The sequence below is a fragment of the Zea mays genome, chromosome 5 (genome assembly GCF_902167145.1).
Source record: "Zea mays cultivar B73 chromosome 5, Zm-B73-REFERENCE-NAM-5.0, whole genome shotgun sequence".
Taxonomy (NCBI): Eukaryota; Viridiplantae; Streptophyta; class Magnoliopsida; order Poales; family Poaceae; genus Zea; species Zea mays.
Window position 1 is genome coordinate 170,303,798 of NC_050100.1, and position 72,089 is coordinate 170,375,886.

Consider the following 72,089-nt stretch of genomic DNA (forward strand, 5'->3'; position numbering starts at 1 on the left):
TGGCCACTCTTGCCTCTCTATTTCAAGTTGCAACAAATATGATATGAGCAAGGAAATTCTCCATCATATGTATTTATCCTAAAAAGACAAAGAAAAGGAGCAAAAGGTCAAGCAAAAAAAAAGGCAATGATAGTAAGCGCAAACTAGAACGTCGATTCACTACAACTGCAGAACAGGGGACTCGGTGATTATCTTTCACCCCAAATGAGGATAAACTCTAGAATAATTTGGAAGGGTGATGCATCTATCATCTGAAGGGTGGACATAAAACAAAGGATTGTCTCTATATTAAGGGATTTGTAGAGACTCTTTTCAAGCTACCAGAGCCCAAGTCCTAGAAGCCTAAGATAAGCAAGAGAGATGACTCGGATAAAGATGATATAGCCAAGTTTCTAGAATCGACTCAGGATATCATGCATATCTTTGGAGGACCTAACTCTCAAGAGTCCAAGAGGAAGCAGAAGTTTGAGGCAAGAGAAGCATACACTGTTGAGCTAGATACTATTGAGTTTCTGTGATGGTCAGAAGTGCCCATTACCTTCGACAAATACGGTCACTTGGACCATGTACCATGCCTAGGACATTATCCACTTATCCTAAATCCTATAGTGGGCGTTGAGAGACTACATCGAGTTCTCATTGATGTCAACAGTAGTGTGAACATAATTTTGCCAAGACTTTCAAGAAAACGAGGCTCTTTGAGAAATCGCTAAAGTCGAGTCTAGCTCCATTCTATGGGATCAATCAGGTAAAATCAATAATTCCTCTAGCATAGAACACATTGCTTGTTACCTTTGGAACTGAAGAGAACTTTTGAACTGAATACCTACATTTTGAGGTGGCAGATATTGATACAGGTCATCACACTATTATTAGAAGGCATGGACTCACCAAGTTCATGGTGATACCTCAATATACTTATCTGTTACTCAAGTTGTCGGGTTCTAATGGAGTTGTCACCATTGAAGGCAACTTGAAGTAGTCCTATGTTTGTGACAAATAGGGTTGTCGCATCGCTAAGTCCTAGGTTATGCAATCATAACAAGATAGCCTAAAAGAAACTCTTAAGCAAATCCAACCAGAAGAGGGAAGAGTTATGGATCTCGAGCCCCCATAGAAGAAAGCCCCACCAGTAACTCTATTGGTCGAATCCAAGCTCACCAAGCAAGTCCAATTGGACCAAAATAACTTGGCAAAGGTCACTTACATCAGGGCAAATTTGGACTCCAAATAGGAACTCACGCTCACTAATTTCCTCTAGGAGAATCGAGATATCTTTGCATGGAAAGTGTCTGATGTGCCAGGTGTCCCAAGAGAATTGGTTGAGAAAAAAATTAACCGCGATAAAAATGGTAATTTCCACTAACTCTAGCTTGATAATAGCTAGTGTAAATTTTTTACATTGGTAGTTATCTTAAGGCTATTGTCAATATGAATCGACTTACATTGGTAATATGCTTACACAAACCGTGAATGCAAGTGGTTTTACAAAATTTGCAAAGCTGACTAAATATAGAAAGAAAAAATAACCTAGAAGAAACATGCCAACCAAACACATGGTTGTAGGATTGAGGTGTTGAATTAGAGGGATGGATGGTCCTTTCTCATTTTAATTATGTCTGCTAGCCAATATAAATGTAGAATTAAACTAATTTGTTATGATCGGCATCACGACAACCATAGCCCTAAGAAAATTAGTTAGTTTGTTTAGATGGATAAGTATCAGTTAGTTTGTTTAGATTGATAAGCATTAGTTAGTTTGTTTAGATGGATAAGCATTAGTTTGGAACTCCTGGATAGATTTGGTTACTTTGTCAGGGGCTACTATCACAGCCTATATATTGTACCCCTTAAGTTAAGGAAGAAATCAAGCAGTCAATTATCTTGCCCGTGCTTCCCCCAACCCATCTACTATTCACGCGCGCACTGTTCATCTGGTGTTACTATTCATCACGGGTACTGTTCATCTGTTGTTACTGTTCATCTGGTGATACCAATGGCCCGACATCGCCCAAGCGCCGGTGTCCTAGTCCTAGACCGCAAATCTACCACTCATTATACCTTTGTAACCCTAATCCTAACAATCTGGTATCGGAAGACCTCACCGATCCTAAGATGCCAGGCGACCCCCTATCCTTTTGTTCCCCCGATGATGGGCCCCATCACGACGACCTCCAGGGCAGCAGCCGCCACTAACACGTCGCCCACTATGCCCATGTTGTAGGACTCCTTCATGGCGTTCCAGCATCAGGTGTAGGACTCCCAGACATTGATCATCAACCACCTGACGGCGTTGATTGCCCAGTTGGGGGCGATCGAGATCCAGCTCGCATCGGCCTCGACTGTGATCGATCCATCATCGTCGTCCCATGTCTTCCTCTCTGCTGCACAAGATTACCTCTACGGCCTTCCTAGCAATGGAGGCATCCCCACCGCCCCGCTGTGGTGCCCTCCTTGCCCCTGGCACTTCATCTGCCACCCTTGCCCTTATGTCCATGACCTCCTAGGCCACCATCGCCCCATCGCCCACACTACAAAGCAAACCCCCTTATAGCAACATATAGATAACAACATATAACTGTATGTGTTGTAATTACGAAGTTGCAACATATAGATAACAACATATAACTTTATGTGTTGTAAATTACGAAGTTGCAACATATAGATAACAACACATAAATTTATGCGTTGCAATTTATATTGTAACAACGCATACTATGTGTTGTAAATATTATCTGTTAAGAAATAATTAATGGTTATATATTCTATGGTATTTTGACATCATGCATCGATTTTTCAAGTACAAAATTTTCTACTACTCGTTTTTATTTTGTCGTCATATAATATAATTCTTACCACCATTTTGAATAGTGAAAAATTATGGAATCGTAAAAAATAAAATGTCAATAGCAATACTCGAACTTGCAACCTTCTATTTAGCAAACTTCCATCTGTGTATGGTAACCAACAGAGCCAATGGAATTCTATGTGCTTTAGGATGCAGTCATATTTTTATGACTGGTTTTATGGCCTCGATATAGATGGCCAATCTTGGTTAATATGTTTGAATTGGCTTGTTATGTGTCCTCGGCATGTCATATAGTTTAGATACACCCAGATAATGTATACATAATGAGAATCTATTAAAGTTTAGTTGAATGGATTCAAACGGGTCTAGATAATAGAAGAGGTACTAGTATATTATCTATTAGTTTCTACTCCCTCCGTTCCAAATTAGATGACGTTTGATTTTTTTTACTCCAACTTTGACTGCTTGTCTTATTATTTTTTTAAAATTTTCTTATTTTATATTATAATTTGATATATCATATTCTATACTTTGATTATAAACTTAAATGAATTTGAAATTTAATAATTTTTTGAATAAGACAAGTGGTTGAAGTTGAAGTAAAAAAAATCAAACGTCATCTATTTTGAGACAGAGGTAGTATTAGCTAGTTCAATCTAGATAATAGAAGATACTCCCTTCGTTTTTCTTTACTTGTCGTTCAGACAAGTAGTTTGAACTAGAATTGAACTAGCTTTTGTGTCGGAACGTTAGGAAAAAAGGAATGGACTAGTAAACTTTAGTAGCTAAACTTTAATGAATCCAAACAATCTCTTACCGGTTTCAAACCACCCAAAGCCGTTCAAAGTTTTCAAAACCAGTTTTTGATATTTAGTAGCTTGGCCATGATTTTTTGAATATTTAATCTGATTGAATATTGATGAACATTTTTGGTTTTTGGAACACACATTATGTGATAGATTATGTATATGTTGCTTTCACAGAAAACATGTTTTAGAACACACATTATGTGATAGATTATGTTTTGGATGAAACTCTGTAATCGGATATTTTGTTTTAAATATAGAATTTAGATTTGTGCGCATTTAGCATTGTGTCTTATGATGATGGAAAAATTCAAGGGCATTGTGTATGCTATATATTTGTATGAACTCAAATAAATAAATAAATAATAATTTCATGGTTTATTCCTTGCAACGCATATTACTGTTGCCACATTTACATTTTAAGTGTTCCAAGTGTTACAGAGATTAAGTGGCCTTTCGTGCTACAAACACTTGTAAGTGTTTTTATAAGATAAATATATTCGTTGCAGTTTACCAACACATATTAATAGGACTTTCCAACGAATTTGTATGTGTTGCAAAAGATCCTTGCAACGTCAACATAGGCAACACATAAATATGCGTTGGTATAGACCCTAACAATACTTATATGGGCTTTTAGCAACACATATATATTGCTATAAGGGGGTTTGCTTTGTAGTGCCACCACTGCCCTTGTCTCCACAGCGTCAATCCACCCTTCTATCCCCTGCCCATCCACCGAATTCCCTTCCCCGACTCCCCGTCCCCAATCCCAGGCTTTCTCGACCCCCACCATAGCGCATACCCCACACAGAAGCACCCTCACAACCCACACCACCATAACCTTCCCTTTCCCAACTTCGATGGAAAGGAAGATCATGTTGGTTGGTTGCCCCCCTGTAAGAGCTTCTTCAACAATCAGGGGACGCCGGAGATGGACAAAGTCTGGTTGGTTGCGTACCATCTCACGGGCGCTAAAAGTGGTCCTTCATGCTGCAGCACGACAAACCCACACTACACTGGTCGCGCTTCAAAGATTTGTGCCAACAGCGTTTTGGGCCTCCCCTGCGCAGCAACACGTTGGACGAGGTGGCATGCCTGCCGTTCCGCTCCACGATGGAGGACTACCAGGATCGATTCCTAGCTCTCGTGTGCCACGTTGAGCCCGTGACACCACCGCACCGACAAACGCAACTCTTCACCGTCAGACTTCTCGGGCATCTCCGGATGGATGTCGAACTATGTGCGCCCAGTGACCTTCAGCAGGCCATGGCGCTCGCTTGGGCGTACGAGCAGCACGTCCAGTTCTCTGACAAGCGTCCCCAGCCCTCTTCGCGTCTACTGGTTACGCCATCCCCTACGTCGGTCGAGCCAGTGGTGGTGGCCTCTGCCCTAACAACGTCGACGTTCAAGTGCCTCACCCAACAGAGATGGCAGAGCGACACCGCCAGGGTTTGTGCTACAACTGCGATGAACCGTTTGTGCGAGGCCATCACTGTCGATGCCTCTCCTACCTTGAGGTGTCCATTGACAATGATGGGGTAGTTGTTGTGGAAGATCCCCCACCTTCGTAATCTTGCCTTCCAGCTCGAGGACGAGCTGTTTTCGGAGGCCGAAGAGAGATGTTATGACGAGCAGCCCAACAGCCCTAGCCCTAGTAAAATCAGTTAGTTTGTTTATATGGATAAGTATCAGTTATTGTGTTTAGATGGATAAGCATTAGTTAGTTTGTTAAGATGGATAAGCATTAGTTTGGAACTCCTGGATAGAGTTGGTTAGTTTGTTAGGGGCTACTATCACAGCCTATATATTGTACCCCTTGGGTTAAGGAAGAAATCAAGCAGGGAATTATCTTGCCGGTACTTCCCCCAACCCATCTATTGTTCACCCGCGCATTGTTCATCTGACGTTATTGTTCATCACGGGTATTGTTCATCACGTGAACAGTACCACACCTTCCCCAACTAACAGCCCGACGACACCCAAGCGTCGGGGTCCTGGTTCTAGACCCCAAACCTACCACTCGTACTACCTCTGTAACCCTAATCCTAACATAATCAGTCTAGCCAAGAGTACACCCTTCTATCTATCACAAGCATCTTATAAAAGATCCTAGTTACACAATTAAGGTGACAATATAGTGGGAGCTCATCTAAACAATTCTAGTTGGCAATGTCACATAAAACTATGCAACTAGTCATCAAGCACAAGCGAGGCTCTAAACATATTAGTGAGCACAAGCACAAGCACAAAGCAACAAACACTAGCACTACTCAACTAGCGAAGCTACATGATCCAAACTAAAGAGTTGAAAAACTTAGTTACAAGCTAAGCAAGGCTACTAAACTACTCAAGCTTACTAGCACAAAAGAGCAACTACTTTGGTACACAACAAATTAGCTACACAAAGGCAATCACTACTAAATAGAACATGTATGAACAAGAAAATACAAGCTTGGTGAAGAGAATTGCAAACCTATGGTAAGAACCATGTTGGCACAATGATTTTTACTCCATTAGAGAATCATTTACTCCATTAGAGAAACAAGAAAATATAATTTGAATCAAGTTTAGATCTCTAAAATTTTGTTGCTCGAATATTTAACTTCAAGTTCACAAGAAAGTTTAGAAGAGAGAATCAACTTACTCCATCACAGAATCAATAAGTAATCTATCATAGAATCAAGAAGTCCACCGAAATCATAGGGTAAAGTTTGATTCTCGCTTGCTCTCTTGTTCTCCTATGATAATTACTCCATTAGAGAACTAATAATTATCAAGCATAGGATCAATGACTCCACCAAAATCAATAATAAGTCCATCAAAGCATGAAAAAGTAAAGCTAAGAATGAGAAACACGAGCTCTACTAAACTGGCTCTAAGTCATCGAATCAAGAGCCGCCACCTAAGGCCTTATTCCGTTATTCGGCTATAACATATAGATGGGAAAAATCAGTATAGTTTTTGACTTGCTATGGATTGATCCAATCCATATACATTGGAGAGAAAACAAACATACCCTAAAAAGGCTACGAAGCCAAATCTGGACAGCTAAATTACCAAATCTGTGCTGCTAGGCTATTTTGGCTTGGTCCTATAATTGGAAGGCCAATTCCTAAGCAACCAAAATCTAGTGTTCAGTGAAATACCAGAACATTACTAGTATTTATACTTATTTGGATCCATTCTCTAAAGTTAGAGCACTTCAACTCACTTTTAAGCTTTAAAACCTAATGTGAAGTAGATCTAATATGAGATTTTAAATCTTAGAGTTAACTTCAGATCAGCTGTTTAGAGCTTTAACTCAACTAGAAAAAGAAGCGCCCTGTCGGGCGCTGTATTAGATCCATAACTTTGTAGTTTGGAGCAGCATAGAGTATGAGAATATGACAAGCAATGGCCTAAAACTAAGCAGCAAACCAAGAACTACAAAAAGACGATGATCTAAAGTTGACTGTGACCCAGTCAACATGCTTACCAAACGGCCATAAGCTGCACCAGTTATTTAACTGGCACAAAAACACCAGATGGTAAAGTAAAGCACGACCATAGCTCAAGATGCTCAAAAAAATACGACGCAATAAAGAACACGGGGATGGACGAAATGTGGAATTCATCATCAATGCCAGCACTGTAGGGGTTCCTAATATGTCATAATTTGTGTTGAAGATGATCTAAACCCCACGCATTGCTGCTGCAGCTCCTGGGCTTCTGAAACAGGCAATGTGGAGAACATCTGAAGAAACACCCCTTCTACCTCTTGGCAGTTGGTTGATTTATGGAATTGCATTGGCTGAACAATGCTCCGACACACATTTAGGACAGGGAGCCAGCTTCTGACGAGCATCATCCTCATATGATGAAAAGACATGTAGAGCAATTTCAGATACACAGAGAAACACAACTTCAAAGGCTATTACCAAGAGGGTTCCAACATCCAGATGCGATCGAAGAATTGAGATAGCAGGTTCCATTTGACAAGAATAAGATGCTAAATTACTGTATATGCAGAACATGTCCACGCGCTCATCGCCTACACGTCACATGTATACACAGAAACATTTGAAACCATATTGTCTACTGAAGGGAACAGTGTATCGTGGAAGCGTCAAATTCAGTGATATATGCATGTTGGCTTAACAGGGAACTTGGCCCACTCTGCATCTAAACTAACAGATTGTTCACTTGCTAGCATATAGAACTAAAGCCCCTCATATTGCCGATCCTGGAACTCTCTCTCAGTGGTGCTCATGGTTTCTTCTACCGTCTCTTTCATTTGAATTGCATTTACCCTGGAAGTGCACAACAACAGTTCAAGCATAATGACCATATCAAATCCAAAGTGCATGCGTACCATTAGTACATATATTAACTTTATGCGGTACAACGGAGCACTAAAATCATCATTGAATACAACTTCATCCTTACCTTCTACATCTCTCCCTTGTGGTATCTAAAAAATAGGTTACAATTAAAGAAGTTGCATACTAAAAACACAAAATGATGATGAGGCGAAAAATGAGGATCACACCTTTTGGAGAACCTGAACTTTACCACATGCAAGAGATTGCGGTGCTTGTCTCAATTCTTTATCCTCGATACCAGTGTAATTCTTGATGTCAAGGAAGCTTAACTTTTGTGTCATTAAACAACATGAAAACACTCTGATGGCAACAATAAATTAGGGGAAAATATAATTATTGATCTCAAATGGTTTCAACTGATAAGCACTGGAAAATTAGATGAAAATGCACCTAAAACAATGACACTCCAAGTTCCTTTTTGCCTTTAGCAAAGTCTGTTTTGAAGACACAATGTTCCAAAAGAATTCTGCCACATTAAAAAGCAGCAACCTCTTAGCTAGATCCTTCTTGTAGAATGCCTCGAACACATCTTTACCCCGCAGGTGATGAAATAGGTTTGTGGTCATGGAATGTTCTTTTCCCCCTCTTTTCAAGTGACATGTAAGAGCTTGTCGGCAAAATAGAATTATGCATACATGAGCATGGTGTGAAATGATCAGTTGAGTGAAATTTGAGAAGAGGTGGTATAGTGTGAGCGATGCATTGAAGGTTGCATATCCAGATTTTTTATGACCCTAATGCTAATTGAATTTTATGTATGATCTGCTAATTTACCCAGCTGACTATTGCTACATCCATGAGTATAGCCATTACTGAGGGTACCCAGGGTCTCCAATCAATTTGCCCAATATGTATAACTAAGAGAGCCCATATATAGTGTCTCCAACCATCGGTTCAGACAATGTTCGTGTCCCTTCTTTTGCACAAGGTTGTTGGTACATAATTGACTGACTAAACCGGTATTAAGAATTGATTGAGAAAAGGTGATTAGACAGCCAATTATACATATTTATTCTTCCACTTCTCCTTACATAATCGGGTGGTCAACCGGTCATTATACTAATATACTACAACTTATAAAAGAGTAATTGTAGAAGCTCACCGACCGGATTGATGTTTTTTAAAGTTTTGATGAGGCTTGCAACACGACACAACAATACCTGCTTGTACAAGAGAACAAAGTGGATGTGAGATGGTACCTTCAAATGACATGGATACACTAAAAATGGTAGAGCCGTCCTCCAATTTGAAGTAAAGGTAGCAAAGATTTGGAAGATGGGAGTGGTGTACAAAATTATTTGTTTCTCCTCTGTAAACTGATCGCCAGACACAAACATTCAGCATGTGGTCCAGTCTGGTAATATGATAACCAAGTTGTACCAGTCCATGTTCATCGTTAACATTAAAATATGCTGCAATTTCCATATTCATCTTTAAAATATTGTCCCGGTCCATGTTCATCTTGCGAGGCATTCTGATAGCCTTAACTTGAACCATCGTATTAGTCTGCCATTTACAATATAAAAAAGAAGTATGTACCAATGCAAGCACAATCACCTTGACAACAAATATGGGAAGCTTGTGGTATTTGGCAGCAGTATTGAATCCAGTGATTTTGTTTCATTTCAAAACTCGCTGCAAGAATCACATCAGCTGCTCCAACGTCATATGTTACATCTAGTTCATCATCAAATTCCATCATTGTTGCTACTTGTAAAATACCAGTTTCTGAAATCTTACAGCAGCAAATAGAAATGACAAGAACATTCTATTTCTTCGTTACAATATATTAATTGCAAAAATAAAATACGACATGACTTGTTTGAGAATAAAATAGTTAAATTAGTGTTCTGTTATTAAGTAGCATAAATAAAACCAAATGCAGCTTGCATGTTAGATTACTAAACTAAGGACTAATAACAACAACAAAGCCTTTTAGTCCCAAGCAAGTTGGGGTAACCTAACTAAACTAAGGACTAAAACAAAATTAAAACCAATAGTCCATGTTTTCTATTTATTCGTTACAATATATTAATTGCAAAAATAAAATACGCATGACTTGTTTGAGAATAAAATAGTTAAATCAGTGTTCTATTATTAAGTAGCATAAATAAAACCAAAGGCAGCTTACGTGTTAGATTATTAAACTGAGGACTAACAACAGCAACAAAGCCTTTTAGTCCTAAGCAAATTGGGGTAGCCTCACTAAACTAAGGACTAAAACAAAAGTAAAACCAAGCCTTTTAGTCCAGCTGGCACCTCCATTACCCACAACAGAGGATGCAAGCAACTGACTGCCAACATTTGATGGGGTTGATTCTTCGGGGTATCCAGTTCCATTATCTTTAAGGTATATGGGTTAAGTTCCTTTGGGTTCAGCCTCATAATCTATCAACAGTCAAGCAAAAGGCGGATTACTACAGCTTGTCGACAAAAGCAGTCAGGGCAATCACATGCAAGAAGGTGCATTGCCATTACCTCTTCATGTGCAGTTTCATCCTTCTCGGCATTATCAACCCAGGTGCCCTCAGTTCACCACTGATTGCTGGCTTGAGCATCCATTGAAGCCCCATCTCCCTCCTGACCACCTCACTTGTCCTAAGCCGACCTTCGGTCTCTTCCTCCTCATCCTCGTCATCTCGTCTCTGCTCCCCTGCGAGAGGCTGTAACAAATGGCAATACCTCATATGATCTCAAAATCACAACAGAAGAACAAATGGTAACAAAATTTTGTACTATTTTGTTTACCTTTTCCCCGTCAGATTCGCTGGATTCAGATTCATCGTCGTCAGAGAAGTTGCGTAGCCGCCGTCCTGACCTTCTCAGGACACTTTCTTTGATTGACATCTTCCTCTTCCTCCCTGATTGAATCATATGTGTCTGACCTCGAAGACTCTTCCGACACATACCTTTTGCTCCGCCTCTACTGCTGTTGGCTACCTCGCCGTTGGCAGGCTGCGATACGGGCGTGGGCTACGCGGACAAAGGGACTCTGGCTAGGGTTTTGCCAACAACCACAGAAGAAAGATATGTGAAAGGGTGAAGATCATGAAGGCGAGTGTTTTGAATCTACCTGTACTCGTATGTGTCGCTGAAGCACTTCTCGGAATACTGGATCTGGCCCATGTCCAGCAACACTTATCGATTAACTTCCTTACTTCCCTACAGAAACCCCCAAACTTTCAGCAGAATCCTCAAACGAACTACCGAATCAACCAACCACCGAGGAACATTTCGCGGAGAAAATGAGAAATCGAAGGATTTGGGGTCGGGAGGCGACACACATACTTTGGGCGGATGCAGTTTTTGTGGGGGAGGGTCGTCACGAGTCGCAGTGGGAGCGTGCTGGAGGAGATGACATCGAGCACGCGAAGTTGCACGCAGTAACGGGGAGGAGGAGCACGAAGGCGCACACGACGGCCAGCGGAGAGGGCGTGACAGCAGGGAGGAAGATGAGCGGCGGTGGTAGCTCCGCTGGGAGGAGTCAGAGCAGCGGGGCGGCCCTGGCCTTGCTGCAGCACGGCGATGGCGGAGACAAGGCGGCGGACGAGGGCGTGACAGCAGGGAGGAAGATGAGCGGCGGTGGTAGCTCCGCTGGGAGGAGTCAGAGCAGCGGGGCGGCCCTGGCCTTGGTGCAGCACGGCGATGGCGAAGACAAGGCGGCGGACGAGGGCGCTGTGCAGGCAGAGGTGGGGAACACGGACGCAAGCCTTCGCTCCACTAAATTGAACAAAGAAGTCGGGTCCGAGACTCCCGCGGCCACGCGTCGGACGTGCAGTGGCCTGCGAACACGTCGAAACGCAGAGGGACACCGAATCTGAGTCTCTTTTTATGAACATAAAAATGAATAAAGATTGCGTGTCTTGAAACCAGTACCGCTCGAGCAAGAGGAGTGCGGTGGGCTGCTACGCGTCAGCAAGCAGATGGCCTGCGACTCCGTGAAGTAAGGAGAGGGCTCCAAACTCGTTCAGGTTTTAAGGAACAAGATAGAGCAACTGTTGGAGACTCGTTCTCAAGTGCTATGAATTAAGAACAAGGCAACATAAAGTGTTAAATGTCAACGTCCTTCGTCCATGAAACATTATTCCTTTGAGGATAATGGGTCTTGGACGAAGGTTGATGAGAGTAAAATTACGAAGCTTAAATCTTCGTAATAATATTTCAATAGATATTGCAAGATGACATAAAATAAAAGGTACAAAAGAGGTAAACAAATCATAGACGAATTATATTATATTTTCTTAATATATCCAATCGTTGAATACAATAATACCTCTGCCTTGACAAAAGGTAGAATTCCAGAATATGCGATTGCAATTACTAGAATCCGTGAACAGTAAAGGAATACTGTTCACTATTTATAGGCACAGGGCGCAGCCTGTGAGGGATTACAAGTATGCCCCTTATAAAAGTTTACAACATTGACTCAGACCTTTATGGACTAAAAGGTCATTCTATCTTTAAGTCGGTTTGTAATACCGAAGCTTCATGAAGAGGGACCTTCGGCCATCTTATACAAACAGCTTCAGCCGAAAGCCGCTTCTTCCTAGAAGACCTTCGGCGACGAAGCATAGGCCCAACAGTAGCCCCTTTCGCGGTGCTAGATCGTTTTTCGTAACGAGCTTGATCCGTGAAAAAAGTCTCTTAAGCTTCGGAGCGCCGAAGGTCTAAAAAACACCTTCCTTGAGCTCGTTGTCGAGAAACGATTCAATTTCTCAGCGTGTAGCGGCCCCACCTTTCAGAGTTACTGTTCGGTCTCTGCGGTCCACCACGCAGCGAGTGCGAGCGGATGTCCGTCTGGTGTAAAAATCCTGGCGCTTCGCCTTCTTACCTGCAGCACTATATAAACAGACGAGTAGGTGTGAAGTTACCACAGCATTCATTGCTATTTACACTGTTTTGCTGCCAAAATTTTTAACCGTCGCCGAAGCTTGTCTGTCGGAATCGAACGAAGCTCCAGTTTGAAACCTGCTTCGGAGGAAGAAAGTATTAAAATTCCTAAAGTTCATAATTAAATGGCCAGAGTGCGTTCTACCGCCAGGGTTGAACGTGAGGGGGACGAAACTGAAGCTTCGGAGACTGTTCCCATCTCCGAAGCCATGCAACGATCCGGGCTAGTGACTTCGGAAAAGATTCCTAGTGAAGATGCAGAACAAGCAATCGCTGAAGCAGAGGAAGAAGATATTGAGGAAACTGATCCCGAAGATGATTATCGCATTGCTATGCCAAGCAAACCCAGCCATTTGGACTTCGGGAAATCTACTGTTTCGAAGGCTGACCTGTCCAAGATGGTAAAATCGGGCTTTTTTACTGAAAATCAGAAGAATCTATTGCGCTTCGGGGGAGAAGAGACTACCCCAAAGCCGGAGAAGGATGAAATTGTTATTTTCAAAAGCTTTCTAAAAGCTGGATTAAGATTCCCCCTACATGGGATTATTGCAGAGGTACTTAAGAGGTTCGGTATCTATTTTCACCAGCTGACCCCTAACGCTATCGTCAGACTTATTGTTTATATCTGGGCACTCCGAAGCCAAGCAGTGGAACCATTTGCGGACAGCTTTTGCCGGGTTCACGAGTTGCATTATCAAACGAAGGCTAGAAAGGATGGATTGCACGACAATTTTGGTTGCTATAACTTCGCCTATCGGAAATCTACAAAGTTTCCTGTAATTAGCTACCGAAGCAAATGGGCAGCAGGCTGGAAATCAGAGTGGTTCTATGTTAAGGTTGATGACGACAAGGAAAAACTTGTGCAAAGTCCACTCGAATTAATCTTCGGAGAAACCCGACCTCGCTGCAATATGACACCCGAAGGTCCAACGCAACAAGCAATGAATGAATTCAGAATTATTGCAGAGCATATCAGCACAAGGGACCTGGTTCAGGAGTTTTTGGCTTTCAAAGTTTTTCCCAGTTTAAAAGAATGGGAAATGCCGAAGCTACAGGGGGAAAAGAAAGAAGGTGAACTTGTACGTTTACCTTACTACTTCAAGTTTAAGAAATACTTTAAAACACCTTGCCAAGAGTGGCTGGAAACGATTGAAGCGATGTGCAATGAAATACTTGGCAATTATTCTAAAAAAGAAGATCAGTTGATGACCGCAGCCTTCGGCACCCGTCCGAAGCGAAGACTAAACCGAGTGCTGGACGCCCTGGGTTTCGAATACCCTGATTACGAAAATCTGAACAAAGGTGCCGGAGGCCAAAAAAGGAAGAGAATAACTGAAGCCTTAAATGAAGATGAAAAAGAACTATCAAAGAAGAAAATTCCGAAGAGGAAGAAAGCATCTTCTCCGAAGCATAAAATATCCGACGAAGAAACCCCCGCATCACCCTCTGTCGCTGACGTTGAGGAAATTCTGAAGGTAATGACTGAATCCTTACCTGCGAAGCTAAGTCCACTGAGGCCTCGACTGACAAAGTTTTTTCAGAAGGACAAGGAGCCCGAAAAATCGAAGAAAATAATCAAAGCGAAAAGACAAAGAATTATCACTGTGACAGAAGTAATTGATAAGACACCGCCAAGAGCTTCAGCTCAGAAAACACCAGCGGCTGCGGAAGGGACAGATATTGAAATTGTACCTTCGGAGGTCGCAGCTGCCGAAGCTGCCTCAGCTGAAGATTTGAACCTGGAGAGCACAATCGCACACATTGACAAAATATTGCTAGACATGGCTGCAGAAGAAGCTACCACCGCCGCCGAAGAGGCCGCGACCGCAGCGTCGGAGAAAGGGAAAGAAATTGCTGATGAAGCTTCAGAAGACGAAGCTTTCATGTTCCAGAATTTAGTTGGAGAAAAACTGTCAAAAGCTGAAAGAGAAGAGCTTAGAGAATATGCAAAATCCTGCGGATACAAACCTGGAGCACTCCTCTTCGGAGGCATTGATGATGAAAAATTAGATTGCATTCGAGATCAGACTGGGGCCAAAATTATCGGTACTCTGTCAAAGAGTATCGGTTTTCCGAAGCTAGAAACAGACATCAGCCGCTACCGACGACAACATATCGTTGGTAGTTTATTTTATTCCAATTTCAAGGTGAACTACTTTTCCCTAAACTTTTATTGTTAATAATAAAAACATATCTGACGAAGGTTGTTTTCGTGCAGAGTATGCTATTGAGCAAAGCCTTGAAAATGCAGCAAGATTTTGAAGACAAAAAGCACGAAGTTATAATTGAAAATTTGGAAAGCAGAATAAAGGAGCAATCGGATATTATTGAGAAAAAGAACTTTGAGCTCCAGGCAACCGAAGGTTCATTGGCGGAAGCTGAAGCAAAAATAACAGAACTGAACACGAAGCTTCTCCGCCAGTCTGAACAGTTCGAGCAAGAAAAGCTAGAGCTTAATGCAAAACTTGAAGCCGAAGCTCAACAAAATTCAGATTTGAGAAAATTATTGACAAGCCTTCAAGAAAAATGTCTGGAATTTAGCAACAAATGCATTCAACGATTAAGAAAAATTTTCCACTCAGTTGGAGCCAGCAGTGAAAAATTCACCCCCTCAGCTGAAGATCTACCGAAGACCTTCGAACATATTGAGGGTGAGATTGACGAGCTCGACGAAGTCATAGCTGGGCATGGTGACTTCTGTGCCTGGGTGGCTTCTCGAGGTACTGCTGCAGCTTTCCTGAAAGCTGGCTGCGATCATGGAAAGATTGTCAATATGCCAAATTTCACTTTATCACCATCAATCCTGGATGACATCCCTAATCTCGCCCGAAGCATCTCTAATAGATTTGTAAAAATGATATGGACAAAAGGTGGGCGAGAAAAGGCTGGAGACGAAGCTCGTAGCCACCTTGAACCAGTAAGAAACCATACCTTGTGTTTACCTTTTCTTGCAAGCTCGATTTCGACTTACAACGACGTTATTCATGTAGGATGACGAAGCTGAAGCTGATGATTAAGAATGACGCCGAAGCTGAAGCTCCTTGGAGATTAAACAGTAGTCTAGACAGTACTTGAGGAACTTTTGAGATAACTTTTGTGAATGTAACTAAAGCTTGTCTTTAATGAATTCTGTTCATACCTTGTGATATATCCTTACCCTTCCATTGATGTATGAGAAATGCTTTGATGTGAACGAAATTTTCCTTTTTTGAGCCGAAGGCGAAAAAACACCTTCCCTTCTTTTCGTGCGCAACGAAGCATAGAAAACAACATTTCCCTTTTTCCGAAGCTTTTCCTTTTTGTAGGCGAGGCTCTTTCTTCCTCTTTTTTTTTCTTCTTTTTGCCAAAGCAAGCATTTATGCCATGATGATGATTATTCTACATATGCCTAGATGAATGTTTATGAATGCAAATGCTATGATGTGATGTGCAAATGAATGTCCAAACGCGTATCCGAAGCCATACCCATAGCCACAATCACACCTCAGCTCTGCATTCCCTTAGGAACGACTTTGGAGCTTCTTCGCCTTTACTTTTGGCGGAATCAGCGTTGACTTTTCGCTGTAAGCTCTGCATTCCCTTAGGAACGACTTTGGAGCTTCTTCGCCTTTACTTTTGGCGGAATCAGCGTTGACTTTTCGCTGTAAGCTCTCCATTCCCTTAGGAACGACTTTGGAGCTTCTTCTCTTTTACTTTTCAGCACTCGATGGTGCGTTCTCAGCTTTTACATTTACATTCCTTGGGGGATTTTACTCTTATAAAACTAAAAAGGGAAATTACATGTGATGGCCCCATTAAAAACCTTTCTCCCCCTTCAGAAAGGAAAAGGGTGCCATGAAATAAAAATAAAAAATATGGAAAATTACATCGAGTTATACATAATATCACCGAAGCTCATCCGCATTCCAAGATCTAGGAATGTCGTTGCCGTCCATATCCTTCAATCTGTATGAACCGGGTCTTGACGAAGATGCTACTAAGAAAGGTCCATCCCATTTCAACTGCAACTTGCCCACTGTTTCTGGGTTGGCCACTCTCCGAAGCACCAAGTGTCCTGGCTCAATATTCTTTAGCCGAACCTTTCTATCTCGCCATTTAATTGTTTCGGCTTGATATTTATTGATGTTTTCCACGGCTTGCAACCTGATCCCTTCTAAAGCATCTTTTTCCACAGAATAAGCAGCTTCGGAATCTGATGCTGCCGAAGCTACTACCCTTATTGATCCGGTTTTAGCTTCTTCTGGAGTTATTGCTTCGTCACCGAATAATAACTTGAATGGAGTAAAACCTGTATACCTTGATGTTGTTGTATTATGGCTCCACACCACTTTGGTTAACTGATCTGGCCACTTGCCCCTGGGTTGATTGAAGATTAACTTCATTATTCCTGTCATTATGATGCCATTGGCTCTTTCAACGAGTCCATTTGACTCCGGATGTCTGACTGATGCAAAATGGATCTTCGTACCAATTTGATCACAGAAATCCCTAAAAGCTTCGGAATCAAACTGTGTTCCATTATCCACAGTAATAGCCTTTGGTACCCCGAACCGACAAACAATATTTTGCCAGAAAAACTTTTGGACAGTGGCCGAAGTTATTGTGGCCAAAGGCTTTGCCTCAATCCATTTAGAAAAATACTCCACCGCCACTACAACATATCTTAGGTTCCCTTGGGCCGGTGGTAACGGACCTAACAAGTCAAGGCCCCACCTTTGCAATGGTCAAACAGGTTGTATGAGCTGTGTTAAGGACGAAGGTTGTTTTTGATCTCGTGCACATTTCTGACAACCTTCGCACTTTTGGACTAATTCCGCTGCATCCGAAGCTGCCTTCGGCCAATAAAATCCTTGGCGGAAAATTTTTCCAAGTAACGGCCTAGATCCAATGTGAGATCCACACAGGCCTGCATGTATTTCTTTCATCAACTCTATACCTTCGGTTCTGGATAGACACTTGAGTAGCGGAGCACAAACTCCATGCTTGTACAACTCCCCTTCTATCATGACATATGGACAAGCTCTTGCCTCTATCCTTCTGTTATAAGCTTCGTCATCTGAAAGGAATTTTCCCTGAAGATAAGAGATGATCTCAGTTCTCCAATCTTCGCTATAAACAGGGGATATATTGAGGACTGCCCTTTCAAGAAGTTCCACCGAAGGTGCTTTTATTGTTTCGAAGAACACATCCGAAGGTAAGGGCAGCCCCTGTGCTGCAGACTTAGCTAACAAATCAGCATGCTCATTTTGTCCCCGAGGGATATTTTTGACAGAAAATCCTTCGAAGGAAGCTTCAACTCTTCGAATCATATCCAGATATTTTTCAAGCTTCGGATCCTTAGCCTTGCAACTCTTGTCAATATGACCCGAAACAACCTGGGAATCAGTTTTGAGTATAGCCCTTCTGATTCCCATTGCTTTTAGCTTCCGAAGACCTAGAAGCAAGGCTTCGTACTCGGCAATGTTATTTGTGCAACTAAAATCAAGTTTTGCCGCATAACAAGTTTTGACCTTGGAAGGTGAAACCAACACAGCAGCCGCTCCTGCTCCGAAGGTTCCCCAAGATCCATCACAAAACACTGTCCATGCTTCAGCGTCTTTATTTGTTTCTTCCTCCTGAGCCCCTGGCGTCCAGTCAACAATGAAGTCTGCCAAAGTCTGGGACTGAATCGAAGATCTATGAACATATTCAATACAAAATTCATTGAGCTCTGCAGCCCATTTTCCAATCCTTCCAGTAGCTTCTCGGTTCCTCATAATATCCTTCAGAGGTTGTGAAGAAGGAACAATTATGTTGTAAGCTTGAAAATAGTGCCGAAGCTTCCTGGAGGCCATCAAGACAGCATACAGTACCTTCTCCAGCTCTGTATAATTTTTCTTTGATAAACTAAGAACCTCGGATACGAAATATATTGGGGCTTGCCTCTTGGCTTGACCATCAAGCTTCTCCTGGACAAGCGCTGCACTTACCGCTGAGTGCGAAGCTGCCACATATAATAACAAAGGAGCCCCTGGTGTCGGTGGAGTTAATGTTGTTAAATCTATCAAATACTGTTTCAGCTCTTCAAAAGCCTTCTGCTGGATTGGTCCCCATTGAAAGACTTCGGCTGACTTCAGTACTTCGAAGAATGGTAAATTTCTCTCTGCTGATCTGGATATGAATCTGTTGAGAGATGCCAACCTTCCTGTCAATCTTTGAGCCCCCTTCTTTGTAGTTGGTGGCTCCATCCGAAGTATAGCTTCAATTTTACTTGGATTAGCTTCAATTCCCTTTGTTGAAACCAAGCATCCAAGAAATTTTCCCTTCTTTACTCCAAAGACGCATTTTTCTGGATTCAGCTTTAAACCAGCTTGTCTGAAATTGGCGAAGGTCTCCTGCAGATCAGCAATATGATTCTCCTGTTTCGTGCTTTTTACAATGATGTCATCAACATAAGTTAGCACATTTCTGCCTATCTGAGACTGGAGAACCTTCGCAGTCATTCTGCTGAAACTTCCTCCGGCGTTTTTGAGCCCCTCAGGTATCCGAAGATAGCAATATGTGCCACTTGGAGTTATGAAGCTAGTCTTCGGCTCATCTTCCTTTTTCATCCAGATTTGGTGATAGCCTGAGTAACAGTCTAGCAGACTCATGAGCTCGGAAGAAGCTGCTGCATCTACTAAAGAATCTATCCTTGGCAATGGGAATTCGTCCTTCGGACAAGCCTTGTTGAGGTCTGTAAAATCGATACACATTCGCCACTTGCCATTGGCCTTTTTTACCATAACAGTGTTAGCTAGCCATTCTGGGTACTTTACTTCTCTGATGACTCCTGCACTGAGGAGTCTTTTGACTTCGTTACGAGCACCTTCGGCCTTATCATCTGACATTTTCCGAAGCCTCTGCTTTCTGGCTCTGAAGGATGGATCAACATTGAGCGAGTGTTCAATAACATCCCTATTTACTCCGCAGAGATCATTAGCTGACCATGCAAAAACATCTTTGTTGTTGAACAAAAACCTTATCAAGGTTTTCTCCTGCTCTTCGGATAATTGAGAGCCTAACAGCACCTTCTGCTCTGCTATGTCCTCACATAAGAGCATAGGCTTCGGCTGATCTGCTGAAGCTGCTTTCTCCCTTCTGAATTTGTACTGTTCACAAGCTTCAGCTCCATCTATGTTATGGATTGCTTTTGAGTCAGTCCAATTGCCTTCAGCCCTTCTGGCAGCTTCCTGACTTCCATGTATAGCGATGGGTCCTTGATCCGAAGGTATCTTCATGCAAAGATAGGCAGGATGAAGAATTGCTTCGAAAGCATTGAGGGTGCCACGACCAATAATTGCATTGTAAGGGTATTCCATATCAACAATGTCAAACACAACTTGCTCAGTTCTAGTGTTGTTGATGAACCCGAAGGTTACTGACATGGTGATCTTGCCCAATGCTACAATCTGTCTCCCTCCGAAGCCACAGAGAGGATGTGTAGTATCATGAATCTTATCTTCTGGCTCTTGCATTTGTCTGAAGGCCTTAGCAAATATGATATCAGCTACACTGCCTGTGTCAACCAAGACATTGTGGACCAGAAATCCTTTGATAACACAAGAGATAACCATGGCATCGTTGTGTGGGTAATCCTTGAGCTGAAGGTCCTCTTGGGAGAAGATAATAGGAATGTGAGACCATCTTGACTTGATGAAGGGTCCTTGCACCCCAACATGCTGTACCCTTCTCTGTGCTTCCTTCTTTTGTTTTTTGTTAGCTGGCTCTGAGGACGAACCACCTGTGATCGGGAGTACCAGCTTCGTGTCTGAAGCAGCTCCAGCTTGGTCATTGAACAAAGCCATCAGCTTAAAAAGTGGAAGTGAGTTCACCGGAGGTGGGCGCCAATGTTGGAGACTCGTTCTCAGACTCTCTTCAATGGTTCCCGCGAGCGTTCCCCTCCTCTTGCTGTGGTGGCTACAGGGGCACCCCTTCCCCCACATCGCTGCCCCCTTCCCCTCACTCTACGCAGCGGACATCATTTCTCTCTCCTCAGATGTAGGGGAATACTGTTTATCCCCTACGACACTGTGTTGTGGGACCACAAGTAATTGTTAGTAGATAAAAAAATAATAGTAGATATAGAAAATGATATTTTATAGTTGTAGTGGGTTATAGGGGGAGTATTTAGGGGGAACCGCTGCAGGAGATGAAAAAATAGGGGGTAAAATGTTGATGTGACGCAAAAAGTGATATAGGGGAGAAAATTTAGGGGTAACCGCTGAACACAGTCTCAAGTGCTATGAATTAAGAACAAGGCAACATAAAGTGTTAAATGTCAACGTCCTTCGTCCATGAAACATTATTCCTTTGAGGATAATGGGTCTTGGACGAAGGTTGATGAGAGTAAAATTACGAAGCTTAAATCTTCGTAATAATATTTCAATAGATATTGCAAGATGACATAAAATAAAAGGTACAAAAGAGGTAAACAAATCATAGACGAATTATATTATATTTTCTTAATATATCCAATCGTTGAATACAATAATACCTCTGCCTTGACAAAAGGTTGAATTCCAGAATATGCGATTGCAATTACTAGAATCCGTGAACAGTAAAGGAATACTGTTCACTATTTATAGGCACAGGGCGCAGCCTGTGAGGGATTACAAGTATGCCCCTTATAAAAGTTTACAACATTGACTCAGACCTTTATGGACTAAAAGGTCATTCTATCTTTAAGTCGGTTTGTAATACCGAAGCTTCATGAAGAGGGACCTTCGGCCATCTTATACAAACAGCTTCAGCCGAAAGCCGCTTCTTCCTAGAAGACCTTCGGCGACGAAGCATAGGCCCAACAGCAACTATTTAGAGCTTTAACTCAAATTTAGAACTCTAAACTAGAGCTCTAAAATTTTGTTGTTTGGAGCTAAACTTAAAAGCCTACAAGAGAGAATCAATAGTGGCGAAGTATGTATTGCAAATAATTTTCACTTGACAAAGCAAGCGGCCAAAGAAAAATGCTATCATCAAGGAACAAAGCAAAGTTTCGAAGAATGTTATCATCAAGCAACAAAGCAGTCAGTAATCAAGCCACAAAGCAATCAGTAAATGCGTACGAGAGAAATCATTATTGCACGAGAATAATTAAATGCAATATTAACTTTAATTCACTGCATTTCTTAGTATCAACAAATATTATATTCTGACTACACAAAGAACTGCAGCGCATAGACGACCTTTATTGTGTTCAGAGAAAAAACAATGTACCTTTAACCTTATAAGCTTACGATGTAAAAAACGGAATATCAAAAGTGCTCAAACCGAGAAAGTTTCGCCTCGCTAAGTTCTGTTTTCTAACCGAATAAATAAGGTACCCTCTAAGTTGCATCTATAACTCCCAGCAGAGTCTCACATTTGGGGAGCTCTACCGACGACCTCCAGGCTTCCTTGCAGCTGGGGCCTGCTCGTCCTCATCCGATTCAACATCGCCATACTGCCAGATCCGGAGCCTTTCCTTCTTTGCCTTCTCCTGGAACTGTTCCAGGTTCTGGAGAGCCGTCTTCCTCTCCCTAGTGTCCCATCTCTTGCTTCTTTCAAGCCGAGCAAGGCCTTCCTGTAGATGCAAGGAGAGTAGGTAATGTTAGAAGCCAACATAGGTTTCTCAAGGTTGATCACATCGTCTGTCAACAAATTAACATATGTTTCTGTACTTAGTACTGTAGTAAGTAATGTGTGTTATATGTTTATGGGCTTTTTGCGTGGCATACATACTTTGCTGATTAGTTAGTAAGAAGCTATTTGTCTTCAAACATGAACATTAGGGATGTTCAACAAAACATGAGCAAAGGTTATGTGCTAGCAAGCAGTTGTATTCTCAAAACATGAGCAAAACTTATGTACTAGGCAAGCAGTTGTTGTGTCAAAGTAGTCACTGCACAAAGTCACAAACCTCAAGCATGGTAGCATTTATGCTACTTTCTGTCTCCGCATCAACAAGAGTAACAATGAGAACATTTCAGGTTCCTTGTCCCTTTGATTTTCCCCCAGAAGCATCACGTTCTTCGATCATTGCCCGATATTGCTTTGAGCTACTGAGCAAACATTCACTTAGATACTCTGCTGCTTCCTGACCAAAGTCATCCTCAAGACTGGGCACTTTTATGAAAGCAAGGCTGCATAACTGAGCAAGAGCAGGAGAAGAGGAAACAGATGGGTCCACGGGTCGTAGACGACTGTAGGGAACCACCTCTTGGTTGCCATAGTCGATATAGAATACTTCAAACTTGTCGTTTAGAGATTCTACAGAGCGAGGTCCATTAACAATCTGAACAAACCACATGAAGACAATAATAAAATTTCTAGAACGACCAGGAGCTAATAACGGCAATTCAAGCATAAAGTATATAAAACTAAGTTGTGATAAGAAAATTCAGGCACACATGACTTTGGTCAGGGCATCCTGCAAATGTGCAAGAGTAATTGTTTTCTATTACAAATGACAATATATTAACTAACTTACAAAGCACAACGAAACCAAATAAATACTTAAACTTAACTTTCTCTATCCATACTATTCATCTCATGTTCACTTGCATTCTGTTGACAAAAACGAATAATGTTGTAACTCATCAACAACCACATAGGCAAACATCTGTTGTTAGACGAATTGGGTGCAGTGCCACAAGCAGATCTTTATCAAACAGGACACTATGGGTACCAACATAGGTTTATTACTGGTCCCATATTTATTACTCCCTCCATCCCAAAATAAGTGTTCATCTTGCACTTCGAGGAGTCAACAAATCTCAAGTTTGATTTAAGTTTATAGTAAATGTGTTTATTGTAGAAATACACGACATGATTAATTATATATTTGATATCATAAAGATTAGTAGTTTCTGGTATACATTTTGTCAAACTTAAAGTACTTGACTCCTCAAGGCTTACCTAGTCCCTAATGTGTAAAGTTACGGTGTAAACTTCCATAAAAAACTGTGAAACAATGATACAGAACACCCTCGACAAGGTGCTAACAACCAAATAACTGGTATGGGTTATTTTAGAATCAAAGTCCATAGAAGAAATTTTAGTATAGAGCCCTAGGGTATAAGCTAGCAAGAGTGCAAGACACAATTCAACTATTGACTATGGCCCATAAAGATTAGTTGATTTCATCATAAACATTTAGTAACCGTACACATGCGACATACCATAGCTCTGTTCCAGGAGTTGTCAAGGCTAAATTGTGAGAGGACTATCTCTCCCTTCACAGGATTAAAGGCACCAATGACTGGTGCATCTTTAAGTTTCAAAGATGCAAGCTGCTGTTGAATTGAAGCCACCCTCTGGTCACCCACTGTCTGAACATAAAACTTCCCACCACCAAGAACTTCCGTGGCGACAACCTAAATAGAGTGAGTCAAGAAGTTAATTACACCCAAAGAAATGGAGTGCTTCAAAAATATCCTTCATGGACAAACCTTGAGGATTTCCTTTTGTTTCGATTCAGGTGCGGATCCATTTGAAGCATTCTCACCCTCGACATAGTTCTCCCATATCTTGAAAAGTTAAGTGTCAGTAATGGGTTTTCCCTTTTTTACAGCTCAGGGAGAAAAATTAAAGGTTACCTTAATCTTTTGTTGCTTCGCAAACTGTTCAGCTCTTGTTAGGACATGAGCATCTGACATCCTATCCAAGCCAAAAGAACTCAGCTTCGCCAGCCCAGCTTCCAGAAGTACAGAGCCCATGTTGGTCTTGGACTCCCACAACGAACCTATGAATGTTCCTGTTCTGTCAACTGCTTCAACCTCTATCTGCACTTTCCACTTGCATCCTTCAGAAACTGAAAATGGGGAAATGGAAGAACCAAAAGAGACAGCTAAAGTTGTACCTCCACATCACGCTGTAGTATCCTTCTCCTCATCAAAGCAATAGCTTCATCTGAGTATGGCTCGCCTTTACCAGGACACCGAACACCAGATAATGAGAAGGCAATACTGCAAGTCTCCTTAGGAATTGTTAGTTTGAACCGATGGCCACTAAAAACATATTCAACAACGGCAGAATGCCTTCTGTTCCTCTGCAAGAAGGGAAGGAAATCTTTGGCCTTCTTTGCAGATACCTATCCATATAAGGACCACACTGATAGGTTAATGATGACGCAGAGAATATCAAAATCGAACTGATGGAATAAATGAATATCACGTACAGTTGTTAAATCTGTTATATGCATCACAGGAGATTCTTTTTGAGAATGCACTCCTTTCTTTGCTTTCTCAGCCCGTGATTCAGCTGCTAATAGAGCATCATAATAGTGCGACCTTTCCTCATAATCCCTGTGTTTAGATGTTTTAGCAAAGCCTCGTGAGAGTAAAAGTTCAGCAACATTAACTCCAGGCTGGCTGGCAGAGCTCGGAGCAGAAGATATGTCATCTCCATCAGTCTGTGATGGTGAACCCAGAAAAACTGAACCATAATCTAATACTCTTGTATCAGCAATGTTTGCTGTTGGAGCAACACTCTGTCCATCCACGGTGCTGATCCTTCGAGAATATTCCATTTCAACAGCCACCTGAAAATGAAACAATGTGGAGGAACTCAAATCTTTTTTCTACCAAGAATAACTGTTTATGATGAATTAAAAACTTCAGCCAGATTGTCACAAGCCCCAACTACATACTTGCTTGCCAATCAACCTCATGCGCAAGAACTCCTTAGCTTCACGAGCAAAATGGTCAGGCTTCACATCTGTACGAGCATTGCCCAACTTAGGGGCCCTAATGCTTGACAGATTAACCCGACGTTCGGCTGAAGGACTGCCATATGGAGCAGAATCATCAGCCACAATAATGCAATCCCCACTTACAACCTCTACCACCTGCGAAGAGATCAACATGGAAAAAAAATAGTTACTATCATACAATTATGTGAACATGATGAATACACACTGTCATCGGAGAATGTAAGACACACTTTTCCAGTAAATTTCTGGTCATGAATGGGCTTCGAGTTTGTCACAGGTGGCTTGAACCCTGTCCAGATTCTCAATTGATCCTTTTTAGCCTGTAGTTCTGCGTTCTTCAGCTTTATTTTTACTTCAACATCAAGCATATTAGCACTCCACTCAACATATTTTGCAAGCCCCTGTAACACAAAGGTTGGTATGTAAATTTTTAATGCAATATGATTTAACAATTTAAGAATGTGAAAGCAATCATATTTAACAGTTTTAGTTACATGATGATGCCTGATACCATACATAGTCAAAAAAAACTATATGGATAGTATTGCCCATACATTTTCGACAAGCTCAAGGGCCAAGTCCTTTGCAGTCTCTCCATCAGGGTAATACACAGAACCAATTATATTACTAAAGCTGTCTGTGCCTTCCACCACGATACGCACCTAGGGTTTTTTTTATAAGGAAAAGTTAGGCCAAGTCACAAAACAAATTATTCACACCAAGAAATTAGAGGAAGATTAGAAAAAGATAGCTTACATCTCTGCTGAGAACTCTAGCCTCTGTGAAGTGCTTGGCTTCTCTTCCATACCTATCTGGTGGAATTTCAGCAGAAGCTGCAGATGCAACAAGTCTTTGTGCTGTAGTCAGTTGGGCAGGTGTTCCCTCAGAATCTTCACCGTTCGTGTCATTAGCAGTATCATCAGTTTCAGCAATTACAGTAGGTGCCGATGGGCGTCTCCCCATTGATGGGGCCTAGAATTATTTCTAATTAATATTAAATTTATAAAAACATAAAAGAAAACAACACCAAATTATGAGTAGCGTACCTGTACTCCAGCAACATATATCTGGACAAACTGAAAACTAGGGACTAAATACACACGAACAGTACTGCCATCGCGTACTTGTTCAACAATGGCCTCCAAACTCTTGCCTTTATTTTCAACCGCAAAACCCTTCGCATCAAAACCACTTGCTTCACCAATTGCAGATGGTGGAAGATATCTTATTGACTCTTCAGCAGCACCAGGTTCCTGGATGTAGATAAGAAGCACACAACAGCAAAATCAAGAAAAGCATATCTCATTCAATACAAAATAAGTTGGTCAAGATGAAAAATTGCCAACCTTGCTCCAACGACCAACACCCTGTTGCTTGGCAACTTCCTCTAACCTCAACAACTCACCAAGGTGCGGGTTTTGTTCGCCACCCTTGGAGCCTTGCTCCTTTACCTGATTAAGGAAGTAGAAGAATAAATCAGTAACACATCTAGTTTAGTACAGTAAATATGATAAAGAAACTCAAAGGTGAAAGTAGAATGGTTCTTACCTTTGCCCATCCAGCAGAAACTACTGAGTATGCAACATTCTTATCACATAGAAAAACAGTTCCAAATTCTCGTCCAATATTAGGAGCTGTATAATCCACTTTGAATGTGACCTCCTGTTAACAGGAGATTATAATTTTGCAGTGTCAAAAAAAAAAGAATACAATGAATGATATGAGAGCTCGGAGAAGATATGAAGTTCAAATGTAGCACCTTCCCTATGCAGAGCTTCCTCAGAAACTCTCTGCTTTCCCATGCAAACGGCTCATCAACTCCACCACGACGAGCCTATAGCACCATGAATAAACAAGCGAAAAATGAAAACTAGAGAAATGAGAAGAATGTCAATTGTCAAGAAGCTACAATTGATACTCAGTAAATAGTTCCAACTGCAAAATTTAGTAACAAAATGCAACCAAAAAAACTTGAGAATTGCCCGCATTCATTAGTCCTCAAGCATAACCTCAACCTAATAACCTAGTTTGTCTAGAGCAACCCAATGATTTACTGATTCATGAAACAAATAAAAACTGTGAAAAGGCCACAAATATTGCTCATTACCGACAAGGAAATTCATCAAGTGCAGCTTGATCTTACCAGCCTTGGGGCCATAAGGTAGGATAAGGTGATGGACTTCTCAGGTTCGATCTCAGCCTTTGTGCACCCCATAATTACAAGACAATCCCCAGATGTCACAGCCTTCACCTTACCCCTTAACCATCTTGGTGCTACTGCGCTGGACGCCATGATACCAGCTTATACCCTGCAATCAAAAGGAAAGATGGTCATTTATTATTAGATGGTGTGACCTAACCTAAGTTTTGTTTCCTATCATATTTGGCAACTCACATTTTTCCTATATTTGCGATTTTTACCTTTCATAAGTAGCTAAGATAGCGAAAACAGAAAATATATGAGATTTAAGTGGAACAATCTCAGTTTTCACATGAAATATTTCCCTTTGAATATAAAGTATTCCGCTAATCATATTTTATGATCAGACGACACCAGTCAGTCCACTTGTCAAACAATTAAAACCAACACGGCAGGAGCTGTTTCACTTATGGAAAGGGGAACTGAAATATCATCAGTAAGCTCGCGGCAAGAATGTAAAGCGCAAGCGCACAGGTGCCAGTCCATGACATCGTGCTTTTATCTCAGTCCATGACATCATGCTTTTATCTTTACACAGGAATTACTCAGCACGAGCAGGTTTCTCTAAAGGGAAACATGGAAAAATTTGTACACGGAAGATTTGGCCCACAGCTAGCCCCCAATACGCGCAAAAGTCCAGCCACACACGCCAGAGGTCACGCAAACCCAACCCAGACACCTTTCTACGACAGCGCAAAAGCGCGGGCAGAGCAGCTCAGCAATGCGCAGAGATGGCGTAAATCCAAATCCAAAAGCGCTAAATCTACCCTCTGCGCCGAGCAACAGGAACAGACATGCAGAGCTGCGACCGTCCACGCATGAGCAGATCTGACACTGGCACAACATAAACACGTGCGATCTCGGAGAATTCCAGCCTCGGCGAGCGGACACCGATGGGAGCAGGCTGCACAGCGTCGAATCAACCGCGGGCCACAGCCACAGCGCATAGATCGGGGTGAGGAGCGGTCCTAAACGCCCAGATCTGCGAGCTAACGCACCCAAGCCGCCACGAACCCAAACGTGCGCATCGGATCAAGGGGCAGGAGCTAACCTGACCTCGGCGGGATCGCCCTGACGCCGCGGAGACGAAGGCGTTAAACAGAATTAGATCTGGGCGACGGGATAAGAGGGACGAGTACCTCCGCTCCGGCAGCGTTATATAGGCACGGGGGTGGGCGCCCCTCACGCCGGCGTGGCGACGAGGCGAGCGCGAGGGGTCGAGAGCCCGTGAGGTTTTTGGGGTGTTGCGAGTGGCGAGACGACGAGGGAGGGGATGGGAGGGAGAGAGTGCTGTGGGGGAGAAGAGTGGTGGTTTATAGAGGGCGCGACGCCAGTCGCCCAGGCGAGGTGTGAGGTGTGAGGTGTGAGGAAGCAGGCCGGTTTTGGCTTTCGCCTGCGGTCCCGTCCGCGTGCGCCCAGCGCCCGCGTCATAGATGCATGGACTCGACGAGGGCCGCTCGCTCGCTTTGGCAGTTGGGCGTATAGTTTGTCGGGCGAGACGCGAGATCCAAGCGTATAGTTTGTTTCGGTGTAAGAAAAGTGAGTAGACGCCACATGGATCAGAGTGATGGCGATAATTCCCGTCCCGTTCGTATTGTTTTCTACATTATCTATTTAGTGCCAGTAACAACTCCATTTTTTCGAAAAATTTCTGTTTTTAAAAAGAAATTAATTCATTTTTTTGGGAAATTGAGAATCTCATGAGAAAATAGTGGCCCTTAAGCTTTTATTTTCAGACAAATTTAAAATATGGACCAAAAAATAGGATGACAAATGTGAATCATTTTAAAACGTTTAGCCTCTATCCGTTCATTTTTATGTATTCTGAAAATACGGGATATGTTGTATTAACTCTGAACCCAAACCTATATGCCGCAATTCATACTTAGGCCAACACAAATAAGGTAATAGACATAAACATCACATATATCTAGATTATAATAATTCATAAACATATTATTAGGCATTTATTTTAGATTATTGCTTGATCTAAATTTCTAAATCTGTCGCGAAAACCATATTTCGGCCACTGTTTTGCGTCGTCCCACCATTCCGTTTAGCACAAATCTATCTCTAGTGTCATGTGTTGTCTTCATGCCGTTGCCGCGGCGACCTTCTGGTCTTCCATCGACAACTTCGAACTTTCAAGACATTATCGAAGGTTGTTGATGTACTAGCTCAATTAAAAATAGAAAGCATACTCACTTTTTTTTGTTGACGTGGATAATTTTAAAAATTAGCAACCAATAAATAGAGAACTGTTGGAGCACACACATTTTACTACTACTTAAACTGATTTAGCAACTTCTTAAATCTATATTTCAGGATGCTAAATTTACATAACTATTGGAGATGCTCTTAATGCTCCAATTTATATTGTGCTAGTCTTTATAAAAGAAAATGATTGAAAATTTACTCTTCGTCTCGGCAAGACCTAAGAATAAGAGACCTGAAAATCAAATTTGCAGTGAGTGTTAGTGCAAGTGCAGCAGCAACATCAGAGAAGGTTCTTCTATGACAATTGTAGACACCAACGGAACTACTAAAAGGAAAAATGGTGAAACTGCACATACGGTGGTTGTTATTGATGGATGAATAGAGATGAAGAGCAAAAGAAAGTTACCCTTACTGGAATGAGGTTTAAAGGGTCGCATCTGGTATTTAAAATTAGTTTACTAAGAAAAAGGTGATAGTTAAAGGCTTAAAGTGAATGGGAAGAAGTATGAGCAGATTTGGGAATATTGTGATTTTCCAAATTGCAAACAAACCAATAGAATTGCAGAAAACTATGGACAACTGGTTTAATAATCATCTAAAATCAGCGCATTGTCTAGTGAGCTTAGAGTTGAAAATATATCTATGTAGGTAAAAAGCATTACTCATATTGAGCGCCTTACAAGTAAAATCATGAAGTTAGCTTAAGAAAATTTAATCCGGCAATAATCATGCATATTATTTTAATATAGTTAAACATGAAGATTTTTTATTTCATTAAATCTTTATGATTAGCTTTTCAATCAAGGGTTGTGTCACTATATTAAAAAGGAACCAATAGAAAAATGCTTGAAAAAAAAGAGGAAAAGTTATATACATGCATAAAAACTATCCACTATAGGTTTAGCGCAACCATGGATACATGGACTTCATGCCAAAGAAAATCATGCATGTCTGTTACTATTCATTGAATAAATGATGATCGACATATTGAGAACAGAATTGTCGGTATCTTTAATGTAAAATGACGCGAAAATGACACTAGCTGAGTTGGTTAGCTGGTTTGAGTAGCACTCCTCAGATCCTGGGTTTAACTTTATGTGTGAGCGAATTTCAGACCGTGTTAAAAAACCCACTCGTCCGTTCCACACTAAAGCACAAGTCTAAGGCTCCATGGGTCACGGTCATTTCTCACATGAGCCCCCCACAGTCGAGTTTTTTTAAATGTAAAAGGACAGTACATAGGTAAGTTGTCTAAGTGCATATACAACCCTCACTGCCTTTGGATCGGTTTTTCAAGTATAAGAGACAATTAAGAGACTACATGATACAATCTGTTGGTATCTGATTTCAATCCCTTGGAGGTATTGAAAATCAAAGCAACATAAGTTGAATATCAAGACCTTCGTCCTCTTATGTAACACTTCTTTTAAGTGTTAAAACAAAGGACGAAGGTTTTTAAAAAGAACCATAAATGAAAATGATATGAAAAAGACAATGTTAAGCTTTATATAGAACTCATCTCATATGTCTTAACATTTTGTTCCATCTTCCTTCTATTAAACGATTACAACCATACCTTCGACTTTACAAGAATAAGAACTCGAAAGTAACTTCGGATGCTCTTGCACTTTCGATTCCATACCAGCTCTGGATGTTTCAGTGGCTATCTTCGCTTTGGTTTCTTCTGACTTTTGTTCAAAAGTTCCAAAATAAAATAAGAATATTAACAAGCTAGCTAAAAGTTGAAGTAAAATCAAAATCTATTACCTTTGGAGGCAAAGTATTCACTTCACTTAATTCGACAACCTTCGTCTTGCTAGTTTCAGCAGCCGACTAAGCAAGCAGTTCTGCTGCCCCTCCATATAATACGACTTTGGTCGTGGGTCAGAATTTTTACTTTTTTCTATTTCGGAGCAGTGGAAGAAGTCTTCAGCTCACTTTTTCTTTTAACCCCCTTTTCCGCGTAGAGAAACAATAGTCAGGATAAATGAATCCAATGACATCAAAAACTTTATTCAATTTTCCCTTGGCCCGGGCACCAAAGGCAGTATCCATAGCTTCGTTTTCAGCCTTGGTATAAGCCCCCAACATCTCATCACCAGTTGCTTCAATGGCCTCAAGCCATTCATCATCTAGCTCACCAAACTAATTCCTATAACGATAGGTATATTTCAGATACACCAAATCACCTTCGCTTGAGGTAGCATCAGTCTCCTTCATCATCTCCCACCCGTTAATAATGGGCCATACCTTAAAGGCTATATGCTCATGAACCAAGTCCCTAGTACTGATGTAGTTGCATACAATGTTGAAAGCCACCAGGCAAGCTTGGGTTTTTTCAGTGTTTACAATAGCGGAACTCTTAATGCTGAAGCATGATCGGATAAGCCACTGAACCACACCTTTGATATCCTCTGTTTCAACTAGGTCATTTCTAACGTAGAACCATTGCTTCATCCATGACCTTGGCCATTTCTTCCGAAAGGTTGGGACGGGCACCTTGCGCTAGACCGATAAATGAAGGAATAGCAGCCAAATTATTATGATATTGTTCTTTTCTAGTAGCCTTCGTTTGATAAGAGAGCTCATGAATATTACAAAAACAATCGGCATCTTGCTCTGGTCCTTAACTCCTTACTGCCTAGATGAAGACTCCAACTCTAACTAAAGCTTCAGGAGTGAGCTGATGGAGAAATATCTCAAACCTTTTCAAGACTTCAACCAACATCTTATGAAGGGGAAAACACTCCAACCTTCATAAAGCATCGGAAAACAACCACTTCGTCTTTCTCAGGAAGAGGAACGATGTTTTCTCCTCCAGCTCTTACTATAAATACATCGTGAAAGTACTTACCCTCCATGGCCTTAATATGACCCTTCTTCACGAAAGACTTCCCGAAGTTAACATAGCTTGGCCTCCACGACCGATCTTCGGCATCATCAGCACCGTTGTCAACATCAAAACTGAAAGTCACCTAGAGGGGGGCTGAATAGGCAAATCTGAAATTTATAAACTTTTAAGCACAACTACAAGCCGGGGTTAGCGTTAGAAATATAATTGAGTCCGAAAAGAGAGGGCAAAAACAAAATCAACCAAAGAAATAGAGCGGATGACACGGTGATTTGTTTTACCGAGGTTCGGTTTTTGCAAACCTAATCCCCGTTGAGGTGGTCACTAAGACCGGGTCTCTTTCAACCCTTTTCCTCTCTCAAACAGTCACTTAGACCGACTGAGCTTTCTCCTTAATCAAATGGGTCACTTAGACCCCATAAGGACCACTACAAACTTAGTGTCTCTTGCTTTGATTACAAGTGTCTTGAGAATAAGAATGGGGAAGAAGAAAGCACGATTGCAAAAGCCAAGCGACAAGAGCGACAAATAACACACGGATCACTCTCTCTCTCTCAAGTCACTAATCACTAATGATCACTTGTCTCAATTGTGGAACTTGGAGAGATTGGAGGCTTTGATTGTGTCTTGGAATGGATTGCTAGCTCTTGTATTGAATGTTGAAGATTGGAATGCTTGGGTGAAGTGAATGGAGGTGGTTGGGGTTGTATTTATAGACACCAACCACTTCCTAGCCGTTACTCCAATTCTACCAACCGCGGACGGTCCGCGCCCCTGGTCCGGACGATCCGCCCCTGCACATCAATGGCTGAAAACGCAACGGTCAGCAGTAACGGCTATATCAACGGCTATAATGCATTAAATGCATCTTCAGATGTCAGATAAAGGCAGTCGCGGACGGTCCGGTCGTGCATCCCGGACGGTCCGCGAGGACGCTATAATTCATTTTACCGAACCCATCACCTTCGGGTTTTTCGGTTCCTCACCTACCGGACGGTCCGCGCAAGGTCTCGGACGGTGCTTGCTTTTCCATCGGACGGTCCGCTGTAGAGACATGTGTTTTTGCATTGGTTCTGTCCGAGGGTCATTTAGGTGTCGTGGACGGTCCGCCGCAAAGGCCCGGACGGTCCGCGCTTAGTCTGTTTTTTCCAAAAAGCTTCTCGTGTCCAGAATAATCTACGGTATTCCGGACAGTCGATTTAGAATAGTTGTAGATGAACCTTTGGCACCTGTAGAACATATAATCTAGAGCAAACTAGTTAGTCCAATTATTTGTGTTGGGCAATTCAACCACCAAAATCATTTAGGAAAAGGTTTGAGCCTATTTCCCTTTCAATCTCCCCTTTTTGGTGATTGATGCCAAATATATGAGTGCAGAATTGAACCAGTTTGCATAAGGTAAGTGCAAAGGTTGCTTGGAATTAAACCAATTTACATTTTTATGAGATATGCATGGATTGCTTTCTTCATTTTAACATTTTGGACCACGCTTGCACCACATGTTTTGTTTTTGCAAATGTTTTGGAAGTTCTTTTTCAAAGTCTTTTTGCAAATAGTCAAAGGTATATGAATAAGATAGAAAGAAGTATTTTCAAGATTTGAAATTTTCTCCCCCTGTTTCGAATGCTTTTCCTTTGACTAAACCAAACTCCCCCTTAATGAAATTCTCCTCTTAGTGTTCAAGAGGGTTTTAGATATTAATTTTGAAAGAGGTCATGCCAATTTGAAATTATATAAAAAATAAGATACCAATTGAAAAAACTTCTTTAATACAAATTGAAAGACTACATTTTTGAAATTGGTGGTGGTGCGGTCCTTTTGCTTTGGGCTAATACTTTCTCCCCCTTTGGCATGAATCACCAAAAACGAATACTTGTGAGTGAAATATAAGCCCTTTTTCAAACATTCTCCCCCTTTGGTGAATAATGTATGAGTGAAGATTATACCAAATTAGAGAGCAATGCGGAGTGACGGTGAAGGATGAATAATTCGATGGAGTGGAGTGGAAGCCTTATCTTCGCCGAAGAACTCCATTTCCCTTCCAATCTATGACTTAGCATGTAATACACTTGAAAACCACATTAGTCATAGTACATGAAAGAGATATGATCAAAGGTATAGAAATGAGCTATGTGTGCAAAATATCAATCAAAATTCCTAGAATCAAGAATGTTTAGCTCATGCGGTCATGCCTAAGTTTGGTAAATGTTTTCTCATCTAGTGGCTTGGTAAAGATATCAGCTAATTGTTCTTTGGTGTTAATATAAGCAATCTCGATATCCCCCCGTTGTTGGTGATCCCTCAAAAAGTGATACCGAATGGCTATGTGCTTAGTGCGGCTGTGCTCAACGGGATTATCCGCCATGCGGATTGCACTCTCATTATCACATAGAAGAGGAACTTTGGTCAATTTGTAACCATAGTCCCTAAGGGTTTGCCTCATCCTAAGCAATTGCGCGCAACAATGGCCTGCGGCAATGTACTCGGCTTCGGCGGTAGAAAGAGCTACTGAGTTTTGTTTCTTTGAAGCCCAAGACACCAAGGATCTTCCCAAGAACTGATAAGTCCCTGATGTGCTCTTTCTATCAATTTTACACCGTGCCCAATCATCATCTGAATATCCAATTAAATCAAAAGTGGATCCCTTGGGGTACCAAAGGCCAAACTTAGGTGTATGAACTAAATATCTCAAGATTCGTTTCACGACCCTAAGGTGAACTTCCTTAGGATCGGCTTGGAATCTTGCACACATGCATACAGAAAGCATAATATCCGGTCGAGATGCACATAAATAGAGTAAAGATCCTATCATCGACCGGTATACCTTTTGATCTACGGATTTACCTCCCATGTCGAGGTCGAGATGCCCATTGGTTCCCATGGGTGTCTTGATGGGCTTGGCATCCTTCATTCCAAACTTGGTGAGTATGTCTTGAATGTACTTCGTTTGGCTAATGAAGGTGCCCTCTTGGAGTTGCTTGACTTGAAATCCTAGGAAATACTTCAACTTCCCCATCATAGACATCTCGAATTTTTGAATCATGATCCTACTAAACTCTTCACAAGTAGATTTGTTAGTAGAACCAAATATGATATCATCAACATAAATTTGGCATACAAACAAATCATTTGCAATTGTTTTAGTAAAGAGAGTAGGATCGACTTTGCCGACTTTGAAGCCATTAGCAATAAGAAAATCTCTTAGGCATTCATACCACGCTCTTGGGGCTTGCTTGAGCCCATAAAGCGCCTTAGAGAGTTTATACACATGGTTAGGGTACTGAAAGGGAAATGTGCCCTTGGCCCATTTCTAAGTATTTTGGTGATTAAGTGTCAACACAAGTGCTTAGATGTGAACCAATGCCCATGAATGAACAAAGTGCAAATCTACAACAAAGGTATGTTTCTAAGTCTTAGTACATTGGTTTTGTGTACTAATATATTTGTCTAAGTGTTAGAAACAGATAGAAGAAGATAAGAGAAGACTTGGCTGTGTACAGCCAAGGGACTGTTTCGGTCTGGGGCACCGGACTGTCCGGTGGTGCACCGGACAGTGTCCGGTGGTGCACCGGACAGTGTCTGGTGCGCCAGGCTCCCTCGGCCGAAGAGCCCGCTCTCGGGAATTTGCTGACGGCGTACGGCTAAAATTCACCGGACTGTCTGGTGTGCACCGGACTGTCCGGTGAGCCAACGGTCGGCCGAGCCAACGGTCGGCCGCGGAATCTGCGCGCGACACGTGGTCTGGCCAACGGTCGGAAGGAAGCACCGGACTGTCCGGTGTGCACCGGACTGTCCGGTGTGCACCGGACTGTCCGGTGCGCCAGATCTGCAACGGTCGGCAACGGTCGGCTTCGCCATTTAAGGAAATAAATCGGGCACCGGACAGTGTCCGGTGTGCACCGGACTGTCCGGTGCGCCCGACGACAGAAGGCAAGGATAGCCTTCCAGATGTGTTCTCAACGGCTCCTAGCTGCCTTGGGGCTATAAAAGGGACCCCTAGGCGCATGGAGGAGGACATCAAGCATTCCTACAACACTCCTAAGCACCAAGACATCGATCTCGCGCATTTGTTTCATTGTGATAGCATATAGAGCTCTTGTGGAGTTGTGAACTCTTTGAGTTGTGTTGCGAGCTCTTGTTGCGACTTGTGTGCGTGCTGTTGCTCTGATCTTTTGAAGTCTTGTGTGTGTTGCTCATCCCCTTCCTTACTCCGTGATTCTTTGTGAACATCAAAAGTGTAAGGGCGAGAGGCTCCAAGTTGTGGAGATTCCTCGCAAACGGGATAAGAAAAGAAAAGCATAACACTGTGGTATTCAAGTTGATCATTGGATCACTTGAGAGGAGTTGAGTGCAACTCTCGTCCGTTGGGACGCCACAACGTGGAATAGGCAAGTATTTGTGCTTGGCCGAACCACGGGATAAACCACTGTGTCTTCTCTGTGTTTGATCTTTTGTGGTTATCGTATTGTGCAAGACCTTCTCTAGCCACTTGGCATTATTACTCTAACTCTTAACAAGTTTTTGTGGCTATAAGTTTAAGTTTTACAGGATCACCTATTCACCCCCCCCTCTAGGTGCTCTCAATTGGTATCGGAGCCGTTCTCTTCAAGAAAGGGACTAGCCGCCCGAAGAGATGGATCCTAAGGGGAAGGGAATCGTGATCAACAATAAGGAGAAGGAGTCCTTCGTCAATGAGCTCAAAGATGACAAGCCTACCGACTCCGGCTCGGGTCATAGACGAAAGGAAGGGAAGAAGAAGAAGACGAGGCGCATCAAGGAGATCGTCTACTACGACGACAGTGATGAGTCTACTTCTTCCCAAAAGGACGACGACCACAACGACTACGAGCAAAGGAAACCGGTTAATCCTAACTTTTCCTTTGACTACTCTCGTATTCCGCAAAGCTCAAATTCACATTTGCTTTCCATTCCACTCGGCAAGCCCCCACACTTTGATGGGGAGGACTACGGATTTTGGAGCCACAAAATGCGTAGTCACCTATTTTCTCTCCATCCTAGTATATGGGAGATTGTAGATAGTGGAATGCACTTTAATAGTTCAGATAGTCCTATATTCATTAATGAGCAAATCCATAAGAATGCACAAGCTACTACTGTTCTTCTAGCTTCATTGTGCAGGGATGAATATAACAAAGTGAGTGGCTTGGATAACGCCAAGCAAATCTGGGATACCCTCAAGATCTCTCATGAGGGAAATGACGCTACCTTGCTCACCAAAATGGAGTTGGTGGAGGGCGAGCTTGGACGGTTCGCGATGATAAGGGGCGAGGAGCCAACTCAAACATACAACCGGCTCAAGACCCTTATCAACAAAATAAGGAGCTACGGAAGCACGCGATGGACGGACCACGACGTCGTCCGACTAATGCTAAGGTCCTTTACCGTTCTTGATCCTCATTTGGTGAATAATATTCGTGAGAATCCCAGGTACACCAAAATGTCGCCCGAAGAAGTCTTAGGAAAATTCGTCAGCGGGCGAATGATGATCAAGGAGGCAAGATACGTGGACGACGCCTTGAATGGACCGATCAACGAACCACAACCTTTTGCTCTCAAAGCATCAAGAAGTAAGGAGGCGCTACCTAGCAAGGTGGCACAAATTGAGGCGGTCGGACTTAATGATGAAGAGATGGCTCTCATCATCAAACGCTTCAAGACGGTGCTAAAGGGTCACAAGGGGCAGCCAAGCAAGACCAAGACGAAGGGAAAGCGCTCATGCTTCAAGTGCGGTAAGATTGGTCATTTTATCGCTAACTGCCCCGATAATGATAGTGATCAGGAAAAGGGAAACAAGAGGGAAAAGAAGAAGCATTACAAGAAGGCAAAGGGCGAGGCGCATCTAGGCAAGGAGTGGGACTCGGATTGCTCCTCTTCCGACTCCGACAATGAAGGACTCGCCGCCACCGCCTTCAACAAATCAACCCTCTTCCCCAACGAGCGTCACACATGCCTTATGGCAAAGGAGAAGAAGGTATGTACTCGCAACTCTACCTATGCTTCTTCAAGTGAGGACGAATCTAGTGATGAGGATGAAGTAGATTATTCATGTTTGTTCAGGGGCTTAGATAGATCTAAGATAGACAAAATTAATGAATTAATTGATGCCTTGAATGAAAAGAATATACTTTTAGAAAAGCAAGAGGATTTGTTGTATGAAGAACATGATAAGTTTGTAGAGGCTCAAAAATCCCTTGCATTAGAAATTAAGAGAAATGAAATGCTTACTTGTGAATTGTCTACATGCCATGATTCAATTTCAAAATTAAAGAGCATCAATGATGACTTAAATGCTAAACTAGTGAAAGCACAAAAATCCAACTCTTGTGTTGAACATGTTGAAATTTGCACTAGGTGTAAGGATGTTGATATTAATGCATGTAGTGAACACTTAGTTTCCATTTCAAAATTGAGTGATGAAGTGGCTAGTCTTAATGCTCAACTTAAGACTAGCAAAAGTGATTTTGAAAAACTAAAATTTGCTAGGGATGCCTACACGGTTGGTAGACACCCCTCAATTAAGGATGGACTTGGCTTCAAGAGGGAAGCCAAGAACTTAACAAGCCATAAGGCTCCCATTCCCGCCAAGGAGAAAGGGAAGGCCCCTATGGCTACTAGTGCTAAAAGGAACCATGCCTTTTTGTATCATGATAAAAGACAAACTAGAAATAGAAGTTATGATGCTTTTGATTCATATGTTTATGATTCTCATGCCATGTTTGCTCCTAGTTCTTCTTATGTGTATGATAGAAATGTTACTAGGAGAAATGTTGTTCCTAAAAGAAATGTTGCAAATGTTCATAGAAAAGTAGTGAATGAACCCTCTACAATTTATTGTGCTTTGAATGCTTCATTTGCAATTTGTAGAAAGGATAGAAAAGTAATTGCTAGGAAGTTAGGGGCAAAATGCAAAGGTGATAAAACTTGCATTTGGGTCCCTAAGGAAATTGTGACTAACCTTGTAGGACCCAACAAGAGTTGGGTACCTAAGTCCCAAGCCTAAATTTGCCTTGCAGGTTTATGCATCCGGGGGTTCAAGCTGGATTATCGACAGCGGATGCACAAACCATATGACGGGGGAGAAGAAGATGTTCACTTCCTACGTCAAGAATAAAGATTCCCAAGATTCAATTATATTCGGTGATGGGAATCAAGGAAAGGTAAAAGGTTTAGGTAAAATTGCAATTTCTAATGAGCACTCCATATCTAATGTGTTTTTAGTTGAGTCTCTTGGATATAATCTGCTATCTGTGAGTCAATTATGCAATATGGGATATAACTGTCTATTTACAAATGTAGATGTGTCTGTCTTTAGAAGAAGTGATGGTTCACTAGCTTTTAAGGGTGTATTAGACGACAAACTTTATTTAGTAGATTTTGCAAAAGAAGAGGCCGGTCTAGATGCATGCTTAATAGCTAAGACTAGCATGGGCTGGCTGTGGCATCGCCGCTTAGCACATGTGGGGATGAAGAACCTTCACAAGCTTCTAAAGGGAGAACACGTGATAGGTCTAACTAATGTTCAATTCGAAAAAGATAGACCTTGTGCAGCTTGTCAAGCAGGGAAACAGGTGGGAGGCTCTCATCACACCAAAAATGTGATGACGACATCAAGACCTTTGGAGATGCTGCATATGGACCTTTTTGGACCCGTCGCCTATCTGAGCATAGGAGGAAGTAAGTATGGTTTGGTTATTGTTGATGACTTTTCCCGCTTCACTTGGGTGTTCTTTTTGCAGGAAAAGTCCGAAACCCAAGGGATTCTCAAACGCTTCCTCAGGAGAGCTCAAAATGAGTTTGAGCTCAAAGTGAAGAAGATAAGGAGCGACAACGGATCCGAGTTCAAGAACCTTCAAGTGGAGGAGTTCCTTGAAGAGGAAGGGATCAAGCACGAGTTCTCCGCTCCCTACACACCACAGCAAAATGGTGTGGTAGAGAGGAAGAACAGGACGCTCATCGATATGGCGAGGACGATGCTAGGAGAGTTCAAGACCCCCGAGTACTTTTGGACGGAAGCCGTTAACACTGCTTGCCACGCCATCAACAGGGTCTACCTTCATCGCCTCCTCAAGAAGACATCGTATGAGCTACTAACCGGTAACAAACCCAATGTATCGTACTTTCGTGTATTTGGGAGTAAATGCTACATTCTAGTGAAGAAGGGTAGAAATTCTAAGTTTGCTCCCAAAGCTGTAGAAGGGTTTTTATTAGGTTATGACTCAAATACAAAGGCGTATAGAGTCTTCAACAAATCATCGGGTTTGGTTGAAGTCTCTAGCGACGTTGTATTTGATGAGACTAATGGCTCTCCAAGAGAGCAAGTTGTTGATTGTGATGATGTAGATGAAGAAGATGTTCCGACGGCCGCTATACGGACCATGGCAATTGGAGAAGTACGGCCACAGGAACAAGATGAATGAGATCAACCTTCTTCCTCAACTATGGTGCATCCCCCAACCGAAGATGACGAACAGGTACCTCAAGTGGAGGCGCTTGATCAAGGGGGAGCACAAGATGATCAAGTGATGGAGGAAGAAGCGCAACCGGCACCTCCAACCCAAGTTCGAGCGATGATTCAAAGGGATCATCCCGTCGATCAAATTCTGGGTGACATCAGCAAGGGAGTAACTACTCGATCTCGTTTAGTCAATTTTTGTGAGCATTACTCTTTTGTCTCCTCTATTGAGCCTTTCAGGGTAGAGGAGGCCCTGCTAGATCCGGACTCGGTGTTGGCCATGCAGGAGGAGCTCAACAATTTCAAGCGCAATGAAGTTTGGACACTGGTGCCTCGTCCGAAGCAAAATGTTGTGGGAACCAAGTGGGTGTTCCGCAACAAACAGGACGAGCACGGGGTGGTGACGAGGAACAAGGCTCGACTTGTGGCAAAAGGTTATGCCCAAGTCGCAGGTTTGGACCTTGAGGAGACTTTTGCTCCTGTGGCTAGGCTAGAGTCAATTCGTATCTTGCTAGCATATGCCGCTCACCATTCTTTCAGGTTGTACCAAATGGATGTGAAGAGCGCTTTCCTCAACGGGCCAATCAAGGAGGAAGTGTACGTGGAGCAACCCCCTGGCTTCGAGGATGAACGGTACCCCGACCATGTGTGTAAGCTCTCTAAGGCGCTCTATGGACTTAAGCAAGCCCCAAGAGCATGGTATGAATGCCTTAGAGATTTCTTAATTGCTAATGCTTTCAAGGTTGGGAAAGCCGATCCAACTCTTTTTACTAAGACTTGTAATGGTGATTTGTTTGTGTGCCAAATTTATGTCGATGACATAATATTTGGTTCTACTAACCAAAAGTCTTGTGAAGAGTTTAGCAGGGTGATGACGCAGAAATTCGAGATGTCGATGATGGGCGAGTTGAACTACTTCCTTGGGTTCCAAGTGAAGCAACTCAAGGATGGCACTTTCATCTCCCAAACGAAGTACACGCAAGACTTGCTAAAGAGGTTTGGGATGAAGGACGCCAAGCCCGCAAAGACGCCGATGGGAACCGACGGACACACCGACCTCAACAAAGGAGGTAAGTCCGTTGATCAAAAAGCATACCGGTCAATGATAGGTTCTTTGCTTTACTTATGTGCTAGTAGACCGGATATTATGCTTAGCGTATGCATGTGTGCTAGATTTCAATCCGATCCTAAGGAGTGTCACTTAGTGGCGGTGAAGCGAATTCTTAGATATTTGGTTGCTACGCCTTGCTTCGGGCTCTGGTATCCAAAGGGGTCTACCTTTGACTTAGTTGGATACTCAGACTCCGACTATGCTGGATGTAAGGTCGATAGGAAGAGTACATCGGGGACGTGCCAATTCTTAGGAAGGTCCCTGGTGTCATGGAACTCTAAGAAACAAACATCCGTTGCCCTATCCACCGCTGAGGCCGGGTACGTTGCCGCAGGTCAGTGTTGCTCGCAACTACTTTGGATGAGGCAAACCCTCCGGGACTTTGGCTACAATCTGAGCAAAGTCCCACTCCTATGTGACAATGAGAGTGCTATCCGCATGGCGGAGAATCCTGTTGAGCACAGCCGCACAAAGCACATAGACATCCGGCATCACTTTTTGAGAGACCACCAGCAAAAGGGAGATATCGAAGTGTTTCATGTTAGCACCGAGAACCAGCTAGCCGATATCTTCACTAAGCCTCTAGATGAGAAGACCTTTTGCAGGTTGCGTAGTGAGCTAAATGTCATAGATTCGTGGAACCTGGATTGAATTATAGCATACATGTACTTATGCTTTTGATCATGTTACTTTTTGCATTTTGTTGCTTATTATGGTGCTCAAGTTGTACAAACACTCCCTGGACCTCACAAGTCCGTTGCAAAGTGATGCACATGTTTAGGGGGAGATGTGTTACAACTTGACCCTTTGAGACTAACCATGTGCTTGAGTTTGATAATTTAGTCTCGAAGGAGGATTGAAAGGGAAAAGGTGGACTTGGACCATGAAAGACTTCCACTGCACTCCGATGAGAGGGTAACTAATTCCAAGTTCATCTCATGAAATCTTATTGCCATTTGCTCTTAATTGAAGACTTTGGTGAGGCAATGGGGTTAAAAGGCCAAGATTGATCCCGTTTTGGTGCTTCATGCCAAAGGGGGAGAAAATAAAGGCCAAAGTGATAAATGGATCAGCTACCACTTGAGAGATTTTGAAAATAGTAGAATAGAATTTTTGTGAGTTTTTGTTTTGTCAAAAGCTTTTATTGTCTCTTATTGTCTCTATTGTCAAAAGTTGGCTTCTTGTGGGGAGAAGTGTTGATTATGGGAAATAGGGGGAGTTTTTGAAATCCTTGATCAATCTCTTTTGGAATGACTCTCTTTATGCCTCAACATGTGTGTTTGACATAGAAATAGAGATTTGAGTTTGATTTGCAAAAACAAACCAAGTGGTGGCAAAGGATGATCCATATATGCCAAAACTGAATCAAAACCAATTTGAGTTTTTATTTGAAGTGATTTTGCACTTGTTCTAGTTGCTTTATGTTGTGTTGGCATAAATCACCAAAAAGGGGGAGATTGAAAGGGAAATGTGCCCTTGGCCCATTTCTAAGTATTTTGGTGATTAAGTGTCAACACAAGTGCTTAGATGTGAACCAATGCCCATGAATGAACAAAGTGCAAATCTACAACAAAGGTATGTTTCTAAGTCTTAGTATATTGGTTTTGTGTACTAATATATTTGTCTAAGTGTTAGAAACAGATAGAAGAAGATAAGAGAAGACTTGGCTGTGTACAGCCAAGGGACTGTTTCGGTCTGGGGCACCGGACTGTCCGGTGGTGCACCGGACAGTGTCCGGTGGTGCACCGGACAGTGTCCGGTGCGCCAGGCTCCCTCGGCCGAAGAGCCCGCTCTCGGGAATTTGCTGACGGCGTACGGCTAAAATTCACCGGACTGTCCGGTGTGCACCGGACTGTCCGGTGAGCCAACGGTCGGCCGAGCCAACGGTCGGCCGCGGAATCTGCGCGCGACACGTGGTCTGGCCAACGGTCGGAAGGAAGCACCGGACTGTCCGGTGTGCACCGGACTGTCCGGTGCGCCAGATCTGCAACGGTCGGCAACGGTCGGCTTCGCCATTTAAGGAAATAAATCGGGCACCGGACAGTGTCCGGTGTGCACCGGACTGTCCGGTGCGCCCGACGACAGAAGGCAAGGATAGCCTTCCAGATGTGTTCTCAACGGCTCCTAGCTGCCTTGGGGCTATAAAAGGGACCCCTAGGCGCATGGAGGAGGACATCAAGCATTCCTACAACACTCCTAAGCACCAAGACATCGATCTCGCGCATTTGTTTCATTGTGATAGCATATAGAGCTCTTGTGGAGTTGTGAACTCTTTGAGTTGTGTTGCGAGCTCTTGTTGCGACTTGTGTGCGTGCTGTTGCTCTGATCTTTTGAAGTCTTGTGTGTGTTGCTCATCCCCTTCCTTACTCCGTGATTCTTTGTGAACATCAAAAGTGTAAGGGCGAGAGGCTCCAAGTTGTGGAGATTCCTCGCAAACGGGATAAGAAAAGAAAAGCATAACACTGTGGTATTCAAGTTGATCATTGGATCACTTGAGAGGAGTTGAGTGCAACTCTCGTCCGTTGGGACGCCACAACGTGGAATAGGCAAGTATTTGTGCTTGGCCGAACCACGGGATAAACCATTGTGTCTTCTCTGTGTTTGATCTTTTGTGGTTATCGTATTGTGCAAGACCTTCTCTAGCCACTTGGCATTATTACTCTAACTCTTAACAAGTTTTTGTGGCTATAAGTTTAAGTTTTACAGGATCACCTATTCACCCCCCCCTCTAGGTGCTCTCAGGTACTCACTATCTTCAAAGCCGGGAGGTTGCTCAACATAGACCTCCTCCTTGATTGGTCCATTGAGGAAGGCACTTTTCACGTCCATTTGATAGAGCTTAAAGCCATGGTAAGTAGCATAGGCAAGTAATATGCGAATTGACTCAAGCCTAGCTACGGGTGCATAGGTTTCACCGAAATCCAAACCTTCAACTTGTGAATATCCCTTGGCCACAAGTCGGGCTTTGTTCCTTGTCACCACACCATGCTCATCTTGCTTGTTGTGGAAGACCCACTTGGTTCCTACAACATTTTGGTTAGGACGTGGAACAAGATGTCATACCTCATTCCTCGTAAAGTTGTTGAGTTCCTCTTGCATTGCCAACACCCAATCCGAATCCCTTAATGCGTCTTCCACCCTATATGGCTCAATAGAAGACACAAAGGAGTAATGTTCACAAAAATGAGCAACACGAGATCGAGTGGTTACCCCCTTATGAATATCACCGAGGATGGAGTTCACGGGGTGATCTCGTTGAATCGCTTGGTGGACTCTTGGGTGAGGCGGTCTTGGACCCTCGTCATCTTCCTTGTCTTGATCATTGGCATTTCCCCTTTGATCATTGTCCTCCTCTTGAGGTGGCTCTTCTTGATCTTCATTTTCATCATCTTGAGCTTGATCCTCATCTTGAGTTGGTGGAGATGCTTGCATGGAAGATGATGGTTGATCTTGTGCATGTGGAGGCTCTTCGGATTCCTTAGGACACACATCCCCAATGGACATGTTCCTTAGCGCGACGCATGGAGCCTCTTCATCGTCTAGCTCATCAAGATCAACTTGCTCTACTTGAGAGCCGTTAGTATCATCAAACACAATGTCACAAGAAACTTCAACTAGTCTAGTGGACTTGTTAAAGACTCTATATGCCCTTGTGTTTGAATCATAACCAAGTAAAAAGCCTTCTACAGCCTTAGGAGCAAATTTAGATTTTCTACCTCTTTTAACAAGAATAAAGCATTTGCTACCAAAGACTCTAAAATATGAAACATTGGGCTTTTTACCGGTGAGGAGTTCATATGATGTCTTCTTGAGGATTCGATGAAGGTAGAGACGGTTGATGGCGTAGCAAGCGGTGTTGATTGCTTCCACCCAAAACCGGTCCAAAGTCTTGTATTCATCAAGCATGGTCCTTGCCATGTCAAGTAGAGTTCTATTCTTCCTCTCCACTACACCATTTTGTTGTGGCGTGTAGGGAGAAGAGAACTCATGCTTGATGCCCTCCTCCTCAAGAAAGCCTTCTATTTGTGAGTTCTTGAACTCCGTCCCGTTGTCGCTTCTTATTTTCTTGATCCTTATTTCGAACTCATTTTGAGATCGTCTCAAGAATCCTTTTAGGGCCTCTTGAGTTTGTGATTATTCCTGCAAAAAGAACACCCAAGTGAAGCGAGAATAATCATCCACAATAACTAGACAGTACTTACTCACGACGATGCTTATGTAAGCTATCGGGCCGAATAGGTCCGTGTGGAGTAGCTCAAGCGGCCTGTCGGTCGTCATGATGTTCTTGTGTGGATGATGAACACCAACTTGCTTCCTTGCTTGACATGCGCTACAAACCCTGTCTTTCTCAAAATGAACATTTGTTAGTCCCAAAATGTGTTCTCCCTTTAGAAGCTTGTGAAGATTCTTCATCCCAACGTGGGCTAGTCGGCGATGCTAGAGCCAACCCATGTTAGTCTTAGCAATTAAGGAAGTGTCGAGTTCAGCTCTATTAAAATCAACTAAGTATAGCTGACCCTCTAACACTCCCTTAAATGCTACTGAATCATCTCTTCTTCTAAAGACAGTAACACCTACATCCGTAAAAAGACAGTTGTAACCCATTTTGCATAATTGAGAAACAGAAAGCAAATTATAATCTAAGGAATCTACAAGAAAAACATTGGAAATAGAATGGTCAGGTGATATAGCAATTTTACCAAGTCCTTTGACCAAACCTTGATTTCCATCCCCAAATGTGATAGCTCTTTGGGGATCATGGTTTTTTTCGTAGGAGGAGAACATCCTTTTCTCCCCAGTCATGTGGTTTGTGCACCCGCTATCAATGATCCAACTTGAGCCCCCGGATGCATAAACCTACAAAACAAGTTTAGGCCTTGTTCTTAGGTACCCAAACGGTCTTGGGTCCTTTGACATTAGAAACAAGCACCTTGGGTACCCAAACACAAGTCTTTGACCCCTTGTGTTTGCCCCCAACATATTTGGCAACTACTTTGCCTGATTTGTTAGTGAGCACATAGGATGCATCAAAAGTCTTAAATGAAATATTAGGTTCATTTGATGCAATAGAAGATTTATTTTTAGGCAATTTAACATGAGTGGATTGCCTAGAACTAGATGCCTCACTCTTATACATAAAAGCATGATGAGAGCCAGTGTGAGACTTCCTAGAATGAATTCTCCTAATCTTGTGTTCGGGATAACCGGTAGGGTATAAAATGTAACCCTCGTTATCCTGAACCATGGGAGCTTTTCCCTTGACAAAGTTAGATAATTTGTTAGGGGCACTAAGCTTGACATTGTCTCCTTGTTAGAAGCCAATGCCATCCTTAATGTCAGGGCGTCTCCCACTATAGAGCATGCTTCTAGCAAATTTAAATTTTTCATTTTCTAAGTCATGCTCATTAATCTTAGCACTAAGTTGAGCTATGTGATCATTTTGTTGTTTGATTAAAGCTAGGTGATCATGAATAGCATCAACATTAATATCTCTACATCTAGTGCAAATAGTGACATGCTCAACGGTAGATGTAGAGGGTTTGCAAGTATTCAATTCAACAATCTTAACATGTAAAATAGCATTCTCATCTCTAAGATTAGAAATAGAAACATTGCAAGCATTTAAATCTTTAGCCTTAGCAATTAATTTTTCATTCTCAATTTTAAGACTAGAGAGAGACGCATTCAATTTGTCAATCTTAGCAATCAAATTAGCATTATCATTTCTAAGGTTGACAAGAGAATCATCACTATCATTTAATTTCTCAACCTTAGCAATTAATTTAGCGTTCTCATTTTTAGGTTGAAAATGATATCATGGCAAGTGCTTAGCTCACTAGTTAATTTTTCACACTTCTCTACTTCCTGAGCATAAGCATTTTTAACCTTAACATGCTTTTTATTCTCTTTAATGAGGAAGTCCTCTTGGCTATCCAAGAGTTCATCCTTTTCATGAATGGCTCCAATTAATTCGTTTAATTTCTCCTTTTGTTGCATGTTGAGGTTGGCAAAAAGAGCTAGCAAATTATTCTCATCATCGCTAGAGTTATTCTCATCACTAGATGACGCATATTTAGTGGAGGCTCTAGATTTTTACCTTCTTTTTGCCGTCCTTTGCCATGAGGCACTTATGGCCGACGTTGGGGAAGAGAAGGCCTTTGTTGACGGTGATGTTTGCGGCGTCCTCGTCGGAGGAGTCGGTGGAGCTCTCGTCGGAGTCCCACTCCCGGCAAACATGGGCATCACCACCCTTCTTCTTGTAGTACTTCTTCTTCTCCTTCCTTCTTCCCTTCTTGTCATCGCCCCTGTCACTATCACTAGATAATGGACATTTAGCAATGAAATGACCGGGCTTACCACACTTGTAGCAAACTTTCTTGGAGCGGGGTTTGTAATCCTTCCCCCTCCTTTGCTTGAGGATTTGGCGGAAGCTCTTGATGATGAGCGCCATCTCCTTGTTGTCGAGCTTGGAGGCGTCGATGGGGAGCCTACTTGATGTAGACTCTTCTTTCTTCTCCTCCGTCGCTTTGAAGGCGACGAGTTGCACCTTGGATGTAGAGGTGGTGCCTTGCTCGATGATTTTCTTGGAGCCTTTGATCATGAATTCAAAGCTCACAAATTTTCCTATCACTTCCTCGGGAGACATTAGTTTATATCTAGGATCACCACAAATTAATTGAACTTGAGTAGGGTTAAGAAAAACGAGTGATCTAAGAATAACCTTGACCATTTCATGGTCATCCCATTTGGTGCTCCCGAGGTTGCGCACTTGGTTCACCAAGGCCTTGAGCCAATTGTGCATTGCTTGTGGCTCCTCCCCTTGATGAAGCATGAAGCGACCGAGCTCCCCCTCGATCGTTTCCCTCTTAGTGATCTTGGTCACCTCGTCTCCTTCGTGTGCGGTCTTTAGTACGTCCCAAATATCTTTGGCACTCTTCAACCCTTGCACCTTATTATACTCCTCTCGACTTAGAGAGGCGAGGAGTATAGTAGTGGCTTGGGAGTTGAAGTGCCGGATTTGGGCTACCTCGTCCGAGTCATAGCCTTCATCCCCCACGGATGGTTCCTGCGCACCAAATTCAACAATGTCCCAAATACTAGCGTGGAGTGAGGTTAGATGGTGCCTCATTTTATCACTCCACATACAATAATCTTCACCGTCAAAAACGGTGGTTTGCCTAGTGGGACGGAAAGTAAAGGGGTGCATTTGGAAATGTGAGGGTAGCATAAGGGGATCTTACTAAACTTCTTGCGCTCATGGCGCTTAGAAGTGACGGAAGGCGTGTCGGAGCCGGAGGTGGAGGGTGACGAAGAATCAGTCTTGTAGTAGACCACTTTCTTTATTTTCTTCTTCTTGTCGCCACTCCGGTGCGACTTGACGCGGGGAGGTGGTTCCTCCCTCTTCTTGTTGCCGGACTCCCCCGATGGAGCCTTCCCATGGCTTGTGGCGGGCTTCTCGCCGGTCACCATCTCCTTCTTGGCGTGAGCTCCTGACATCACTTCGAGCGGTTAGGCTCTTAATGAAGTACCGGGCTCTGATACCAATTGAAAGTCGCCTAGAGGGGGGTGAATAGGCAAATCTGAAATTTATAAACTTTTAAGCACAACTACAAGCCGGGGTTAGCGTTAGAAATATAATCGAGTCCGAAAAGAGAGGGCAAAAACAAAATCAACCAAAGAAATAGAGCGGATGACACGGTGATTTGTTTTACCGAGGTTCGGTTTTTGCAAACCTACTCCCCATTGAGGTGGTCACAAAGATCGGATCTCTTTCAACCCTTTCCCTCTCTCAAACGGTCACTTAGACCGAGTGAGCTTTCTCCTTAATCAAACGGGTCACTTAGACCCCACAAGGACCACTACAAACTTAGTGTCTCTTGCTTTGATTACAAGTGTCTTGAGAATAAGAATGGGGAAGAAGAAAGCACGATTGCAAAAGCGAGGTGACAAGAGCGACAAATAACACACGGATCACTCTCTCTCTCAAGTCACTAATCACTAATGATCACTTGTCTCAATTGTGGAACTTGGAGAGATTGGAGGCTTTGATTGTGTCTTGGAATGAATTGCTAGCTCTTGTATTGAATGTTGAAGATTGGAATGCTTGGGTGAAGTGAATGGAGGTGGTTGGGGTTGTATTTATAGCCACCAACCACTTACTAGCCGTTACTCCAATTCTGCCAACCGCGGACGGTCCGTGCCCCTGGTCCGGACGGTCCGGCCCTGCACATCAACGGCTGAAAACGCAACGGTCAGCAGTAACGGCTATATCAACGGCTATAATGCATTAAATGCATCATTAGATGTCAGATAAAGGCAGTCGCGGACGGTCCGGTCGTGCACCCTGGACGGTCCGCGAGGACGCTATAATTCATTTTACCGAACCCATCACCTTCGGGTTTTTCGGTTCCTCACCTACCAGACGGTCCGCGCCTGAGGCCGGACGGTCCGCGCAAGGTCTCGGACGGTGCTTGCTTTTCCATCGGACGGTCCGCTGTAGAGACATGTGTTTTTGCATTGGTTCTGTCCGAGGGTCATTTAGGTGTCGCAGACGATCCGCCGCAAAGGCCCGGATGGTCTGCACTTAGTCTGTTTTTCCAAAAAGCTTCTCCTGTCCGGAATAATCTACGGTATTCCAGACAGTCGATTTAGAATAGTTGTAGATGAACCTTTGGCACCTGTAGAACATATAATCTAGAGCAAACTAGTTAGTTCAATTATTTGTGTTGGGCAATTCAACCACCAAAATCATTTAGGAAAAGGTTTGAGCCTATTTCCCTTTCAAAAATCCTCACTGTCCTCTGAGTCATCAGACAACCGGTTAGAATCTGATCGGTTATTTTTGTAGCATTAGCCCTCTCCATAGCTTCGTAAAACCTAGCTAGGGCAAGATCCTCACTCTTCTTACCTTCGACCATCTCAGCTCAGACTAAAGGAGCAACCAAAGCTAACAAACAAATGCAATTTAAATGGCTCAGAAAGCAGCAGGGCAGCTCAACAGCACGATAAATATTTTATGATGGCCATCATATTTATACGCGAAAAAACACTGCAAAGTGGCCCCACAATTCAGAAAGTTTCGCTATCTTAGCGACGGGAAGGTGTTTTTTGGACCTTCGGCATAAGGCCTACGTCCATTTCGCAGTCTGAGTTTGTTATAAAGAAACAAACTAATACCGCGAGGGCTACTATTAGGGGCTTCGTCTTTCGAAGGTCCTCAAAAACACATTAACTATTGGTTGTCAATATATCCTTAAAGTATTGCAGATGCTTCAGCGCTAAAATACCTTTGAAGCAAGACATGGAGAAAGACGAAGGTGTTAGCTTCGTCGGGACAATACAAAGAAACGAAGACAGAGGATCAACAAAGATGGAAGAAGGTGTCCACACAATCCCGTGGCCAAAATACTAGAGGCAGAAGACAATATTTCCCTCGCATTATTTGTAAATCTTATGTACTAGTCTTGCGAACATGCTTGTAATTTCATATGAAGCTATACCTTCCCTTTAAATAGATGAACAGTGCCCTGCATAAGATACATTTTGGGAGGCTGGACAATTACTCTGTGTAATTCATTCTCCGGGACACATTCGCCCTAGCTTACGCCTTAGATCTGAAGGTACGATTGTAAATTCATTATGTGCAAAGGAAGAAACGAAGAGTCGAAATATTTTAAGATGAGTTAACACGTTTAACTTCCTTACATCCCTCATGTATTCAACTTTATACTTTCGTATGGTCCACTTGATTAAACTTCGACCTTCGTCCTCGAAGGGGTAATTGAGAGAACCTAGAGGGGGTGAATAGGTGATCCTGTAAAATCAAACACTAATAGCCACAAACTTGATTATCAAAGTGTTAGTACGGATAAGTAGCTTTGAAGCGAGTTCTTGTGAACACTATAATCACAGAGAAAGCAACACAAGAGACACACGATTTTTATCACGTGGTTCGGCCAAGTAACACTTGCCTACTTCCACGTTGTGGCGTCCCAATGGACGAGGGTTGCACTCAACCCCTTTCAAGTGATCCGATGATCAACTTGAATACCATGGTCTTTTCCTTTAGAGTATGTTTTCCCGTTTGCGAGGAATCTCCACAATTTGGAGTCTCTCGCCTTTATAATTTAGATCACAAAGAAAGCACAGAGTAAGGTTGGGGAGAGCAACACACACAAGACTCAAATCCGCAGTACAACCACGCACACAAGTCACAACTTGAGCTCGAAACACAACACACGGAGTTCGCAACTCAAATGGAGCTCAAATCGCTGACACTGAAAATCAAAAGTGTGGAATCGGAGTCTGGGAGTCTTAGAATGTTTCGTGAAGGCTTGATGTTTTCCTCCATGCGCCTAGGGGTCCCTTTTATAGCCCCAAGACAGCTAGGAGCCATTGGAGGCCAACTTGGAAGGCCAAACTTGCCTTCTGTCAGGTGGTGCACCGGACAGTCCGGTGCACCACCGGACAGTCACTGTAGCTGTCCGGTGCGCGATCTCCTTCCTTTTCTGGCACATCCGACCGTTGGTCCTCAGGGTCAGTTAGCGCAACAGACACTGTTCGGTGTGGCCAACCGACCGTTGTTGTGGGCCACGCGTCGCCCGTGGATTGCACAGCCGACCGTTGGCGCTGACGACCGTTGGCTCACCGGACAGTCCGGTGCACCAATGGACAGTCCGGTGAATTATATCCCTACGCCTCTGCCTTTTTCCCGAGAGCAGCCAGTTCACCGCCGGCCAGCCTGCACCACCGGACAGTCCGGTGTGCCAGACCGAGCTGGTGTTGGCTGCACACAGCCAACTCTTTCCCTTTTCTTCTCTTCTTCTTTAGTCACTGTTTCTAGCACTTGGATAACCATGTTAGTACATAATACAATTCACCAAGTCTAGAAACATACCTTTGTCTCTGATTTGCACTTCTCGCACATAAGTACTCAATCAATGTCTTGGGCATCTAATCACCAAAATACTTATAGAAATTGCCCAAGGGCACATTTCCCTTTCAATCTCCCCCTTTTTGGTGATTTATGCCAACACATCAAAAAGCAACCAAAGAAGTGTAACATCAATGCAATTGAAGACCAAATTGTTTTCGCTAATGATTTGGCATATTTGGATCACTCTTTGCCACCACTTGGTTTGTTTTTGCAAATCAAATTCTTTTTCCTATCTCTAAGCCAAACACACTTGTTTGGGCAAATCAAGAGATATTCCAAGAGAAAAATTGATCAAGTGCCAAAAACTCCCCCTTTTTCCCATAATAAAAATTCTCCCCCGTAAGAGATCAAAATTTGCAATTAGAGTATTTTGACAAAATCAAATTCTAACTCAACTATTTTCAAAATTCTCAAGTGGTTGGCTGATCCATTTGCTTTGGCCTTAATTTCTCCCCCTTTGGCATTAAGCACCAAAACGGGAACATTCTTGGCCCTCTAACCCCATTGCCTCACCAAAACTATCAATTAAGAACAAAAAGGCAATGAGAGCATAAGTATGAACTTGGAATTTAATACACCAATATCGGAGTGCAGTGGAAGTCTTTTCATCGTCCAAGTTCACTTTTCCCTTTCAATGCACCTTTGAGACTACATCGAGTATACTCAAACAAACAGGTTAGTATCAAAGGGTCAAGTTGTAGCACATCTCCCCCTAAGTATGTGCACCATTTGCATATGGACTTGTGAGGTCCGGGGAGATCTTGTACAACTTGAGCACCACAAATAGATAACAAATGTAGTAAATGCAAAAAGTAACATGATCAACAGCATAGAACACATGTATGCTATGGATCAATCCAAGTTACGTGAATCTAAGACATTTAGCTCACTACGCAACCTGCAAAATGTTTTCTCATCCAACGGCTTGGTGAAGATATCGGCTAGCTGGTTCTCGGTGCTAATATGAAAAATATCGATATCCCCCTTTTGCTGGTGATCCCTCAGGAAGTGATGCCGGATATTTATGTGCTTAGTGCGACAGTGTTCAACAGGATTATCTGCCAAGCGGATTGCACTCTCATTGCCACATAGGAGTGGGACTTTGCTCAGATTGTAGCCAAAGTCCCGGAGGGTTTGCCTCATCCAAAGTAGTTGTGCGCAACACTGTCCTACGGCAACATACTCGGCCTCAGCGGTGGATAGGGCAACAGATGTCTGTTTCTTGGAACTCCAGGTGTAGCATCCCAAAAATTCAAATCTTGAAATTCTCTCAAACTTGCTCTAAATTCAAAATGAATTTCAAATTTCATTTCAAAATGTTTGTTTGCGAGTTGATATCAACAAATAAAGTACAGTGGTCTATATTCTCTCTAAAATCCTCCTCAAAATATCCTACAAATATTTCCCCAGTGATCCCCCTCAAATTGTTTCCAGAAATACTGCCCAGATATTTCCCTAGTGATCCCCTTCAAGTTCTTTCCAGAAATACTGCCCAAATATTCCACCGATATATCTCTAGATATTTTCCTCTTGAGAAATACCTTCATAATCATTTTTCAAGTCCCCACAAATATTTTCTTCATAACTTTCCTCATGCTCACACGTATACGTATGCCTCCGGTGTCATACGTTGAGCTCTACAAGCTAATTACACTCATATAAGACAAATCCATGCTAATCTCCCACTAATCCTCTCATCCTCCCACTAATCCTCTCATCCCTCCCCCTAATCCCCCCACCATGGCTATAAATAGAGGGGCAAGGGCCTCCTCTCATCCCACCCCAAGCCATTTCATGGCAACTCTCTCCACTCCCCCCACACGCCCACTCCAACTCCCACACAAGCACACACTAGCACAAGGATCGTTCGGTCGTTCTTCGATCGTTCGTCCCCCTGTTCTTAGTTTGTTCGTTCGTTCGTCCGATCATTCGATTGTTCATGGTTCATACGTTCGTTCGTCCGATCGTTCGATCGTTCGTCCGTTCGTTCGTTCGATCGTTCGTCCGTTCGTTCGTTCGATCGTTCGTCCAAATAATCTTTTTCCTGTCGTTATGCTGCCGAAATTCCGATCGTTCGTTCGTTCGATCATTCAATCGTTGATCGTTCGTTCATAGTTCCTATTCATCGTTCATAGTCCCTATTCATCGTTCTTCCAGATAATCTTTGTCCTGTCGTTATGCTGCCGAAATTCTGAACGTTCGTTCGTTCGATCATTCGATCGTTCATCGTTCGTTCATAGTTCCTATTCATCGTTCATCGTTCGTTCATAGTTCCTATTCATCGTTCATCGTTCGTTCATAGTCCTTATTCTTCGTTCTTCCAGATAATCTTTGTCCTGCCGTTATGCTGCCGAAATTCCGATTGTTCGTTTATCCGATCATTCGATCGTTCGTCCGTTCGTTCATAGTTCCTATTCATCGTTCATCGTTCGTTCATCGTCACTATTCATCGTTCATCGTTCGTTCATACGAACTCTTCACCATCACTATCCACCGTTACTATTCATCATTACTATTCAGCGACACTATTCACCATCGTAACTATTCATCGTTACTATTCACCTACACTATTCATCATCGTTGCTATTCATCTATGATATCTATGATAACTTTTTCGTCATCACTATTCACCGTTACTATTCATCGTTACTATTTATCGATCATCCGATCACCCCAAATTTCACCTACTCATCCATCATGCTGTCCAGTCCACCTAAGACTAGCCAGTCCCATATTCCAGTCATACGAACTCTGGTGACTGTGATTTTCCTTCCAGTAGGGAACTTCCCATCTGGTCACCCATCTCAGGTTTCTCCAAGTTGAGCACGCTTAACTTTGAGATTCCTTCGAACCAGGCTTCCAAACTCAGATTCCAATAATTCTCGTTTCTAAATTCTTATCAAACTATTACCTATCCAACCATGTCATCCCTTAAGCATGGTTCATATTCTAGAAAACTCCTAAAATACTCTTATCCCAAATTATGCCTATAATCTCCCTGTTTAGACTAAGTCAGTCGATTCATTCGTCACTATTCTCACCAACAGTGAACTTCACTGTGCTACACCACATATACCCAGCTATAAATACACCCAGCTACCCTCTCCCTCTCCACACACACTCAACACCCTCAGCCAAGGAAAACACCCTACCCACTCAGTTACTCCGCTCTGCCGGCTACACGCATAGTGTCGCTTCGCCTCCAGTCCACCCTCATGGTAAGCACCTCCGCTCCACCACTAGTAGTATCTCAACACCACATGCCACAGATTCTACTCAAGACTCTACCCATCCATGTATCGCTATTCTGACCACTATACTAAATATATGTTGGTATACTTGTTGGTTTGTATGTTTGCTTATTCATGTTGCATAGTTATCAGAGCGTTCGTGTCGTCTCATGGAGGCCAGATCTGCAAGTCTACACCAAGCAGTGGAGCCAGAAGCCAGTTCCGCGAGCTCTCCCTCCCTTTCACCGGATAAGCATGGCAAGCTCACAGGATCCCTTTAATACATAAATTACCTGTGTTTTACAACCACAACCCTCAGCCTGTTATTTTATGCATGATATGATTTTGAGACAAGTTATTATGGCCACCCAGCCGCTTGCTGCAATCATTCCTTGATATATTTGTTACAAATGATTTGAGAAAAGGTGTGAGTTTTCAAAAGAAAATGCTTTTCAAAATGTGTATGATGAAGGGTTTTCACCCTCATCGTCTTTGAGTAGGGATGATCAGGGACTCCCTGGTTTAGGGGAGGGCCTAAGGTGATGGCTCAGCTGGTTTAGGTGTGAGCAGAAGGATTGTCCCCTCACATAAGGACCGGTTTGTCATCCTTCACTACCTGTACTCATGATAAGTACAACCACTCGAGACTGTATGGACAGTCACTCAATTTGAACTCGTACGGTCCAAACCCCAGGGTTATGAAGGCTGGGGAGCACCGGGAGGATAAGGAGGGGGAATGTTTTGTCCGGTTTGGACATGGCGGTGGCCTGACTCCTTCCGGTATAACCGCTAAGGTAAGGACATGCGAGGAAAGAAAGAGATTCGGTTTCGGGTCTCACTAGCTATGAGATCGCAGAGCCGGACTAGTGGGTAAAGTGTACACCTCTGCGTAGAGTTTGAAAACCTATTCGAATAGTTTTTGTCCACAGGAATGGACGAGTCTGGTGTGGTATGGCAATTAGTGTTTTGTTTTCCAAAAAAAAGAGAGATGATTTTGAGAAAAGTGGTTTTTAAAAGGTCTGGCGGTTGAGCCGTGAGCTATGGTGGATGGGAAGTCGAGTAGCTGTTTTTGAAAAAGAAAACCAGTGGGAAACTGCTGAGATACCTGGATGGTTTAGTCCAGGGGATTTTGTTCTAATATTGAAAAACTTCCTGCTCCTTTGGGAGAGGATGCGCTTTGCAAAATACAAAATGTTTTACAAAACAACCCTGCATAAAATATTGTTGTTTCTGCAAAATACCCTAAGCTCCACATATTCCATGCATTATATCTGATTTCCCCATTCCACAGGTGAAGGTGGGCTGCTGAGTATGTTTGTACTCACCCTTTCTTATTTGTTGTTTTTCAGAAAAAGGAGATCGGGTAAGAGTTACGAATGTTCCCAACCTTGCTTGTGGCTGTTGGACCGCTGATTTGCTTCGCTGCGTATATCGGGCTGCTTCAGCCCCACTCTGATGACATGTCCCGAGTTGTGGACCAACTCTTAAAGTTGTTCGCCACCTTTATAGGTTTGTCTCATTTAAGCAGATCTGGAACTATCTGATGTAAAAATGTGTTTACTAGCCTCCTAGGACTAGTAATTGTATCACATTTGAGTCCCAGAGGATCTGGGGTGCTTCACTAGGACACCAGGGACCTTCCTAGAAATTGGCACGTCCCTGATGTACTCTTCCTATCAACCTTGCACCCTGCATAATCGGAGTCTACGTATCCAATTAAGTCAAAGGTAGACCCCTTTGGATACCAGATCCCGAAGCACGACGTAGCAACTAAATATCAAAGAATTTGCTTAACGGCCACAAGGTGACATTCCCTGGGGTTGGATTGATATCTAGCACACATGCATACACTTAGCATAATGTCCGGTCTACTAGCGCATAAATAAAGTAATGACCCTATCATAGACCGGTATGCCTTTTGATCAACAGACTTACCTCCTTTGTTGAGGTCGACATGCTCGTCGTTTCCCATCGGTGTCTTCGCGGGCTTGGCATCCTTCATCCCAAACCTCTTGAGAAGATCTTGAGTGTACTTCATTTGGGAGATGAAGGTACCATCCATGAGTTGCTTCACTTGGAACCCAAGGAAGTATGTTAACTCGCCCATCATCGACATTTCGAATTTCTGCATCATCACCCTGCTAAACTCCTCACAAGACTTTTGGTTAGTAGAACCAAATATTATGTCATCGACATAAATTTGGCACACAAAGAGATTTCCATCACAAGTCTTGGTAAAAAGAGTGGGATCGGCTTTCCCAACCTTGAAAGCATTAGCAATTAAGAAATCTCTAAGGCATTCATACCATGCTCTTGGGGCTTGCTTAAGTCTATAGAGCGCCTTAGAGAGCTTATACACGTGGTCGGGATATCTGTCATCCTCGAAGCCATGGGGTTGTTCCATGTATACCTCCTCCTTTATTGACCCATTGAGGAAAGTGCTCTTCACGTCCATTTGAAACAGCCTAAAAGAGTGGTGAGCAGCATAGGCTAACAATATTCGAATTGACTCTAGCCTAGCCACAGGAGCAAAAGTCTCCCCGAAATCCAAACCTGCGACTTAGGCATAACCTTTTGCCACAAGTCGAGCCTTGTTTCTTGTCACCACTCCATGTTCATCTTGCTTGTTGTGGAACACCCACTTGGTGCCCACAACGTTTTGCTTTGGACGTGGCACCATGCTCCAAACTTCATTTCTTTTGAAGTTGTTGAGCTCTTCCTGCATGGCCAACACCCAGTCCGGATCCTACAAGGCCTCTTCTACCCTGAAATGCTCAATAGAAGAGACAAACGAGTAATGCTCATAAAAATTAGCTAAACATGAGCGAGTCGTTACTCCCTTGCTGATATCACCCAGAATCTGATCGACGGGGTGATTTCTTTGGATCGTCGCTCGGACTAGAGTTGGAGGGACCCGTGGTGTTTCTTCCTCCATAACCTATTCTCCTTATGCTCCCCCTTGATCAAGCTCCTCTTCTTGAGGTACCTGTTCATCATCTTGAGTTGGGGGATGCACCAGTGTTGAGGAAGAAGGCTGATCTCGTTCCTGTAGTTCCTACAGTCGCACATCACCTATCACCATTGTGCGCATTGCGGCCGTTGGAACTTCATCTTCATCTACATCATCAATATCAACATGCTCTCTTGGAGAGCCATCAGTCTCATCAAATACAACGTCGCTAGAGACTTCAACTAATCCTGATGATTTGTTGAAGACCCTATATGCCTTTGTATTTGATTATACCCTAGTAAAAACCCTTCTACAACCTTGGGAGCAAATTTATAATGCCTACCTTTCTTCACCAGAATGTAGCATTTGCTCCCAAATACACGAAAGTAAGATACATTGGGTTTGTTACCAGTAAGGAGTTCTTAGGAGGTCTTCTTGAGAAGGCGATGCAGATATAGCCGGTTTATGGCATGGCAAGCTGTGTTCACAGCTTCCGACCAAAACCGCTCGGGCGTCTTGAACTCTCCAAGCATCGTTCTCGCCATGTTGATAAGCGCCCTGTTCTTCCTCTCTACCACACCGTTTTGCTGTGGTGTGTAGGGAGCGGAGAACTCGTGCTTGGTGCCTTCCTCCTCAAGAAACTCTTCAACTTGTAGATTCTTGAACTCAGACCCATTGTCGCTCCTTATTGTTTTCACTTTAAGCTCAAATTCATTTTGAGCCCTCCTTAGAAAGAGCTTTAGGGTCCCTTGGGTTTCTGATTTGTTCTGCAAAAATAATACCCAAGTGATGCTAAGGTAGGCAACGGGTCCAAAGAGGTCCATGTGAAGAAGCTCCAGTGGTCTTGATGTAGTCATCACATTCTCGCTGTGATGAGTGCTTCCCACCTATTTCCCTGCCTGACATGCTGCACAAGGCCTGTCTTTCTCAAAGCAGACATCAGTTAGTCCTAACACATGATCTCCCTTTAGAAGTTTATGAAGGTTCTTCATCCCAACATGTGCTAGACGGCGATGCCAAAGTCAGCCCATATTAGTCTTAGCCATTAAGCATGCATCTAGATCAGCATTCTCTTTCGAAAAGTCTACTAAATAGAGTTTGCCGTCTAATACACCCTTAAATGCTAATGAACCATCACTCCTTCTAAAGACAGATACATCTATATTTGTGAATAAACAATTATAGCCCATGTTACATAATTGACTCACAGACAATAAGTTGTACCCGGGCGATTCAACTAAAAACACATTGGAGATCGAATGCTCGAATGTAATGGCTATCTTTCCCAATCCTTTAACCTTGCCTTGGTTCCCGTCTCCAAAGATAATCGCATCCTGGGAATCCTTGTTCTTGACGTAGGAGGTGAACATTTTCTTCTCCCCCGTCATGTGGTTTGTGCATCCGCTGTCGATAATCCAGCTTGAGCCCCCGGATGCATAAACCTGCAAGGCAATTTACGCTTGGGTTTTAGGTACCCAACTCTTGTTGGGTCCTACAAGGTTAGTCACAATAGCTTTTGGAACCCAAATACAAGTCTTGTCTCCCTTGCATTTGGATCCCAACTTCCTAGCAACTACTTTTGCATTCTTACATAAAAGAACAAACGAAGTGTTGCAAGCATGAAAAATAGTAGTAGGTTCATTGCATACTTTCCTAGGCACAGTATGATTTCTCCTAGGCCTACTTCTACCATGCACAAAAGTAGAGCTAGAGGCAAACATAGCATGTGAATCATTATAAGCAGTATTAACATAACTCTTATTATAATGAGAATGCCTAGCAAATTTCCTATCATAAATAAAAGCATGGTTCCTTTGAGGACTACTTGCCATAGGGGCCTTCCCTTTCTCCTTGTTGAGAACGGAAGTCCTTTGGCTTGTTAAGTTCTTGGTTTCCCTTCGAAAACTAAGTCCATCCTTAATTGAAGGATGTCTACCAACAGTGTAGGCGTCCCTAGCAAATTTCAATTTATCAAAATCATCCTTTCAAGCCTTAAGTTGAGCATTAAGACTTGCCACCTCATTATTTAATTAGTAATAGAAACACAATGTTCATTACAGGCATCAACATCAAAATCCTTACATCTATTACAAACAACAATATGCTCTACACATGAACTAGATTTATTAACTTCCTCTAGCTTAGCATTTAATTCATCATTTAAACTCCTTAAACTAGAGACAGATTCATGGCAAGCAGACAACTCAGAGGACAACATTTCATTTCTTTTAATTTCTAGAGCAAGAGATTTTTGAACACTAATAAATTTGTCATGTTCTTCATACAAAATATCTTCTTGCTTCTCTAGCAATCTATCCTTTTCATTAAGGGCATCAATTAATTCATTAATTTTGTCTACTTTACTTCTATCTAAGCCTTTAAACAATTTAGTATAGTCTACTTCATCATCAGATGACTCTTCATCACTAGAATAAGTATACTTGGGAGTGTACTGAATACATACCTTCTTCTCCTTAGCCATAAGGCAAGTATGACGTTCGTTAGGGAAGAGCGAAGATTTGTCGAAGGCTGAGGCAGCTAATCCTTCATCGTCGGAGTCGGATGAAGAGCTGTCAGAATTCCATTCCTTTCCAAGATGCGCCTCGCCCTTCGCCTTCCTGTAATTCTTCTTCTTCTCTTTCTTCCCATACTTTTCTTGTTCCTGGTCATTATCATTATTGGGACATTGAGCTATGAAATGACCAGTCTTACCGCATTTGAAGCAGGAGTGCTTTCCCCTTGCTTTGTTCTTGTTGGTGTACTCCTTGCGTCCTTTTAGTGCGGTCTTGAAACGCTTGATGATGAGTGCAATCTCATCTTCATTGAGCCCGACAGCTTCCACTTGTGCCACCTTGCTAGGTAGCGCCTTCCTACTGCTAGTTGCTTTGAGAGCAATGGGTTGTGGCTCGTAGATGGGTAGTGGACCATTAAGCGCATCGTCTATGTATCGCACCTCCTTCACCATCATGCGCCCGCTCATGAATTTCCAAGAATCTCCTCGGGCGTCATCTTGGTGTACCTGGGATTTTCACGAATAAGGTTGACAAGATGGGGGTCAATTACTGTAAATGACCTTAGCATGAGTCGGACGACGTCATTATCCGTCCATCTTGTGCTTCTGTAGCTTCGGATCTTGTTGACCAGGGTCTTGATCCTGTTGTAGGTCTAAGTTGGTTCCTCTCCCCTGATCATCGCAAATCTCCCCAGCTCGCCTTCCACTAGCTCCATTTTGGTAATCATGGTGGTGTCGTTTCCCTCATGAGATATCTTGAGGGTGTCCTAGATTTGCTTGGCGTTGTCCAAGCCGCTCACCTTATTATATTCATCCCTGCAAAGAGATGCTAGCAACACAGTAGTGGCTTCGACATTTTTGTCAATTTGTTCATTTATAATCACAGGGTTATCAGTACTATCAAAATGCATCCCATTCTCCACAATTTTCCAAATACTAGGATGAAGAGAGAATAGATGACTACGCATTTTATGGCTCCAAAATGAATAGTATTCTCCATCAAAGTGTGGAGGCTTTCCAAGAGGAATTGATAGTAAATGCGCATTTGAATTGTATGGCATGCGAGAATAGTCAAATGAGTAGTTCTGATTAACCATTTTCTTTTTCGACGAAGAGTCGTCATCTCTTAGTGAAGAAGAAGATGCATCGCTGTCGTAGTAGATGATCTTCTTGATGCGCCTCTTCTTCTTCCCGTCCTTCTTCTTGTGACTCGAACCTGAGTCAGTGGGCTTGTCGTCTCTTGGCTCGTTGAAGATGGACTCCTTCTCCTTGTCGTTGACCACCATCCCCTTTCCTTTAGGATCCATCTCTTCGGGCGATTAGTCCCTTAGATGAAGAGTATGACTCTGATACCAATTGAGAGCACCTAGAGGGGGGGGGTGAATAGGTGATCCTGTAAAATCAAACACTAATAGCCACAAACTTGATTATCAAAGTGTTAGTATGGCTAAGTAGCTTTGAAGCGAGTTCTTGTGAACACTACAATCACAGAGAAAGCAACACAAGAGACACGCGATTTTTATCCCATGGTTCGGCCAAGTAACACTTGCCTACTTCCACGTTGTGGCGTCCCAATGGACGAGGGTTGCACTCAACCCCTTTTAGGTGATCCGATGATCAACTTGAATACCACAGTCTTTTCCTTTAGAGTACGTTTTCCCGTTTGCGAGGAATCTCCACAATTTGGAGTCTCTCGCCCTTACAATTTAGATCACAAAGAAAGCATAGAGTAAGGTTGGGGAGAGCAACCCACACACAAGACTCAAATTCGTAGTACAACCACACACACAAGTCAAAATTTGAGCTCGAAACACAACACACGGAGTTCGCAACTCAAATGGAGCTCAAATCGCTGACACTAGGAATCAAAAGCGTGGAGTCGGAGTCTGGGAGTCTTAGAATGTTTCGTGAAGGCTTGGTGTTTTCCTCCATGCGCCTAGGGGTCCCTTTTATAGCCCCAAGACAGCTAGGAGCCATTGGAGGCCAACTTGGAAGGCCAAACTTGCCTTCTGTCGGGTGGTGCACCGGACAGTCACTATAGCTGTCCGGTGCGCGATCTCCTTCCTTTTCTAGCACATCCGACCGTTGGTCCTCTGGGTCAGGTTGCGCACCGGACACTGTTCGGTGCACACCGGACTGTCCGGTGTGCCCAACCGACCGTTGCTGCGGGCCACGCGTCGCCCGCGGATTGTGCAGCCGACCATTGGCGCTGACGACCGTTGGCTCACCGGACAGTCCGGTGAATTATAGTCGTACGCCTCTGCCTTTTCCCGAGAGCAGCCAGTTCACCACCGGCCAGCCTGGCACACCGGACACTGTCCGGTGTACCACTGGATAGTCCGGTGTGCTAGACCGAGCTGGTGTTGGCTGCACACAGCCAACTATTTCCCTTTTCTTCTCTTCTTCTTTAGTCACTGTTTCTAGCACTTGGATAACCATGTTAGTACATAAAACAATTCACCAAGTCTAGAAACATACCTTTGTCTCTGATTTGCACTTCTCGCACATAAGTACTCAATCAATGTGTTGGGCATCTAATCACCAAAATACTTATAGAAATTGCCCAAGGGCATATTTCCATTTCAGTTATCATGAAGGGGTAACTATTCAAAGACGAAGGTTAATTATCTTCTTAACATTGTGTTGCCTTGTTTTCAACTGTGTATAACAATTGAGAACAAGTGACCAATAGAAACTATCGTTCATCTTCCTGAAAAGGACCAGGTAGTTGTTTACCGAAGCTTTCTAAAGGTTGGGTTACGTTTTCCTCTTCATAAAATATTGGTCGAGATTCTAAAGAGGTTCAAAATATATCTTCATCAATTTACTCCTAAAGCTCTGATTAAGGTTGGAATTTTCATTTGGGTAATAAGTAGCCAGTGTTTGGCACCAAATGCTGACTGTTTTTGCAACATCCATGAGTTTTTTATCAAATAAAAGCTACTGGAAAAGAGGAGTATCATAACAACTTTGGTTGTTATACCTTCGTATACTGGTCAGATGCAGGTGTAACACTCCAAAATCGTATCTTAGTGAATTAAGAAAATTCTCTAAAGATTTAAAATTTCAAGCGTATTATAACAAAGTTATTAATTGAGACTATCTTCCCTAAAATTTAATAAATAGTAAATATAAAATGTTGGCTATATACGTAAACTATAATAAATAGGATAGTGAGTTATTCTATATAAATTACTCCTGTTGGGTTATATAACTATGTGAATTCTATGCTTATTAAATTTCATGTATACAAATAGTTATTTTAGCAAAGTAAATAAGGAGTAAATAAATGTAAAATATTTGCATTCATTTTGGTGTTTTGGTTGTGCATATAAATATGGTTTCAAAATTTAAAATCATATCTAAATTGGGATAATTAAATCTGGAAATAAAAAATAGGAAAAAAGAATAGCAAATAAAAGGCTTACCTATTTGACCACTTAAGGAACACTTAAGGAACACAGACCACATGAGTTTTTCCTCCTATTTTAGTATTCCACTTCTCGGATCTTGCATCACTGTTACATCATCCATGACATCAGCCATACCTTGGTGTTTGTAATAAACTAACCACCATAGTTGTTGTAACCGCCCGACCAAACTTTTCACCTGTACAACGGATTTGGTTTCAAGTTTGTTAGAGTTTTATAATTTATAGGATAGGGTTGTAACAGATAAGTACCAGATTAGATCTATCATGTAACAAATTTGGTTTCGAGTTTGTTAGAGTTCCTAATAGATAGGATAAGATTGTAATAGATAAGTACCAGATTAGATCTGCCATGTAACCACCCACCTCCCAGCCTATATAAAGACATGCCACCATAACACCTCAAGCCATCAATTATAGACTCATCTTCTATATAGCCTCGTATCACCACCGCCGCCATCCAAGACACAACAGTCCGCCACCAGTTAAGCTCGTAGTCATAAGCTGCTATGACTAGCTCGTCGAAGTTCGAGTTCCTCACCAACTCTAGCGACAACTTCGACGACTAACTGCTCACCGCTCGTTCATCTTCCGGGGCAGCCCAGAACATCGTCGTGACCAGCTCGCGAGAGTTTCGTCACCGCGCTTCCGGTTCGTCGATCGGATCTCTGGTTCATAATAAAAAAACCGAGATGACCAGCAACAACGAGGGAGTGAAGAGTTTGATTGGAAGGTAAGTTAGTGGTAGGTTAGGGGTCTTTTCCGTTTGATAGGCTTGACGCTTTCCACCTAATAAATAACCACCACCACATACCTTTTTACATGCAAGACTCCTATAAAGCACAAATTTAATAGTAGGTACAATCATGATAAGTTGGCAACAGATAGGTCATGCATTTGTAAACAGACCTTTCCCACCGTCATGTCACCAATTTATGTACAACCCTACTAATTTATTGAAAATGTGATATCTTATAGGTCAAATAATTTGTTTTAATCTGTTCAAGTTGTGTTAGGTTCATATTAGTTTTTGCGTACGTAGTAATAACATTGTTTTAATTATGCCACATGTTTTAATTAATTAATTACTTATTTAATTAATGTTAATTAGCTAGATAATCTAGTTAATCTAATTTATAGTTCTAAACTACATATTTTATAAACAATTGTTAATGATTAATACCAAATCAAATATTTTAATTTAATAACTGCTTAGTTTAAATGCAATATCTTTTAGATCCCATCTATTAAATTTATTGCGCCTAAAATATCGTTTTATCCATAAATTCTTTGTTTTAGCTCCGATTTTAATGATTCTCGAACCTACGATCCCGTAGCGACGCGTAAAATATTCTTACGCAGTTCGTTCTTATGCTTTGGTGTAGTGTTACCATATATATTATTTTCTTGATTGTATGTATTTCTACGACTAGAGGCGAGGTCACGAGAAACCCGAAGACCAATTTGGTAAAGTATCTGGATATCGCAAGTCTAAGGCAAGTTGTGCCCTTGATCACTCTTCTGTACCTAATAATGTTCCTATTAATCACTGTGGCATGCTCAGGTTAATTTGATGGAACCCAATAGGTTTCTCTAGTTTTGTTTACCCCACACCTTGTAAACAAATGAACTATTGGATAGATTTGCTATTGCTCTACTTGGTTTTGGGATTAATGTTACATCTAAATTATGATCATGTTACAATATTGTTGTTGATTTAATTATTGATCATGATAAGACTATTGTGTTAATCGGAACATGGAGCTTAACTTGACATAACAGTGCTACCACAAGGGTGGAATGTGACACGCTTGACCAAGTAATTAGGAAAACTAGGGAGAGATTATCTTACCCGAAAGGGGCAAGCGGGGAGGTGTCGTTGCGGAGTATAGGGAGGTCCTCGGGTCGGATTGTCTGTAAAGCTTTTCGGATGAGGGATTCCTATGCTTTCTTCTTCCTAAATTCGTAGCGGGTTTTCTCGAACTAGTGGAACTTTGGAAAGTCCTCGCAGTGGATCCCTAGCCATTCACGTTGGAAGTGTCTAAGGGTCTAGCTAACCCCGGCTAATCGGGAAACACGTATTGTGGGTGAAGATGTGCAACCTATGTAGAGTGTAAAACTGGTATATCAGTCGTGCTCACGGTCAAGAGTGACTCAGGACTCTCACATTATTAACTTATGGAACTAAACTTAATATGTCATATGCATTGCATTGTGGGTGTTATTATTAATTGTGATCTCTTATTTAATTGGGTTGGTATCTACTTATACTTAGTAACTACTAATAAAACTTTGACCAACTTTAAAAGCAATGCTCAGCTTTAACCATCTTCTTTGGTAAGCCTTACACTTCACATGAGCCACCACCGTAAGTGAGCTCATGCACATTATTCCCCATAACTTGTTGAGCTATGAACATATGTGAGCTCACTCTTGCTGTACTCACATCCCCCAGGTCAAGGACAAGTACCACAAGATGAAGAGCATGAAGGATGTCACAATGAGTTCGTGAGAGGTCTAGGTCGTCATCTCCCAGTCAACTATGGTTGTTGGATCGATGTCTTCATATGATGTAATTATTTAGCTATTTTGTATAGAATTCCTATTGTATAGTAAAGATGTGACATTCGTTTCTGTACCATGAGTCATCATATGTGTGAGGCTTGATCCTAGCACACATTTGATTCGCGCCCGGGTTTGTCCCTAAAATCTGGGTGTGACACCAGGCGCCCGTCGCAACTTTTCGACAGAAGTTGCCAGGCTCATGGATGAAACAATGGTTCTACATAAAAAATGACTTAGACAAGAGGGATGACATTAAGGGTATCATTCAGTGGCCTATCAGATCCCGCTTTAGCATAAAAAGGTCAGCTATTGTGAAGATAGAAGAAGCCTAAGCCTGCTTGGTAGCGTTTAATGTCATGTGCAATTATATTTGCACTAGAGATTTGGTACAGGAGCATATAGCTTTTAATGTTTGGTCCCTTGTCAATGAATGGGAAATGCCAAAGGAGATTGAGGACGGATAAAGCCAAACTGCTGGAAAAGGTGGTTTAGTATATCTGAAATACACATATCGATATAGAGACCAATTTTGTGAACCTGATGACGAATGACTTGAAGCTATCGAGACAATTTGTGAAGAAATATTGGGAGCTTACACGAAGACTGAAGACGAAGATGTGGATTTGGCATTTGGTTCCCAAGGAAAGAGACGGTTAAACATGGTGTTTGATGCCATTGGTTTTATCTATCTTGACTATTGCTTCCCTGCCCAAGGGAAGGGTCAAAAATAAAAACGCTCTAAAATCTCCTTCAGCTGCTCTAAAGCAGAAAGGAGTGAAGATTTTAGCAAATCGGTCAAAATCATACTATATCAAAAGGGCGACAGTGATACCTGTACTTTCGGCCGCGACGACGGACGAGACGAACGTTCTATCTCCAAAGGATGACTCTTCAGTTATTTCGAATGTAGCAAACCTTGATTTCTACTCCAACTGTTTTGATTTTTTATAAAGATGTTTAGTTTATTTAAATTTTTTTAATACAGGAAACAAAAAATTCAAAGATAAGGAGGTTGCTGAAGTTCCAATTCGGGACAAAGTACCGCTAGCTAGCGTGAAGTTGAAGATGTCAAGCAGCTCGCAGGACCAGCCGAAGCTAGAAACTGTTGCAACAGGAACCCCTCGAAAGGGTAAAAGAATGGCTAATGTGTTGAAGGTTGTTCTGAGGCCTGCAAAGATGGCTTCGCCCGTAGCACCAAAGATTACTAAAAGTCCTTAAGGCGCACCTGTTACCGAAAATGTGATTACTGAACTGAAAGTGGCTACTAGCGCAGAGGCTTCTCTTGATGCAGACAAAGCTAGCTCTTCGAAGGCTTGTTTAATAATAGATGCTACCAATGAAAAAGAACAAGAGAAAATCGAATCTTCTAAAGCTGGAGGTTTGACAGAGGAAAATGCCTTGTTAGCATCCGAAGAAGTTTTGTCCGCAACCCACGAATACATTATTCACCATGCTTCGGGTGGAAATTTGAATAATGAGAAAATTGTTGAAGTTCAGAATTACACTAAAGATTTGAAGTATCCTTTGGGCTCACTCCTATATGGTGGCAATGATGAAGACGACTCTCTCTACTGCCTTCTAGAAAGCAGAGAAATTGAAGTATGCCGCGAAATGATGGATAAGATGGGCTATCCGAAGCTAGAACTCGGGTTATCTACTATGCCGAAGGACCAACTTGCGGACTGACTAGCATACAACAATGTGAAGGTTAGCTTATATCTCTCTTCTGTTTTTATCATGATGGTTCAGATGGCTCATCTGTTATTTTTTCTCTTTGTTTGGCTTCATCAAGGGCTTATTCTAAGTAAAGCTTTGAAGGCCCAGAAGGACACCGAAGACGAAAGTACTCGGATAGCCTTCGGAAATTTACGGTCAGAGGTTATCGATCTTCGGTATGAAGCCGAAGAGAATGATAAGATTCTAATCACTATGGTTAGCAAATTGAAAGAGAGCCATGCTAAAATGATAAAATTTTCTGAAGAGGAAAACAAGAAGATTTTGAAACTGGAAGATGAGAAAAAGGATAATGTAAAACACATCACTGATCTCAAGGCTATGCTGACGACATAAGCTGAGTCAGACAAATCTGAGATGCTGAAACTGCAAGGAAAATTTAATGAAGCAAATGAAAATTTTGAGGTTGAGAAAGCGAAGCGTGAAATTGCTGAAGCTGAACGTAACTTGGTCCAGAAGAATGTTGATGAGCTTCGGGAGTCAAAGGAACAATGCTTCTCCGTTGTCACATAGTGCTGTGAGAAGTTGAAGAGTATGTTTGCTAGCATCGGCGCTTTTTCTAGCGACGAAAAGTTTGTTCGCGGTGATGCCAAAGGGGCAATAAAATGGATTGAAGGTGAAGTTTAAGCCTTTGACGAAGTTCTTACTGGTCTGGGAGATTTTTGTGCTTGTATGGATGCATGGGGAGCAATCTCGTTGCTTGAAAAAGCTGACTGTAAGCACGCGAAGTCTGTGATCCAACCAATGTTCAAGGTTTCGGCTAATGATATTAAAGACCCTTCGCCCAAAGATGTTGAACTGGGAGGAAATTTTTATTCTGACATCTGGCTTGTTGGCGGAAGACAAATGATGAATGAAGTTGTCAAAGACAGTGAGGGAGAGGTTTCTTTTGAATGTTGAATCTTATCCTTCGATTTACGTTTAGTAGAATTTTTAACAAATTGTAATTTTCTTTTACAGGTTCACCGGGCCGCTGAAACAATTAAAAAGGTCGAAGAAGCTTTGCGGCCGGAGAAACTCATAGGTACATTATTTCGTTCTATAAGTTCTAGCTTCGTGTGAACTATGATTTATGACATAAATCTTTTTTTCTATAGTGGCCCTTCCCCCATTACCAGGACCATACGATCCTGAAAATGATCCAAAGTTGAAAGATGCCTTTGCTGAACTCAAGGTGGTACAACTGTTGATGAAGCTCTGAATGAAATTGTCGAAAACGTTTTGAACAAAGACTAAGAAGCCTTTGTAAAAACACTTTTAAGAATATGTCTGCTGTATATACGAACAATTGTGTCAAATATACGTTCTATATAAGTATTCTGCGATATTTCTTTCTGCAGCATGAAATAAGTATACATACTGTTTGAGCTGAAGGCGAAAAAACACCTTTCTTTCTTTTCACGCTTTGTAAAGAAACATTCTTTTAGCTGAAGTTCTTATTTAGTTGAGAATATCTTGGAAAACATCTGGTTGTTGATGAAGAGTGATATCCCCTTCTTTGCCCTTCTGTCTACTCTATATACTCTTCACAAAGGTATAAAATAATGGAAAACATATACGATGCAAAAGGCTGATAAAAAATTTAAATGTATGTTCATTTTCTAGATTCGAGTCTGTGTTCCCTTGTAAACGGTTTTGGCGTCCTTTTTACTGTACACGAGGGGAACAATTTCCCTTCCTTTTCCCTTTATATTTATGGATAATGATGTGCATGATATGATGATGAAATGATGGCATGATGCATGATGTTTAATGCAAGATGATGATGGTAGAAAAGGGAAATAAATAAGTGACTTTGTAAGTTTTTGTATCTTGACTCTGCATTCCCTTAGGAACAACTGCAGATTCCTTGTCACCTTTACTAGTTGTTTCATTTGAGCTCTATATTCCCTTAGTAACGACTTTAGAGCTTTTACACATTTTACTAGGTGTTTTCATTGAGCTCTGCATTCCCTTAGGAACGACTTTTGATATTTTATACCTTTACTAGATGTTTTCATTGACCTCTGCATTCCCTTAGGAATGACTTTAGAGCTTTTACACCTTTAGTTGAATAGTATGAAGAGGTGTGAAAGACTTGCTTTGGTTGATTCTGTCATGCCGCAACTTCAGCAATTTTCTTCTGCTTCTAGATTGTCACCTGGCAGGTCCTTGTTGTGTGTCCCTTGTCCTATGCACAGAAAAGGCAGAACATTTTCCTTGGTTGGGAGTTGAACCTTCCTCCTCTTCCCCCTCTTGGGGCTGGTGGTCTGAAGCTGCTTTGTGGTTGTTGTTGGGTTCTTGTAAACTAGCACTGGCTCTG

At 42.4% G+C, this 72,089-nt stretch overlaps 1 protein-coding gene across 4 annotated transcripts; it reads right to left on the minus strand.

The window, feature by feature from the left end:
* Window positions 1-21,977: 21,977 nt before the first annotated feature.
* On the minus strand, window positions 21,978-29,228 carry LOC103627215 (ribonuclease TUDOR 1). Of its 4 annotated transcripts, none has more exons than XR_002748364.2 (17): window positions 28,918-29,228; window positions 27,722-27,887; window positions 27,338-27,412; window positions 27,127-27,240; window positions 26,925-27,029; window positions 26,625-26,831; window positions 26,335-26,550; window positions 26,133-26,240; window positions 25,809-25,979; window positions 25,516-25,713; window positions 25,045-25,407; window positions 24,727-24,957; window positions 24,464-24,649; window positions 24,317-24,394; window positions 24,047-24,241; window positions 22,786-23,160; window positions 21,978-22,449 (listed from the first exon to the last, which is right to left on the minus strand). XR_002748364.2 is itself a non-coding variant. In XM_023300194.2 (16 exons), the coding sequence occupies exons 2-16, from the start codon at window positions 27,869-27,871 to the stop codon at window positions 22,852-22,854; spliced, it is 2,706 nt and encodes a 901-aa protein (XP_023155962.1). In that variant the 5' UTR covers window positions 27,872-27,887; window positions 28,830-29,210; the 3' UTR covers window positions 22,785-22,851. The 4 variants fall into 4 exon arrangements, 1 of the variants encoding a protein (XP_023155962.1); XR_002748363.2 differs by having other exon boundaries at window positions 28,830-29,228; XR_002748365.2 differs by having other exon boundaries at window positions 28,835-29,180.
* Window positions 29,229-72,089: the final 42,861 nt, after the last annotated feature.

Bases quoted from the DNA above. Each gene is read 5' to 3' on its own strand.
- LOC103627215 (XM_023300194.2), bottom strand. From the start codon at position 27,871: ATGGCGTCCAGCGCAGTAGCACCAAGATGGTTAAGGGGTAAGGTGAAG. The intron at 27,030-27,126 runs GTAAGAACCATT...TTCCTTAATCAG, and splicing joins TTTCTGCTGGATGGGCAAAG to GTAAAGGAGCAAGGCTCCAA. The intron at 26,832-26,924 runs GTTGGCAATTTT...ATCTACATCCAG, and splicing joins GTGTTGGTCGTTGGAGCAAG to GAACCTGGTGCTGCTGAAGA.